The following is a 72,089-nucleotide window of genomic DNA, read 5'->3' on the forward strand; positions in this document are numbered from 1 at the left end:
TGGTAAATTGGGTCTGAGGTAGTGCCTTCTCCCCTTATATCCACGGAATTTATGCCTGTATTATGCATTTTGAATATTTGGTATCTTGAATGCCAAGATGGTCATTCCTATAGGTTCAAGATCTCAGTCTTCAGGCTCTGTCTCAGAATGCAGGCTACCATCTCTAGTTTAGGCTTTAGAATTTTATATAAATATAATTTTAATCAAGAGTAGCTAATACTGTATCTTTTTTCCATTTATTGTTTTACTTTTTGTGCTGGTACTGTAGCTTGAACTCAGAGCTTTATCACTCAGGGCTAGCACTCTATCACTTGAGGCACATCTTTACTTCCAACTTTTTTGAGAATTAAAGATAAGAGTCTCATGGGCTTTCCTATCAGGGCTGGCTTTGAAGTGGATCCTTGGATCTCAGTCTCTTGAGTAGCTAGGATTACAGGCATGAGTCATGGAGGCCTGGCCTTATTTTTTATTTTTATTATAAGGGGACTTAAAAAAAATCATCTTTAAGTAATTGTACAAAAAGATTTCAATTCAATGTGGCTGTTCATTAGTACAATGCATCTAGATCAACGTCATTTTTTTGCCATCAATTATTTTCTTTGCAGAATATGACATTGCAAAGGAAAGTTGACTGAAACTGGACGTGCAATTCATGGAGGGACTTCCTGTGGCTGAGATACAAATGGAAGAACATCTTTTGTGAATCACTGTGATAGCTTGCACACTTCAAAGCCATTTGAGAAAGCTTGGTGATGAAAGTTCTAGGCAAACCTGAGGTCAAACGGCCTGGGGCAAGCTGAATTAAGGAATAGGGATTTTAGGGGTTTCATTAAAAGTAAAATTGCAGCTTCAGTGCTTGCCCTAATGAAGGTGGTAATGAAAGCTTAGCTATTATCATTATATTTTATATTATTATTTATTTATTCTGTTTTATATCATAGATTATTTATATTTTCCTTCACATATAACGTTCAATTTTTCATGATCAGCTCTAATGTCCTATAGACAGGAATCATTTTATCTAAAGCAAAGAGAAGGGAAGAGAATGATGTCTTTTCTACTCCACCCCGCCCCGCTGCCTGCCAGTCCTGGTGTGCTGTCCCTGAAGTTTTTTCCTTCTTATTTCTCTCCTCTCCTCTCCTCTCCTCTTCTCTCTCTCTCTCTCTCTCTCTCTCTCTCTCTCTCTCTCTCTCTCTCTCTCTCTTTCTTTTTGTTTCTTTCTTGCCAGTCCTGGGGCTTAAACCTGGGCGCTGTCTCTAAGCTTCTTTTTCTCAAGGCTGGTGCTCTACCACTTGAGCCACAGCACCACTTCTGGCTTTTTCTGTGTATGTGGGCTTCCTGCAGGCTAGGTGAGCACTCTACCACTAAGCTATATTCACAGCCCTGTCCCTGAGCTTTTTTGCTCAAGGTAGCACTCTACCACTTAAGCACCAACTCCACTTCTGGATTTTTAGTGGTTAATTGGACATAAGTTTCTCTGACTTGTCTGCCTAGGTGGACCTGTGATCCTCAGATCTCAGCCTTCAGAGTAGCTAGGATTACAAGCATGAGCCATAACATAAAGAATTTAAACCATTAATTAACATTAACATAACATTAACATAAAGAATTTAAACCATTAATTAACATTAACATAACATTAACATAAAGAATTTAAACTGTTAATTAATTTTAAAGAACAAATGGTAAGGTTATCTCTATATGATAAAAGTGGGACTGTGGCCCTTCTCTTCCCTTTCCTTCTTTATTTTCTCTTCCTTTCCCCTCCTTTTTCCCCCTTCTTCCTCTCTCTCCTCTCCCCTGACTCTGATCTCCACAATAAAACAACATCCCCACCTAGTGCCTTCTCATAGAAGCAACATATTTACAGTGAACGACAGACTGCATCTTTCTAAAAGATTTATTTTAGCCAAGCACCCATGGCTCAAGCCTGTAATCTTAGCTACTCAGGAAGCTGAGATCTAAGGATTAAGTTTCCAAAGCCAGCCCTGGTGGGAAAATCCATGGGACTCTTATATCTAATGAGCCACCAAAATGGTGAAAATAAATGTGTAACTCAAGTGGTAGAGTGCCAGCCTTGAGCACAAAGCTAAGAACACGAAGCCCTGATTTCTAGCCCCAGTACTGGAACAAAAGTATCTTTCAGTTATATATATATATAAATAAAATAGATTGTTATATTTCTTTATAATTACAAAATAGTTATAATTTATTTCACAAAATATATCTATCATAGATTATATCTATATATTAAATATTATATCTATAATAATTATATTATGATTATATATCTGTATTATATTAAGCATTATATTATATTATAGATTGTATCTATAATTATATCTATATATGTCATAGGTTATATCTATGACATATAATATTATATAACATATTCTATATATTATACATGATAAATATCACTATATAATCGATGTCAGATTATGTCTATCATATATAATTTATATAATAGATTATATATATGACATATAGATTATATCTATGACATATAATATATTATAGATTATCATAGATTATATCTATGATATATTATAGTATAATTATGTATATATAATCTATACTATACTATAATATATATATAATATATAGCATGAGAGAGAGCTTTTCTGCAAAGATTATACTTTTTATTATTTAAAGCTTCAGTGTTTCAAAAATCACGTGCTTCTTTAACTACAGTCGTATAATAATAATAATAATATAATTTTGTAATAAAAACCAGGTGAGGTGAGAATCTGGAGCCAGTGGAATGCTCTATACTGCTCTTAGGAATGGAAGTTGAAGCATCATTAAGTTCTAGAATCATGGTTCTCACTATTGGCCAAAGGGAAATTGCATGTAAGATGTTCACTAAAAACATCTACAAGAATGTTTATAGAGCACTATTCAGAATAGCTAGGAATTAAGAACCACCCAAATATCAATTATATTACAATGGATGAGTAGAACAATTCTATAACTGAATAGTATACTGCAATGAGATTACAGAAACCACCACAACATGTGTGTGTCTGTGCATGTACACACATGTGTGTATGTGTCTGTGTGCACGCTAGTACTGATGCTGAGATGGCAGCTCTGTGTACTATCCCTAAGCTCAAGGCCAAGGATCTACCAATTGTAGCTTTCTTGTGGTTAGTTGTACTTAAGAGTATTACAAGAATTTTCTGGACAGTTGGTTTCATACTCTGAGCCTAACATCTCAACCTCCTAAGGAGCTAGGATTATAGGTATGTGTAACCAGAGCTTTAGTAGTCCTTGATATTGACCTATTGACCAAACTTGTTGTGGTTGCTGCTAGTTACTGAGCCATAATCTAAATCCATATGGATCCAATGGATGACACTACTTTCCCCAGTTCCCCTTAGCCAATTACTGACACACTATCGCAGAAATCAACTTTCAAGGACATGAGCATGTGCCATAGGGAGGTCATATCTGTCAAAGATCCTCTGATTTAGAAGAGAGAGAATCTGCATAGTCTAAGTGCTCATGGTGTGCACCAGCCCAGATGCCACAAGAGAGTGTCCATTGACCTTCTACAGTTGTCAGACGTGGAGGCTGAGGAGAGTACATTGGTGAAGCTGGTGGAGTGAGGGGTGAGCCTAAGGCCTGGCTTCCACTTAGATATGATAAGCCATTGCTACCATGTCTAGAGGACATAAAGGGTCCATTCATTGGCCCAGAGATGTTGGATACTCCCAGGTATGGCTCTGCCACCAGCATAGGGTACATCTTGACTTTGAACTTGCTAGCTATAGTCCTAACAAGTCCCCATACATTCATATGTGCAAGGAGAGCCTTTGGGCTGGATTTTCCCTATCTTAGACAAAATTAATATTTTGTTTTCTTTATCTTGGCTCCAAAGATTTCTGCCATTTCTCCTTTCCCTAATGATCTTCCTCCCAGCCCAAGGGTGTCATTCCAGTCCCTGTGTTTCCACTTCAGCATGCCTAGAGTTGCACTGTTAGAGGCTGGCAGTCCAGCCTCTAGTCTAGTCCTGGGATCATATCCAGGCAGCCACAGATTCCAGTCAGGATTACCTGCTAAATAGAAAGTTCTGGGACACACAGGCAGCAAAGATGGCCCTGAGAGGAAGTTGAATGGGCAGAGCCAGATTTGTTTATGTTCAGTGTGTAAACAGCTCGTGGAAGCTTAGGTGCATGATAAGGTGTGACCTTTACAGTGATTGGTTGGTTCCATTTCCTCCCCTCCCACGGGGTCTTTTGCTTTAAAAAGGGCTTGCTGTGTGGTAATAAACGAGTTCCTGCTTGACTTGACTCCCGTTGCCTCTGATTTGCCTCTGATTGTCTCCCGGGCTAAGGGAGGCTAGGGAACAGAGGAGCAGCTGCACTTACCTTTCCTTGGACCCAGTTCAGAAAGTGACAACTGTCTATGGTGGCCAAGGGAGTACCCACCTAGCAACCAGCACAGGGCTGCACGGCAGGTAATCATGCACAAGCAGCTTGAATTAGAGGAAAATCTGTTTCAGGATGTCCTGATATCAACCCAGGACTGGGAGGTATTGGTTCCTTTTTCTGGACACAACTTTTTCCTTTATGCTGTAAGAAGGAACAATGCATCTTATAACTCTCTCTAGTATAAAAAACAAAAACAAAAATAAAAAAAGTACTTTCTTCCATATTATTCTCCATGCTTCCCAGGTAACCCTGGGGACTATCAGCTGATTGCCACCATGTAAGGTAGACCACTGAATGTCCAGCAGTGCTTTGAGGGTTGCAAACCTAGACTTCTTCCATCATCCAGCTAGCCTCTCCTCTTCTCACATTCAGAAAGGATTCTACCCATGTGTGCTCTCATTACTGTAGCTGGGCAGACTCATTTATAGGCAAAGTAAGAGCCGTTATCAAAACACAGTCTCCAAGGGTAGTTTGGAACATCCACATCCGAAACTGGCCTGAAATCTCCACAGTAGATGTATTTTTGCTCCTAACTTTTGTGCCTAAGCTAGGGATTAAACTCAAGCCCTGGATGCTCCTGAGCTTCTTTTGCTCAGAGATTACACCCTATCTCTTGAGTCACAGTCCAGAATTCTGGTGGTTAATTGAGATAGGACTGTGGTGGACACTACTGCACAGGCTGGTTTCCAACTGTAGTCCTTACAGCCTGAGTAGCTAGGATTAGAGGCATGAGCTACCAGTGCATGGCTGTTGCTACTGTTTTTATGTTACCCATAGTGAGGTCTCAAATAACAATTAACTACTGTGTCCACCATTACTTTTCTTGGTTTCCAAACCCTTGAGAGAGATGACCTCTAATGGAGCTGCCTCCTCCATCCCCTTAAAGTTTGAAGCTAACCTGTTAAGACCACAATTCTCTCATGTGTTCCTAGCCTTCCGTCAGAATGGCTTCTCCCAGGACAAACCCTATCCAGCTTAGAGAAGCCTCCTGTGATATTGTTTGGGGACATTTATTCATACAATTCTAAGGATTCATGATTCCAGTCACAGAAAAAGGAAAAAAATCCAAAATAAAGGGACAATGAACCTTCATAAATAAATACCGCCAGTATATTGAGTACTGCCTCAAAGGCTGGCATGAGAATCTCATCCCTTTGGTATTGGATCAGGGTTCGAAGTCTTTGGAGTTGCAGATTTCTAACACCTTTGGGATTATGTGTTATGTATTAGCATAACTCTTATTATAGAAAGAGTATGACAGTGGAGTGTTTTGTAGGTCAGGACATCATCTATGCTGATGAGTGCATTATGTTATTTCAGTAGATTACGCACATTGCAGTTGTTGACATTAAGTGTTCTGTAATGTCAAAAGACTCCAGTAGATGGAGTATGCTATTATGTAATTACTGGCATTTTTGGCTTTCTAATCTATTACTGATCTATATGCATCAAAATCTCCACATACAGTCTGGATCTTGATTTTAGTTTTCTATTCCTTTTGTGATTTGATGCTCTCTTTAGTATAATATTTATTAGCATCAGATAAATTAAGGACAATTATACCTCTAGGAAAAATACTTGAGCTTTAATTAGTCCCTTTATTCCCTTAGTCTTATTTTATCTGAGGTATGATTTGAATAGTTTCACATAGATATATTCGGTATGCCTTTATGTTATCTATGTATCTTCATGTTGATTTACTTTTAAAATATCCATATCTAGTTACAAATAAAAATGTAATACTTTGATCATATAGACCATAATGATTTGAACTATGTCAACATTGTGGAGTGGACCAGGCAATTGATGTAAATATGAGCTCCTGCTTGTCATCCTGCTGTGGTAAAGTGACTTAAAACCTAATTCCTTGGAGATTTTCCAGGTGCCTTTCAATGTTCTTAACTGTGCTTATCATTTTTTATTATAGATCTGTCGCTCTTTTTTTTCTGTATAGCTGAAATTTTTAATCCATTGAATGGTATCTCCAGAACTACTCCACAGCATTTGTCTTTGTACTTAAAATGGTTTTTCTTGTATAGCAACAAAATTTTGTCCTTATCTTCTAGTTTGCTGTCTCTATATTTTAATTATCATCTGTAGATAATTCAAATAGAAAGTGATCATCGATCTACTGAGATTAGTATGCATAGTTGAAAGTTTTCTATTTGTTTAGTCCTTACAGATTATGTATAAATTTCTCATGCTTTCTGTGCACTCATTATAATTTGGTGCTTTATGCGTTTTCTCTGCTCCCTTCAGAAATCAAGTATACTTTTGTATACTGTTACTGATGTCCCACTTACAGATATATGTTTAAAACATCTAAATGGTCTTTCCAATTACAGTGTACGGTTTCATGGTCAGTGTAACTATCTTGGCATGTTCCCAACACCTGGTGTCCATCCTTTAAATAAATGAAATAATTCACTTTATATCATCATTACTATGAACTCCTTCTACATTGTTGAGGTTCCTATCTTGTCAGAAAACATTTTCTATGAATACAGATTTGAATATAAGAAGATGATATTTTGCTGCACACTCAGGTAATTATTCTTAGTACTGCATTTTTGTACTGAGTTCTTAGTATAGAAAATTCCTATTAATAGTTCTTGTAATGTGGAAGCTGGTGATGTAGTCCCTTCCTTTTATTGTTTTCTTAGGGTGTATGATTTCATTAATTTTATCTTCATGACTGTTTTTTTATTCCTTTTAGTCTAGTGTCCCATTAAGCAAATGTAGTAATGGCTTCCTTTAAGTGACTTTATACATGCATAATTTCTCTGTAGTCCTTTTGATGATTTCTGATTATTTGTTGATATTTCTTATATAAACATATTTTCCCCTTGTTTCTGAGGATTTTTTCATTATGGTGCCTATGAGCCCTTTCATTAAACTTCATACTTGCTAGTGAGTGTTGTCTAATAAGTTTTGTGTCCGAGATTTGTTGGAAATTGTTTCATTTCCATTGACAAATTATTTCCCTATTTCATTGTTCATATTTATATTATTTACATCGACATTTTATTTTCATATTTTATTTCTTCATTGTCATTGGAGAGTGGACATTTGTATAGTAGAATGGTAGACGTTCAGACATCAGATTCACTTTTTTCCAGTATAGAAATCTTTGGTTGTATTCCTTTCTGAGGTGGTTAGGCATTTGGGAAATGTTTGTTGTTGTGACATGATACAGGTTGTTGTGTTTGTTTTTACTTTTTCAATATAAAACTTTTTAAAATTTAAACAATGGGCTGTTTAAGTCTATGTGTTGCAATATTTCAGAAAACATAAGATTTAAAGTCCTGTGTTTGAAATCAGTGTAAACTAAGTATCTAATCTTAGGCCATAAACTCAATTTTTTTCTACTTTAAATGTGAAAATCTTTGTTTCATCCCAAGGAATCAGTAGCTTTTAATAAAATGTTCTCAGTAAAGTCTTTATTAGAATTTAACCATAACTAAAATGTGTTAGACTAATGAGTGCAACGTATTAATACTGCATTATAACCTATTTAATACCAAAGTTCTTTGTATTTTAAAAAGCCTTTTCATGTCTCTTGTCTAAGAAGTCAGTGTTTTAGTTTCAGCTCTATGTTTAGAGGGGTAGGCTATCACATTGGAGCAAGGACGTACACTCCACATGTTTCTTTCAACTTAAAGGGAGAAGAATTGAGGCAGAAGAGGTGACACTATATTTTTGAAATTGTTAAACATAAGCAAATTATGTGTCATGATACTTAAATAGAAGTATGTCAGAATGTAGCATTTGCTTCCAGATTACAAATGCGATGGGTAAATTACTTTTACTTGGCTACTTAAATTTCTTCTTTCAAAGAAGTTTGTTTGATTTTCATCAGAAAATATCCTTGCTTGGCATTTTTTTTTAGTCAAGAAAAGAAAAGAGAGAATACCTAACAATCGCAGGTCTGGGAACTTGAAGGCCAATGAGATCCAAGGATTGTCACATGAATTCAAATTTGGAAGACTAAGTGAAAGATTAGTCTTCCCAAAGTGATGCCAATACATTGTTATATTTCCAATTTAAAACTAAAGTAATAGAAGCCCATTATCAGTATATAATCACTTGCCTGTTAGAAATACAAATTTCTACAGGTGAAATGAGCAATAGAAAAGAGCTAGAAGGACTGCCATTATGCAACACTATGTCTTAAATAGTCCTGTATTCCTTAAAGATGTACAGAACTCAATAATTCAGTCTGTTTAAAATAATGAATAAAACATTTCTTCTAAAAATAAAGTGCTGGAAATATAACATTTTTGTTATCAACAGATGTAACAATATCAATTGATAATATTAAAAGAAAAAAGGTGTAAACATCCAATATATATAGCTCTGTATGTTTAATATTTTAAGTGATTAAACAAGTTGAAAAGTATATCCAGCCATGGATAAAAAAACTATTAGGAATCTACACTTCCCTTAGCTATTACTCCATAAATCAAATACATTCTGATACACAGTTGAAGTGTGTTTTTGTAGAATATGTACCACATTGTTGAAATTCTGCGACCCTATAGAGAGGGAGAGAAAGGAAAGGCTGGGGACCGGCCAACACCACGGCCACCAGGGGGGCGGTGGCCACTTGCAGCCCCCAGTCCGCTGACATGCAGTGGATGGCCCTGAAGCAAGGCCTTCTGAAGACACCCCCACCGCGGGGAGAAGAAGCATGCCCCAAACCAGCAGTGAAGAGCATCAGGTGAAAACCCTGAGAACCAAGAAGCAGCAGATAGAAAACTCAAACAGGAGGTGATGGCAGAGGCTCGAAGATGATCATCCAGGACCCAGAAGGCCAAGAGGGGCTGCACGGTGGAGGAGGAAGAGGAAGTCCTTCCGTCCGAGTTCGGCTGTGCTTTCTAGAATCCAGATGCTGGCTTCAGGGATGTTTTGGTGGAGGGGACCCATTTTCATTGGACTTTTTTGAAGACCCATTTGATGACCTTTTGGGGACCAAAGGGGTCTTGGAGGAAGCGGGGAGCGGGGTGCAGGCTTGTGTCACTCTGCCTTCCCGCTTTCCTTCGCCTGGGTCAGTGGGTCGCGGAGGTCTCCCCCCTTCTCCTCCGTGTAGTTTGGCCGTGGTGGGTTGGGCAGCTCCAAGTCTACGCCAACGTCCACTAACACAGTTAACGGCAGGAAAGGAGCTACCAAGAGAACGCTGGGAATGGCCAAGAAGAGTAGAAGTTGAAGAATATGGTCGGGTAAGTCCTTGACAATACAGAGGTCAAGGTGGGGAAAGAGGAAGAAGCAGGAGCAGAACGAGGAGTCCCACCACGGGAACCGCGAGCCCGCGTGTGCGCCTGGTCGCAGCTTCTGCCTGGCTCGACGGCGATGACAAGCGCGCGCTCACCCATCGGCGGGGTCAGGGCATCGCGGGTGGCCCGGTAGACGTTTGGGACACAGCCTCGACTCGTTCCTTGGCTCTTCTCCAGCACTAAACCCATGAGCGCGTTCCTCGAGGGTGCAAGGATCTGTCTTGTTCTTTTCAGCTGAGATATTGTAGTGGTGAAGTTCAGGAAGGTACAGCAGGAAGCCAGACACGTCTCTCGACACCCGAGCCTTACCGGTGGTGGCACGGGGTTACGGCCACGCACCCCGTAACTTAAGGGTAACATAAACCATCAGTCCGTCTTTTGTCCACAGTAATCTGACAGCACACTGTCAGCTAGCTTAGTCGCTTCACCTATAAGATCATCTCTAGCTTTTACGGGTCAGGCTTATGCTGGGGAAAAATAAGCTGGTTGTTCACACACACACGTGTGCAAAACAACCAGCCGTTGGGCAGATGCTTGACCTGAATGCTTCAGTCGCACACTTGGGTCTCACTCTTGCGCAGTCTGCTGTGCTCTGTCCCTGACTCACTCCCTGGCGCCGCTGCTCCCCCTCTTTTCCTCGAAGCACTGATGGCTGCTCCCGCATGCCTGTCCCTGTCCACACAGCCTTCCCTCAGTCCAGAGGACCTGGGTCATTCCACGTGTGCTTTTTCCTCTAGGAAGGGGTGACGGCATTTAAGGTGTGCACATCTCCACGGGGAGATGCGATGATGCCCCTGTGGCAGAGGCCCCGGCTGTGTGCCTGGCTCCGTGGGACATGGTGAGGTGGCCATGGTAGGGCGGGTTGGTATTAAATACGTGTAGAAAATGTGACCTTCAAGGCACAGGAAGAAAGATAAAAGGAAGAGAGAGAGGGAAAGAAAATGGACACAAAACATATTGAAGAATATTGGCCAAAAAACAGATGTAGGAATGTAAATACACAATTATCAAACAAAGTAAACTCTAACAAGCATATAAAAACCTGGAACTTCATCATGAGGACAATATTGAAAGTTTAACCATTGAGGATTAAGCAGCATAGTGATGTGTAGGCAGGAAGTTAATGTTCTTTAAAATTTAGAAAAATACCATAATTCTAGCTACTCTAGGAGCTAAGATGATCATAGTATGAAGCCAACCTGGGCAAGAAAGTTCATGAGAATGTTATCTCCAGTTAACACACTAAAGAGCTAACAGTGGAGCTGTAACTTAAATGGAAATGCCCCAGTTTTGAGTAAAAAAAAAAACAACAAACTCAGAGAGAGTACCCAGACTTTAAGTTCAAGCCCCAGGACTGACAACAAATAAGAAATTTTAGGCAAATGGTTAAGAAAGCAATATTAGAAAACAAGTCAGCAGAGAAAATACAGTAGTGGACATGATGGGCTAAATACAAAGTAAATAGAATAAAACATATACAGAATAAATTTCAAATTTATTTGGCTCTGGCTAGAGAAATGAGTAAGAGTCATTTATTCATCAAAGTTATTACAACAATATAAACTAATATCTGATGGAAAAAGGAATGCATTTGATCTAACATGTAAGTTTCACCTTAAGAGGGTCTATTTCTCCGAGGATGACTTCTGTCCTCGAAGCCAAGCAGAAAATTTCTATCTGGCCTTAACAAGATGATGTAGCACTTGGGGGCAAAGATACAGCCCAGTAGCCCTGCACTAGATGCCAAGATGGAGAAGATCTCTACAGCCACCATGACTTCCCCCTTGGCACTGTGGTAAACAGGCAGAAAAGTGATCCAGACAATGCAGAACAGCAGCATACTGAAGGTCAGGAACTTGGCTTCATTGAAGGTGTCAGGCAGGTTCCTGGCCAGGAAAGCCAAAGTGAAACTGATCAGAGCCAGGAAGCCCAGGTATCCCAGAACACAGTAGAAAGCAGTGAGGGAGCCCTTGTTGCACAGGATGATGAGGTGGCCATGTTCAGAGTGTGCATCTGTGTCAATGAAGGGAGGAGAGGTTCCCAGCCAGATTCCACAGAGAGTCACCTGGATCAGAGTGCAGATGGGGATGATGAAGTTAGGAGCCCCAGATAGCAGCAGCCACCTCATCCTTCTCCCTGGAGAAGTGACCTTGAAGGCCAGAACCACAGTTACAGTTTTGGCCAAGACAGCAGACACAGCTACAGTGAACACAACTCCAAATGTGGTCTGCTGTAGAATGCAGGTGACTGTGCTGGGACGGCCAATGAAGAGCAAGGAACAGAGGAAGCAGAAGATGAGGGAGATGAGCAGGATGTAGCTGAGAGCCTGGTTATTAGCCTTGACAATGGGAGTGTTCTTGTGTTTCACAAAGACCCCAAGAACAACTGTTGTGAGTGTAGATAAAGAAAGAGCCATGCAGGCCAAGGCCATCCCTAAGGGTTCTTCATAAGCCAGGAAACTTGCAGCTCTTAGGAGGCACTGGTTTCTGTCTGTGTTGGCGTACTGATGATCTGGACACTTCATACAGTGCTCCATATCTAGTGAGGAATTCAAATAACCATTTATCCCTTTCCAATATTTAAAAGGAAATTAGAAAGTCCCCGTCTAGAGATAATTCTGACATGTGAATACTTACCAGCATAAAGTAAATATTACCAACTATTAGCAGACATTTTCACTATTATTTTTATGTCTTCATCATGTTCCCACACTCATTCCCATATTCTCATATTTTAGTCTGGTCGAAATTCTTTTGCTTGTAGTGACAATCACAAATATTGTTTCTTGCCATTTCTAATATCCTATGAATAATTTTCTGTGCCTCTTCATGCTGTCATAATTCTCAGACTTGTGTGTACAACGCAAACCCCTCATTCAAAATTGTGGATAGTAAAACCTTGCAACTTCCTCTATATTCTCTGTACAATATAAATTGGACAACTGTGACCCTTCCTTGCAGTTGTTATATCTGTCTCTCCTACTCACCTATAGGGGATAGAGAATCAAATCACTGTTTGAAACTATAAAGTCATGCTATGCACATTACTTGTGCCTGCTTCTTATACCAAACCCAACCCAGAGCATTTTCTCTGTTGCAAGAACAGTTCTAAGCACTAGGAAATAAAGATACACACGATCTGTGTTTTCTTTGTAGTCTGAAGGTAATTTTGAAGAAGATGGGGACCTCGTTCTTAAAAAGATTTTTCATTTAATATGATAGAAGTTAAGCTTACATTACTGAGTATTTGAGTAAATATAAATACAATAGACCAGAAAAAATTTAATCTTATACGTAAATCAGAGCCCATGATGTTTTTTTCAAGGAGACGAATCAACCAGTGTCACAATTAGATTACTAAGTGAAGGAAGGAAGAATTTGATTCTGTAATCATAATACACAACTTTTGTATTGGCTTTCATGGATTGGGGATACCAGCAAAGAAAATGAATTTCTCACTAAGACATGAACTTACCTGTCCCATTAGCAATCTCATTCTCTGAGCATGGTGTGCAATCAAAGCAACAGGCTGCCTTTTCTTCCTGAAGGGATTTCCTGAATCCAGGATCACAACTCTCACTGCAGACAGAGTGAGTAGGCTGAGGAAAATCAGATATGTGTCAGTAATTGTTTAGACTTTACATAGTGCTCCAACAATCCATTGTTTTTTTTTTTTTTTTTATTTTATTTTATTTTATTTTTTTATTGTAAAGCTACTATACAGAGGGTTACAGTTACATGAGTGAGGTTATGAGTACACTTCCTCTTGAACATTGTTACCCCCTCCATTGTTTTCCCCCTACCATCCCCTCCCTCCCTCCCTTCCCCGAGGTTCTTTTTTTTTTTTTTTTTTGATTGTGATTAAATGATTACATAATTTCAAAGTCACAAGTTCATTCTAACTTCCCTGGAGCAAATTGTCTACCACAGTCTGTAATATATAACAGTGTTCACATGTTATATACCATATTTGTGATCAGCAGCATGAGGATATTTAGTAGTGGTTCAACCAGATGAGCGGGAGTTCTTTGTTTCTTAAGTCCTGTTAGTTTTGTCGTATCACTAACCTTTTGGATTTAGCATCCACTTATGAGGGAGACCATGTACCGTTTGTCTCTTCGTTCTTGGCTTACCTCGCTCAACATGATTCCTTCTAGCTCCATCCATTTCCCTGCAAATGCCATTATTTTGTCATTTCTAATGGCTGCATAATATTCCATTGTGTATAGATACCACAATTTTTGGATCCATTCATCTGTGGTGGGGCACCTAGGTTGTTTCCATATCCTAGCTATTGCGAACAGTGCTGCAATAAACATGGAGGTGCACGTGTCCTTGTATATTGGTTCCTGTTGTTCAGGGTAGATGCCTAGAAGTGGTATGACTGGGTCGTAAGGGAGGTCAATCTTTAGCTTTCTAAGGACCCTCCAGACTGCTTTCCAAAGTGGTTGTATAAGTGTACATTCCCACCAGCAGTGTAATAGGGTTCCTCTTTCTCCACATCCCCTCCAGCATTTGTCGTTGGCTGATTTGTGGATGTGGGACATTCTGACTGGGGTAAGGTGGTATCTCAGGGTTGTCTTTATTTGCATTTCCTTCACCACCAGGGATAACAATCCATTGTTTTAAAGTATTGAATTATTAAGTGTATTATTTCTATACACATAAATACAATCAATGAATTGAATGTTGCTATAGATTGCCATCACATTATTACAAAAGGCTTATGTGCTATAGCCTTGATCTATAGCTTGTGAAACTATTGAGAAGTGTGAGACCTTTAAATGTAGAGTTTAATGGTGAGAAAGTAAGTTCTAGTGTCCAGCTCTATGGAACTTCCTTGAATTCATGTAATTATGTGTTGTCTCCTGCTCATCTGTGAAATTGTGAAGGGCAAGGAGGAAGAATCCTCTCTGAAGCTTTAAAGTGTGCTGTAAGATAGGGCACAGACCTCCCTTTTATAGGGTTATGTGAACTCCATGTACATAGTATTGTCTTAGTTTTCCAGTGGCCATGAAGTGAGAATCTTCTCACACAGGCTGATTGAAGGACTCCTCTCACCAAAGATGCTTAACCAATTAACCATTGACTGAAACCTCCAGATAAGGGAGAAAAATAACCCTTTAACCACATAAAGTGATTCCTTGGGTACTTTTTCACAGTGTTAAAAGCTTGCTAAGAAATATGCAACTTACACTTTATGACACTATTCTAAATCAACGTTTAGAGACTGTTAATGTCTATTTCTTTTTGGTGCTAGTCTCAAGGTTTGATCTAAGGATATGTTCATTTTCCTTGGGCTCTTTTTCCCCTGAAGGTGAGCACTCTACCACTTGACCTGAGGTTCCATCTGAGGTTTTTGATGGTCAGTTGCAATAAGAGTCTCAAAGACTTTTCTGCCAGGTTGGACTTTCAACAGATCTGTAATCTTAGACCTGAGGATATCTTCCTCCTGAGTAGATAGGATTACAGACATGAGTCACTAGTGTCCAGCCCTGCTTTTTTTGATGGTTAAGTGAAGATAAGCATCTAAAAGAAGTTCCTGCTTGGACTGCCTTCAAACCACAATATTTGTATCTCAGTCATCTAATTAGCTAGTATTACAAGAATAGGTTGCTGACATCCAACCAGATATACATTTTAAGGGTGAAATTTTCTTACTTATATGTCCTTAAAATCATTGCAATTAAACCCAACCCACCTCTGTAGTTTCTATGGCCCAATGTACCATATCTTCAGATAAAGACAGTTGATGAGCATAAGGAGAAAACTTTCCTACTTTCACCTCAAGTTCAAGACCTTCTGGGAAATTCCATATGTTTACAATGTCATACTCTGCTTCCAATTTCCTTTTGTCATCCAAAATCACTTGATCTTCAGCAGGATTGTGAAACTGGATGTTCTTCAGAAAAGAGTGCAGCTAAAAGACATACATCATCTTATGGTGAAGTACATCCCGAGTTAAGACAGAAAACCTGAAGAAAAAAAGTTCCTCATTGACTTTAAATTTTGATGTAGAATGCAAGAATACTAGAACCACCTAATGAAGTATTCGGGAAAAAAAATATATGGAGGAATAAAAATAATTTTGCCAAATCTTGGTCACTTGTCAAAGAAGTAGATGCAACCTTTTCAAAAGAAACCAAGTCCAGATAGTCACAAATGAGATGACTTTGAGTTGTCTAGCTACTGTTTGCCACAGCCACTAATGTTATGAATGTTGCTAGTATGAACTTGGTAAAATTTTAATACTTAAAGTAGAATAAAACTAGGTCCCTTATGCAAAATATGGGTAATTCTTTCCAGCAGGTCATCCTTTGCTATTACATAAGAAACTCATAGGGAAACTCAAGGTGCATTTATAGTTTTCAAAACATCTGCTACAAGGGAGGGGCAATTGCAACAGCAATATACACAAGACAATATGTTGGAAATGATCCATACAATTTGAGGGGTGGGAGGAAAGAAAGAAAGAGAAAAATGAATGAAGGGGTAACAAGTTTGACAAGAAATGTACTTACTATCTTACTTGTGCAATTGTAACCCCTCTGTATATCACCTTGACAATAAAAAATAAAGAAAACTATCTGTTATGCATATGTTGAGGCTATTTGTAACTAAAAGAATTTATGAAACATGGAACTCACTTGATTCTTGTTACGGCCTGCTTTTCCTTAAAAGCACAAAAATACATGTCCAGAGTACTTCACAGACATTTAAACAAATATAATTTCTTGGGTTTTGAAAAAAATACCTAAAATGCTTAAATTTTATATTGTATGAAAACTATCTAAGAAGTGACATTGCCTACGGGGTATGTCATCCAACACAGAGGGCTTTACCTGTGCAGGGGAAGTCACTGCCCCTTCTCTCTTTCCCACTGTTTGTGCTTCTGTTTGATGAAGAAGCAGCTCATGGAGAGCCTGGGCCACAGCATACACAGCGTTGTATATATGGTAACTGCCTCCAGACATAGTCATGTCATAACTGTGCTTAGGCAGCCAGTCGAAGGAGGCTTCATGAGGACAGTTCTCCCATGTTACACAGTCAGACTTTGAATCTGAACAATTAAAAGAGAAAAACCACAGTCTTGCTAGGAAAAAGTCTTCTGGGTATTTGGAAGGGTTAACTGCCTTGACAAAATCTGTGAAACCTAAAATATCTGGATGATGTTGTGAAAAAATGAGAGGTACATGGATTGAACCTAGTACAAAATATTTCCTCCTCGTGGTGAATTCTAGCTGTGAGTTCATGATACAAACTTTGCCTTTTATTAAAAATTGCTCAATACACCTCATCACATCTATTATGCCTTCACTATCTCCATGTATGATGAGGACGTTTGCTGAAGATTTATTAATCTGTTTGTAAAGTGCCATGACTTTAAAAACATATTCCAGGCCAGAGGCTGGGATTTGTAGCTCAAAGTCTACACAAATTTTATTCTTATCCATCTCTTCTTTCAATTCAGGAATAATCCACAAGCCATTCTCATCTTGTGAGGTCAATAGTCCAACCCAGTTCCAGCTGAAATGAAGGAGTAAGGAGATCAGGGCAATGGCTATCGAAGTGTCCTTTGAGGCCATCTGATAGAGAGCAGGAAAGTTCTTATGGTCACTCAGGGCATGATCAAAAGGCCCAAATGTAAGCTAAAGGGAATGAAAATTGGATGCTCCATGAATGAGAAGATTTTTATTCATTATGATCTCACTTATGATATGTATTAAATAACCATTTGAAGTAGGTGGAAGGTAGATTTTTCTTAGTTTAAAAAATTGTTTTTTAATAGTTGTACAACATTTCAATTTGTTCAAACAAAGCTCCTTGATCTTTGTCACTATTTCCATCAACTCTTTTAATCTATAGCAACTCTACCCATTCCTTGACTTTCCTAGGTCCATTTTCACACACACACATCTGAATATGTATGTGTGTGTGTGTGTATAGTGATATGTTGTATTTTCCCATCCATCTACTCCATATTTCTTTGCCCCTTTGCACATCCCTCTAACAACTCCCCCCAGACAAGTTATGCTTCAATGTTCTAGTGTTAGATTTTTATAATGTCTGTTAGTTGATCAGAGGTGTTATACCATGGGATTCCACCTCTATGTGTACCCTAGTTTACAGATTAATCAAATATATTTGTAAATGGATGTGTGTGCCCTATATTTATTTTATATTACATGTTCATATTTAGATTTAACTTTCACATATGAGAGAACACATGCTCCTTTCCCTTTGTAAGTCTGAGTTACATAATTCAACATAAGATCTTACGTGTGTGTGTGTGTGTGTGTGTGTGTGTGTGTGTGTGTGTGTGTGTATACTATTGTAGGGGGATGATCTCAGGGCCTCATGCACTTCTTTGGCTTTCTCCCTCAAAGCTAACTCTCTATCACTCAAATCACACATTACTTCCTGCTTTTTGCTGGTTAATTAGAGATTTCTCCTTAGTAGCTAGGTTTGCAGTTATTAGCTACCAGGACCCAGCGCAACATATTGCTATACTTTAAGGTCATTTTTCCATTTACTGATTTTTTAAGAAAAGTATTGACAAGGTTTAAAAGTCCAAACAATCTCTTTGTGGCTCTAACTTTTCCAGTCCCTTTCTTAAAAATGGTAGCGTGGATGCTCTATTACCTTGAATACTTACTCTTTGATATCACAAAATTTGATAGGTTCATAAATTCATTATCTTCCTATCATTATCTTCTAACAGCTAAAATGGCACCAAATTAGACACTTTGTTATATCCCTTCACTCCTCACTCCCTCACCTGTGGAAATCTGTACAGGTTCAGCAATATACCAATCTGGGCAGATAATGATCCTGATGGTCCTGTCAGTACTGCTATAGACTTGCTCTCTCTCATACAAGAGTAGTTTGGAATGTTGTCCTTCCCAAAGAGGCTCGTGAAGAGATTTTTAAATGTTTTCCAAGCTTCCATGTGAGCATTAAAGATATTAAATCCCAGAGTCAAGTTATGTAAAAGATGAGGGTTTTCATTGATCTCTTCAATAGCAAAAGCCAAGGCCAAAACAAACTGGTAGGTGTTGAAGATAAATCTGCATAATGAGCATAGAAAATTAAAACTTATCGATTTGATGGACTAAATGGTTGCCTTTGTGTCAATGAATATGTTAAAGCATTACCCAATTATGATGGAATGCAAATGTAGTGTCTTATGCTTGTCTAAGGGATTAAGGACATGAAGGGAATTTGTCATGCATAAGATTAAGAAACTTAAGAGAGAGCTTGCTTATTCCCCATTATCACATGCACCACAGCAAACACTAATGTTGCCCATTAAACATGGAATAGTCTTTCAAGAGACACCAAATATTCTCTTGATTTTTATCTTCGAGTAACTAGCTCCACCTGTGTGAAAAATCTTGTGTTTTCCATCACCCAGTTTATGTTATGTGGTTATATGGCAGGCCGGGCTAAGTACTACATCTTCAATAGTCATTTAAGGAAGATTCGATATTAAGCTTCACTAACTAACAGACCTGACATATTGAAGAGCTCTTCCTGCAATATCAGCCAGAAGAAGAGTTCAAATACCAGGTGAGGGAATCTTATTCTTATTTATGTAATAAAACCAAAGGGATGTATCTAACTGCAAGCATGTCATCATGGAGAAAGAAATCTACAACATGAGGAGTAAAGAAAGAATTGTGAGTAAGCTTTACATTGAAATCCAAAGATCCAAGGCCACCATTGTAAAATGCAGTAGTCACTATTGCCTTCCCAATATTGTTAGGTTGAGATCCTAGAAAGACTACAGAGGAATAAAGAGAATCAACACTTTGCTCTTTCTCTCTCTCTGTTATGTCTGTGCAATGGTGTGAGTATGTGTATACACATATTCTAAAGAAATAATATTGAGAATGGATGGGAAGGGGAAACAAAGGAGTAGGCTACAATGCTTGATAAGAAATGTACTCATTATCTTGCCCATGTAATTGTAACCCCTCTGTACAGTATTTTCACAATAAAAAAATAAAAAAGAAATAATATTGAATCAATACACATTGTTTAAAAAGGAAATAATGGAGGCAAGACAGAAATACAAATGTGAGGATTAACTTGTTTAATATATGGTGTACACATATTTGAAATTTCAAAATGGAAGCCTATCATGTAAAAGATGTCTTCTAAACAGAAAAAAAATAGTAAGCTTGAGTAAAGTCTAACTGAACATACACATATGTATGAGGAACCTGAAAGCAAGAATGAAGACATGTGGAAAAAGATAGGTCAAAAGCTGACAAAAAGCAAATATTAGTGTTTTGAGGATTTAGTAAATGGTTGAGAATGCCAAAAAGTTAAAATGCTTGTTCTAAGAAGCAATGGCAGAATTTAAATTTCCTAATGTAGACAATGATACAAATATGAGATATCTAGAGATGAAAGATTGATCAAATGTTTGACCACAACACCTACTCGAGTACAGAAGCTATAAATGGAACCCATAACACATAGGTATTCCTCTGTTTTCCTAAGGGCTGACTCCTCAGTAGAATCCATAGAATCCCAGAGAGCATGGCAGGAAATCTTTAGAATATTAAGGATAAAAATGGATAAATTGTGTACCAAGATTGCTGTTGCCAGCAAAGACATCCTTTAGAAGTGAAGGATAAAAGGGTAAAGATATTCCCAGACAAGTACAGTTAAAAGGATATACTCCCCTAGACCTGTTCCACAAAAAAAACAAAAGTATTCCATTTGTCACCCAAATTTAATACCCATGTAACATGGCCACTTTGTAAGAAAATCAGAATGGGGTAGACAGCTGTTTGAAGAAGTTTTTTTTTTTTGGTCGGTCATGGGGCTTGAACTCTGGGCTTGGGTGCTGTCCCTGTGCTCTTCAGCTCAAGGCGAGTGCTGTACCACTTGAGCCACAGCACCACTTCCTGAAGAAGTTTTTAAATGGGAAATGTTAAGTGTTTATAGGGTATTAGAACCACTGTATACAAAAATAAACACTTATTTTTACATAATTAACAGAAAAGCATTTTGTCCAAAAAATTGAACCATTGATGAACAATAAAAATATTCAAGAATGTATAAAACTTACTAGTTGAGGTGGCTATAAAACTAGTTGAAAATGCTCTAATATTGTAAATATGCTAGCAAAATCATACACAATTCTTATGCAGAGGGAAATTATTAATATAATTATATCTTATAATTACTGTAGAATATAAAATTGGATATCCAATACTACAAATGATAAGAGGAATACAATGCAGTTTCAGTTCCTGTTTGTCTTTAACATTTCATCTTAATATACTAAATGAAAAGATTTAATTAAAAATTAAATGAAAAGATTTCATTATGACATTTCTGAACATTTATTTATGGACTTTGATCATAGCCCTCTATTGCTTGTATGTTTATTTTCTCTTTTTATTTCATCCTACTCATCCCAGATAGTTGTTATTCCAAAATAGCTTCCTGTCATCTATTTTCAATTTGGTAATTACCAGAAAATATATAACAGACAAATGAAAGCTCGTAATCCAGAAATCAAAAGACACTACTATTGAGCTTCCTTCATAACCACTGAAGTCTCTATAAGGAGAGAAAGAGTGGAAGAAGCTTCAATTAACATAGAGAACAAATTACATAATGGCAAAAAGGAGTTATGACCTGTTACAATGACTGCAAATGTAAATGCATGAAATTCTACCAGTAAGAGATAGAATGGCTGAAGGAATAAAAACTCAAGGCCAAAAGACAGGTTGATGCCAAGAAACTCACTTCACCATCAATAGCTCTCATTGAGTATAAGAAAGGTCAGTAAATACAAATGAAATATAAAAGACAGTAGGTGCATCTATAATATATCATATCCAATAGACTTTAATCAAAGCAATTAAGTGACATTTTTGTAATGTAATGATGAAGGTATCAAATTTACAAGATGAAATAGCAATTCAAAATGTATATTTACATACTATAAATAACTAAACTATGTTAAGCAGACTTTGATAGTCCTCAATATATTAATAGCTGAAGATTTTATGGAGGGATCATTCAGACAAAATCAACAGGGAGGCAGCAGAGTTAAATTTCACACTTGATCAGAAGATCCTCACATACACCAGCAGAACACTTCAGGGCAGAGAAGACAGACAGCATTCATGTGTGCACTTGGAGTTCCCATTTCCCATCCTGAGGACAGATCAGTAAATGGAAATACAATGAGGAGTTACTTACGGCTTGTTCTGTACATCTCTAGAAGCATCACTGTGACTGCGATCTGTTCCCAAAGCATAGAGAGGGAAAAACCCAGAAATCATCACATTTCCATCCATGTGTGCTTGTTGCTTCATAGTAGAAAAGCAGCCAGTGCCAGCCCAGGACCTGACAAGGAGGGGAAGCTGGAGAAGAACAAGTGTGAACATCAAAAGGCTCATTCTTGACGCACCTGCCAAGGTGGAATTCTGGCTGTCAAGTGTGTATATTCATAAATCTTTTTATTGGTGTCTATGTGTCTTTTTATTGACAGAGAGGTACACTCTAGCGCATCTTTCATCAAAGCCTCTGTGAATCCCCAGGAAGAATGGGTAAAACTTCCCTGGGGCTCTGCATCTGCGGCTCTGCATGCAGAGAAAAACATGAGTTGGAAAACATGTTTGCAGATTCTCCTTCTTCATCCTAGGTGATGTGATTTCCTCCAGGACTGCAGATGGTGAGTCCCCAGGGATGAAGTTGTCTTTGATGTATTTGGTCTAACATCTGTGTCAAGGAACTATTTGCATGAAAGCCATTTGGGATGATGCAACTGGATTGCATCAGAATATGCCATTTCAGGTGCATGGTGAAATGGCAAAAAAAAAAAAAAAAATCTATGCCAGTGAGATGTCAATCAAAGATACTAGTGCATCATACCCAGATGGTAAATTCACACAGCTACTATCCAAAACAGCTACAGAACATTGCTGGTTGATTCAAACAGGTTACAGTCCAGATTCCATATACAGAAGTCTCCACAAATGCATCCATTTACTATTGCCTAAGGAAGCAACAATGTTCTGAAACAATCTACTGATTGTTTACTTCGTTGGGCTAAAGGTTTTTAGTTTGATATAATCTCAGTTGTTAATTCTTGCTTTTATTTATTGAGCTATTTGGAGTTTTAATCAGGAAGCTACTGCCTAAACAAAATGTTCCATTTTTTAATCCATATTGTAGTGCTTTATCTCAAGTTTTAGCTCTTTACTATCAGGGTGCTGAAAAACAAAGATCACTCACAATATAGGGCATCCTGGGATACCTGGCCACAGTGTCCAGGGAAGATGGTGGCAAGTGTGTTCCTAAAGAAGCTCTGTGAGAGGAAGCATTTAATCAGCACATGGGCTGGCTTTGTGTGTACACATGTGGTCTTTACACCCATGGCATGGCTTGTTGGCTCTCTCTCTCTCTCTGCAGCCAGCAGTTGCTTCCAGGACTCTGAGCAAAGCCCCACACAAGACAAATGTATGAAGAAAGGACACAATGGGATTATATGCTTCCAAAAAACAGAATAATACTGGGCCATTCAGAAGGAAATGAAAAGATGTGGAAAAAATTATATTAAGTAAAGTAAGCCAGACCCACAGAAACATAGGTTGCATGGTTTCCCTCCTTTTAACTAGCATATTCATATAAATCAACAAGTAAACACGCTGGATGATAAAAGACAAAAAATACACTGGATGGTAAAAGACAAAAAATACACAAAAAATACACGGCAAATTATACTAGACTCCAATCACTCACACCATGAGACCCAAGGAGGATATTCTAAAGAGGATCATGGATGCCCAATAGGCGATGTGCATATAATCATATAAAATGATATTTATAGAAATTAACCCAAAAGACTTGGAAATGAAGGTTTTGTTATTTTGTTTATGTTTTCTTTGTCTTGTTTTTATTTTCTGTACATTTTGTCTTGTATGTAAGTTTATCTCTTTTGGGGAGTGTAGAGGGGGAGCATAAAAATTGTAGGATAAAAGGCGAACTAATGCAGCAGGGATAATCACTAGACACTATTTTGAAAATGAACTATACCACTTGTGGGCAAGTTGGGATGGAAAAGCGGAGAAAGAAAAGGTAGGGTTGGTACTGTTCAAAAAGAAATGTACTCATTACCTGACAACAGTAAGCCATCCGTACACCACCTTTACCATAACAATAAAAGAGGAACATTCTAAGGTGAAGTATGTATCCATTAAGTGTTTGGAAGAATTAAGAGGATATTGAATTGAATTATAGTTGCAGATTGTCCACATACACTAATGGGAAACATAGGGCATTTCTGCTCAAAATGAATAGTACAGCAAAGACTTTACCTGCTATTTGAGTGAAAGATGGAGTATCTCTATGCCCCTAGAATCACGGTATGTATAGTCTGCCTTCCCTGATGCCATTAGGATATCACAGTGCAACACATTGGCACTGTGACCTGGACAGGGTTAAGTCTTTTAGAAGGTGTTCTAGAACTCGACTTCACAGCCCACCCTTTCTGTATACCTACCATAAGTTAGTTAGCACCCAGCACATACTGAACCATCTGTTCAAAAGGTGCGTGCCAATTCTAGTTCCATGGGACTCATTTCCTGCAGGTAGAACATAAGGAATAGGCCTGTGAAGTATGTGCTCAGAGAAGCACCCTTTTTGGCTGATGTCAGAACCACGTGTCATAAGCAGTGGTGGTGCTAGCTTAGGCTGGTCCTGTGGAGTGTGCTGTCCACAGCTGTGGAAACTTTTTTGTGCCTCTATTTCCTTATAAGTACAACATTCTCTGCATATAGCTTCAGTTATCTGAGGCAAGAAACAAAGAAGACATTTTTATGAAGAGGACACCAGATTCTATCTGGAAGGAATATTCTAACCTAGATATATACAGAGCAAAGATAGCTGAGATCAGACTGAGAAGACTCTAGTCACAGAGTTATCTGGGGTTGGTTGTCCATATATGTGGAGCACCTAGAGTGTAACAGCGTTATTTCTAGCACTGGGCATAGTTTACTGAGATGATCAGGAAAACCCAACTTCTGCTGGGCTTCAGGAAACAGAGAATTCTCTTTAACCCTAGAAATTCTAAAGAGTTCAGTAGGGGTGAAGTCCTCATAGACTCATCTAGATAGGATGAAATTCTCAACTCCAGTTTGAACTTCATACCATAGGACCAACTCAGAAAGTAAGAGTGCTTTGGTTTCAAGGGAGGATAATTTTCTTCAGCATGCTGATATGTGTGTGTGTGTGTGTGTGTGTGTGTGTGTGTGTGAGTGTGTGTGTGTGTGTTGGACATGGGTAAGCTCTAGAGGCCATAACTCTTGTGATGTGCCCCAGAGCCCTGAGATTTGGGTCTTTTTCTACAGGAAGAAGAAGACGTAGAATGGTGGATCTTGTTTTCAGCTCTGGACGAGGCTGCAGCTTACAGATCAACTCTGTGACAAGTCATTCTCATGACAGAGAAAGGGCATCCTTTCTCTACTACAGCTACTAACAACATTTTGTCTCTGGCTTCCTCCCTAGAGTTTATCATCACTACATACTTTCCTCTTCCTTTGTTTTCCCCCTACCATCCCTTCCCTCCCACCTCAACAACTACCACACCCGCCCTGCCGAAGTTGTAGAGTTCATTTTCAACATAGTGTCTTGTACATCTCATTGTTACTATGGATCAACCTGTATCCTCATTTAAGCAGTTTGTTTTGTCCCTTCTCCCCGAATTAGAGAAGTGTATATACAAGATGCAGGGCACCGACATCAGATACGGTGAAAATAGGGGTTATACCATGGGGGGAGAACATACAAAGCAACAAAAAAAATCACATGGTACATTATAAATATGTTAGAAACAATAGAAAGAAAGAAAAAAGATATTTGTGTCTCTATCTTGGGGTTCATTTCACTTAACATCATCATATATGGTCATATGTACATAGCTTTTGGCATTTCTGCTTGTCCTACACATGTAGTAGTTATTGCAAATAAGGGAAACCATGGGACTTGTTTCTTTGAGCCTGGCTTACTTCACTTAATAATTTTTTTACAAGTCTTTCCATTTCCTAACAAATGGGGAGATGTTATTCTTTCTGTTGGAGGCATAAAATTATATATATGCCACATTTTCTTGATCCATTCATCTACTGAGTGGTATCTGGGTTGGTTCCATATCTTAGCTATGGTAAATAATGCTGTGATGTGCTGGTAGCTTTAGTATGGCTTTGTCTGTGATCATTTGGGTAAATGCCCAAAAGTGGGATTGCTGTATCATAGGGGAGTTCTATGTGGAGTCTTTTGAAACCTCCATTCTGCTTTCCAAAGTGGTTGAACAAGTTTGCACTCCCACCAACAATGCAGTAGGGTTCCCTTCTGTCCACATCCCTTCCAGCATGTAGTTATTAGATTTCTTGATTATAGCCATTCTGACTGGGATGAGGTGGAATCTCAATGTTGTTTTGATTTGCATTTCTTTTATGGCTAGGGAGGTTGAGCATTTCTTTATGCGTCTATTGGCCATCCTTCTTTCCTCTTCAGAGAAGTTTCTCTGTTAAGTCTTTAGCCCACTTATTTATTGGGCAGTTGTTTCTTTGAGAATTTGTTGTTGGGGGATTTAATTTTTTGAGTTCTAAGTATATTTTAGATATGAGACTTTTGTCCATTATATGGCTAGTGAAGGTCTTCTCCCAATCTGTGGGCTTTCTATTGATCTTGCTAGAGCTATGTCCTTTGCCATGCAGAAGCTCTGCAGCTTCATGCAATCCCATTTATGCAAACTTTCTTTGATTTGTTGTGTTTCTGGGTCTCTATTAATAAAAGTTCATCCTGTGCCAAGGAACCCTAGAGTTTCACCTATTCCTTCCTGGAAAGTTTTCAGGGTGTCTGCTTTGACTTCAAGGTCTTTGATCTATGTGGAGTTGATTCTGGTGTAAGGTGATATATAAGGATGTAGCTTTCGTTTTCTGCAGGTGTTTAACAAATTTTGCCAGCACCATTTACTGAAGAGACTGTCTTTCCTCCATTTTATTTTTTCAGCTCCTTTATCGAAAATTAGGTGGCTCTAGGTCTGTGGGTTCATTTCTGGGTCTACAGTTCTATTCCTTTGGTCCTCAGGTCTGTTTTTGTGCCAGTACCTAGTTGTTTTGATAACTATGGCTTTGTAGTAGAGTTTGAAATTTGGTATTGATATTCCTCCAGCACTGTTCTTTCTGTTAAGGATTGTTTTTGCTATTTGGGGTCTCTTATTGTTCCATATGAATTTTGGGGTTGTCTTCTATTTCAACAGAAGATGCTGGCAGAAAACTGAAGTTAGATCCTTCTATACTACGCTGCACCAAAATCAATTCCAAATCCATCAAAGACTTTGAGATAATAGCAGACACCCTGAAAATATTACAGAAAGAATAGAGCAAACACTAGGGCTCCTGACACCAGCCAAAACTTTGTTGAAAAGGCCCAGAAACACACCAAATCAAAGAAAGGTTGTAGAAGTGGGATTGCATTAAACTGCAGAGCCTCTGCATGGTAAAATAGCTAGCAAGATAAGTAGAAACACCACAGACTGAAAAAAGATATTCACTAGCCATGCAACACACAAGTATCTTATGTCTAAAATACAGTTAGAGCTAAAAAAATTAAATCCCCCAAAAACTAATCCCCACAGAAACAACCACCCCATCGACAGGCAAAAGATTTAAAGGAAGACTTCTCTAAAGAGTAAATAAGAATGGCCAACAGACACACGAAGAGATGCTTAACATCTCTAACCATAAAAGACATGCATATCAAAACTTCATTGAGATTCCACCTTACCCCAGTCAGAATGGCAATTATCAAGAAATCTAAGAACAGACGCGAGTGGGGATGTGGCTAAAAGGGAACCCTACTATACTGTTGTGGGAGTGTAAACTTGTGCAGCCACTCTGGAAAGCAGTATGGAGGTTCCCCAAAAGACTAAACATAGAGCTGCCCTATGACCCAGCAATCCCACTCCTTGGCATTTATTCAAATGACCACAAAGAAGGCCACACTGAATCTACCAGCTAAGATATGGAACCAACCAAGATGCTTCTTAGTAGATGAATGGATCAAGAAGATGTGACAAACATATACAATGGAGTTCTATGCTTCTGTCAGAAAGAATGACATAGCCCCATTTATAAGGAAATGGAAAGATCTGGAAAAATTATATTAAGCCACACCCAAAGAAAAGTGGGTTCCACGATTTCCCTCATTTGCAACAACTAAACTATGTCTATGATATTCTTAACAGGGGATCTCAACAGCCCAATTGTAAACTGCATACTACAATATATAATGAAGTATATCAACATGAACGCCAAGAATTTGTAATAAGAGGTTTTATTTTGTTTTGTATACAGTTATTTCTATTTCTTTTTCTACTTAAGTTTTCTGTAAACTTGTCTTGTAAATAAGTAATTCCAATACGTGGAAGGGGAATAGAATCACAGAAACATCAGGACAAAGGATGAACTAATGCAACAATGATACTCACTTGAACACTATGTTGGAAATGAAATATAAAATTGGGAGGGAGGGGAGTAGGTTGGAGTAAGGGGGAGAAAATGAGGGAGAAGGTAACATTACCTTACCTATGTAATTGTAACCCCCATGTTCATCACCATTACAATAAAGATATTAAAAAGAAAGAAAAAATGAGTGTCACCTATTAATTGAAGTGATTCTAAGAATATAAACTAATATCTGATTTAAAAATGGAATAGAGCTGATCAAATATGTAAGTTTTATCTTAAGAGGGCCTATTTCTCCCAGTATGTGCTTTGTCCCTGAAACCATGCAGAAGGTTTCTATCTGGTCTTAACAAGATGATGTAGCACTTGGGGGCAAAGATACAGCCCAGTAGTCCAGCACTAGAGGCCAAGATGGAGAAGACCTCTATAACCAACATGACATCCCCCTTGGCACTGTGGTAGACAGGCAGAAAAGTGATCCAGACAATGCAGAACAGCAGCATGCTGAAGGTCAGGAACTTGGCTTCATTGAAGGTGTCAGGCAGGTTCCTGGCCAGGAAAGCCAGCGTGAAGCTGGCCAGAGCCAGGAAGCCCAGGTATCCCAGAACACAGTAGAAGGCGGTGAGGGAGCCCCTGTTGCACAGGATGATGAGGTGGCCGTGTTCAGAGTGTGCATCTGTGTCCACGAAGGGAGGAGAGGTTCCCAGCCAGATTCCACAGAGAGTCACCTGGATCAGAGTGCAGATGGGGATGATGAAGTTAGGAGCCCCAGATAGCAGCAGCCACCTCATCCTTCTCCCTGGAGAAGTGACCTTGAAGGCCAGAACCACAGTTACAGTTTTGGCCAAGACAGCAGAAACAGCTACAGTGAACACAACTCCAAATGTGGTCTGCTGTAGAATGCAGGTGACTGTGCTGGGACGGCCAATGAAGAGCAAGGAACAGAGGAAGCAGAAGATGAGGGAGATGAGCAGGATGTAGCTGAGAGCCTGGTTATTAGCCTTGACAATGGGAGTGTTCTTGTATTTCACAAAGACCCCAAGAACAACTGTTGTGAGTGTAGATAAAGAAAGAGCCATGCAGGCCAAGGCCATCCCTAAGGGTTCTTCATAAGTCAAGAATCTTGCAGCTCTTGGGAGGCACTGGTTTCTGTCTGTGTTGGCGTACTGATGATCTGGACACTTCATACAGTGCTCCATATCTAGTGAGGAATTCAAATAACCATTTATCCCTTTCCAATACTTAAAAGGAAATAAGGAAATCTCTATATAGGGATAATTCTGACATGTCAATACTTATTAGCACAAAGTAAATTTTACCAAGTATTACCAGACATGTTCAGTATAATTTTTATATCTTTATCATACTCACACACTCCTCCTATGTTCTCTCTCTTTTTTAGTCTAAGTGAAGCATTTTTACTTGAATGATATCACACTTATTATTTCTTGGCATTTCTAAAAACTTCACAATTTTTTTTCTGCACCTTTTCATGCTGCCATAATAATCCTGAGCCTGTGTGCACAACTCAAATGCCTCATTCCAAGTCATGGATAGTAAGGCTTGCATTTCCCTCTATGTCTCTGTGCAATATATAGAAGAGCACTGTGAACCTTCCTTGAAGTATATTTGTCTCTCTTATGCCCCTGTAAAGTGATGGCAAACAGAAAATCAAATTATTCTTTGAAGCTATAAAATTGTGCTATGCACAACACTTGTTTCCATTTCTTACTCCAAACACAACTGAAAGCACTTACTCTGTTGAATTTACAGTTCTGGGCACAGGAAAATAAAGATGTGCAGGTCTGCGTTTTCTTTGTATTTTAAAGGTAATTTTGAAGAACATGGAGACCTTGTACTCAACAAGGGTTTGCAGTTAATATGATAGCAGTTAAACTCACATTACTGGGAATTTGAATAAGCATGCATACAAAAGAGAAGTAAAATAATACTATTGAGAATTCAGAGCTCATGATTTGTTGTTGTTTTTTTTTGTCGGTCGTGGGGCTTGAACTCTGGGCCTGGGCGCTGTCCCTCAGCTCTTCAGCTCAAGGCGAGCGCTCTACCACTTGAGCTACAGCGCCACTTCCTCATGATCTGTTTTTTAAAAAACAAGTTTTATCATTCCTTCTGCAATTAAATTGCTAAGTGAAGGAAGAATTTGTGAATCCTAATTCAAGATTTTTTACCTTTTATTTATTTATTTATTTATTTTTTTGGGTCCGGTCGTGGGGCCTGAACTCTGGGCCTGGGCGCTGTCCCTCAGCTCTTCAGCTCAAGGCTAGCACTCTACCACTTGAGCCACAGCGCCACTTCCGGCTTTTTTCTTTTTGCTTATGTGGTGCTGGGGAATCGAACCCAGGGCCTCATGCATGCAAGGCAAGCGCTCTACCACTGAGCCACCTTCCCAGCCCTCTAATTCAAGACTTTTTGTATTGACTTGCATGGATGTGGGGGACTCTAGGAGACAGCCTGAATTTCTCCCTCAGCCATGAACTTACCTGTCTCATTAGTAATGTCATCTTCTGAGCAGGGTGTGCAATCAAAGCAACAGGCAGCCTTTCTGTCCTGAGGGGATTTCCTGAATCCAGGACCACAACTCTCACTGCACACAGAGTGAGGACGCTGATGGAAATCTGACATGTATCAGTAACTGTTCAGACTTTTATCTAACATCCCCAAATCCATTGTTTTATAGGGTTGGATTATTAAGCATAGTATTTTATGCACATAAATCCAGTCAGGACGTAAATGCTGTTATAGGCTCCATATAATGTGATCACAAAGGCTTGTGTGCTATAGTCTCGACCTCTAGTCTGTTGAACTAGTGAAAACTGTGAGACCTTTAAAAGTTTAGAGATTAAGGTTGAGAAAGTAAAAGTTATTGGCCACCCCTGTGGAGCTTCCTTGAATTCATGATGTTTCCTACTCATCTATGTACTTGTGAAGAGCAAAGTGGAATAATTCTCTTTCAAGTTTTAAATAATGCATAGACCACACATTTTTAGGGTTATGTGAACTCCATGTCCATCTTATCTTACAGTGGCCATGAGGATCGTCCAATGATTCCTCTTACCAAAGATTACTAAGTAGCAACTAACATTGAGTGAAATGCCCAAAGAAGGGAGCAGAATGAAACTTTCAGTGACATAAAGTGATTCCTTGGGTACTTTGTTATAGTGTTAGAAACCTGCTAATAAATATGCAATTTATATTTTATGACAATATGCTAAATCATCATTAGGAACCACTAATTTCTTTCTCTTTTTTTTTTTTTTTTGCCAGTTATGGAGCTTGAACTCAGGGCCTGGGCACTGTCCCTGAGCTTCTTTTGCTTAAGGCTATCACTCTATCACTTGAGCCACAGAGACACTTCTGGTTTTTCTGTTTATATGGTACTCAGGAATCGAACCGAGGGCTTCATGCATGCTAGGCAAGCACTCTATCACTGAGCCACATTCCCAGCCCCCACTAACTTCTTTTTTATTTCAGTGCTTATTCTGGGGCTTCAATTCAGGATCTTTGCACTGCTCTTGGGCTGTTTTTTCATTGTTTGCACTCTACCTCTTTTTTTTTGTGTGGGTCGTGGGGCTTGAACTCTGGGCCTGGGCGCTGTCCCTCAGCTCTTCAGCTCAAGGCGAGCACTCTACCACTTGAGCTACAGCACCATTTCCGGTTTTCTGGTGGTTTATTGGAGATAGGAGTCTCACGGTCTCTCCTGCCCGGGCTGGCTTTGAACCGCGATCCTCAGATCTCAGCCTCCTGAGTAGCTAGGATGACAGGCGTGAGCCACCAGCGCCCGGCTGCACTCTACCTCTTGACCCATAGAATAACCTGAGCTTTTGGTTGTCAGTTAAGAGTCTCACAGATTTTTCTACCAGGTCAGGCTTTAAACTGACCAATAATCTTAGAACTGAGAATGTCAGTCTCCTGAATAAATAAGATTACAGGCATGAGCTAACAGCACTGAAACTTAATTCTTTGGTGATTAAATAAGAATCCCACAGATGTTCCTCTTTGTACTGACTTAAAACCATGATGTTCAGATTCCAGCAACTGTAGTGGGGAATATTACAGGAATGAATTGCTGGCATCCACTCAGATACATATTTTAAGGGTGAATTTTGCTTACTTGTACATCCTTAAAATAATTACAATTGATTCCAACCCACCTCTGTGGTTCCTATGGCCCAGTGCACCATATCTTCAGATAAAGACAGTTGACGACCATGTAGAACATATGGAGAAAACTTTCCTACATTCAACTTAAGTTCAAGACCTTCTGGAAAAGTCCAAATGTTCACAATGTCATACTCTGTCTCTAACTTTGTTTTCTCATCCAAAACCACTTGATCTCCAGCAGGATTATGAAACTGGATATTCTTCAGAAAATAGTGCAGCTAAAAATGACATATCATTTTATGGTGAAGTGCATGCAACATTTAAGACAGAAGACCTCAACTTAGAAAAGCTCCCAATTGCCTTTAATTTATGATTCTGAATTCAAGAATAGCAGAGACACCTGATGAAGTACAGCATAAGAGAATTTATGCAGGAATAAATATAATATTTCTGAATCCAAAGGTGCAGGAGGCAACAGAAAACAATGCCATGTAAATAATCATGCATGAGACAATGCTCAGCTGCCAGCTACAGTTTCCATAAGGAGTGATTTTATGAACGTGCTTGTTACATTATTATTACCTAAAACATTATAACTAAAGTATGAATACCTAAAGCAGAATGAAACTGTGTCAGTTGTGAAAGATGTTTAATTTTGTTCACCAGGCCATCTTTTGCTCTTATGTAAGAAACTCATGAGGAAAAAGTGCATGTACAGTTTTCAAAGTATCAGCTATGAGTGCAGTGCCTCAGAGACATCAACACAAGTATAGTCTTCCTGAGTGTTGGAAAAGCACCTGGAATATTTAATTTCATAGAGTAAGAAAACATCTAAGATGCAACTTTGCTCATGCCATGTGCCTCCTGAAGCACGTCTTTACCTGTGCAGGGGAGGTCACTGCCCCTTCTCTCTTTCCCACTGTTTGTGCTTCTGTTTGATGAAGAAGCAGCTCATGGAGAGCCTGGGCCACAGCATACACAGCGTTGTATATATGGTAACTGTCTCCAGACATAGTCATGTCAAAAATGTGTCCAGGCAGCCAGTCGAAGGAGGCTTCGTGAGGACAGTTCTCCCATGTTACACAGTCAGACTCTGAATCTGAGCAATTAAAAGACAGAAACCACAGCCTCGCTAGGAAAAAGTCTTCTGGGTACTTGGCAGGATTAACTGCCTTGACAAAATCTGTGAAACCTAAAATATCTGGGTGATGGTGTGAAAAAATGATAGGAACATGGATTGAACCTAGCATAAAATATCTCCTCCTTGTGGTTAAATCCCAGTGTGAGTTCATGATGCAAACTTTTCCTTTTATGAAATATTCCTCAACACACATCATTAAATGTAGTATGAATTCATTATCACCATATATGATGAGGACATTGGCTGATGATTTATTAATCTGGTCATAAAGTGTAATGAATTTTAATGTCAGGGTATAGTTTGGGATTACTAGCTCAAAGGCTACACAAATGCTATTCTTGGTCATCTCTTCTTTCAATTCAGGAAGAATCCACATACCATTCTCATCTTGTGAGGTTAACAATCCCACCCAGCTCCAGCTGAAGTGAAGCAGTAAGGAGACCATGGCATTTGCTATTGATGTGTCCTTTGAGGCCATCTGATAGAGAGCAGGAAACTTGTTATGGTCACTGAGGGCATGATCAAAGGGTCCAAAGGTAAGCTAAAGGACATGAAAATTGGATGCTCCATGAATGAGAAGATTTCCATCCATCACAGTCTCAATCACAATGTATATTGTGTTAACCAGTTGGTGGAAGTTGGTGGAAGGTGGGTTTTACTTTTAGTATTTAAAACGTAATTTTTAATAGTTTACAGCGTATCAATTTGCCTCTTGATCTTTGTCACTATTTTCATCACTTCCCATCTACACGAATCCTGACTTTCCTAGTTTTATTTTCACACATGCACATTGAATATTATGTTGTATTTTCCCAGCCATGTATTCCCTATTTCTCTCCTGCTTTGCACATTCCCTTAACACCTACACCCCTCATACTAGATATTCTTCATTTATCTGGTGTTCATTTTTTATACTTTTAGTTGATCCGGGAGGCTATACCATGGAATTCCACCCCTATGTGTACCATATATAGCTTAATCTTGTAGATATGTAAATATGTGTGTGGTCCCTATTTATTTAATATTTCATGTTCATAATTTAGATTTAAGTTTCAGATACAAGAGAACCCATGCCACCTTTCTCTTTCTGAGGCTGATTTACTTCATTCAACATAATATCTTGCATATGCAACTGCGTGTGTGTGTGTGTGTGTGTGTGTGTGTGTGTGTGTGTGTGTGTGTGTGTGTGCTAGTACAGGGGCATGGCATGAATTCAGGGCCTCATGCACTTCCTTGGCTTTTTCTCCCAAGGCTCACACTCTACAGTTTGAACCACTTATTACTTCCTGCTATTTGCTGGTTCTTAGAAATAAGTCTTCTGAGTAGCTAGGATTACAAGTATGAGTCACTAGCACCCAGCTCAACAGATCTCTACACTTTAATGCCATTTTTAATTTCCTGATTGTTTAAAGAAATTGAGAATGCTTATCACTTCAAATAATCCATTGTCTGCTCTACAATTTTCCATCATCTTTGCTGAACAATGGGACTGTATTTCCCATTAACTTGAATTCCTACTCTTTGATAAAAGAAAGTTTCTTGATTGATAAAACCAATCTCTTCTTACACCTGAAATGGCAGCAAATGAGACATTCAAAAAATATTGCTCCACTCTACTCACCCTCACCTGTGGAAACCTGTAGAGGTTCAGAAATGTCCCAGTTTGTGCAGATGTTAATCCTGACGGTCCTGTCAGTACTGCTATAGACTTGCTCTCTCTCATACAGGAGTAGTTTGGAATGTTGTACTTCCCAAAGAGGCTGATGAAGGGGTTTTTAAGTGTTTTCCAAGCTTCAAATTCAACATTACAGATATCAAATCCCAGAGTCAAGTTATGTAAAAGATGAGGGTTTTCATTGATCTCTTCAATAGCAAAAGTCAAGGCCAAAACAAACTGGTAGTTCTTGAAGATAAACCTGAGCATCAAATTTAGAAGAAGTACTTCAAAACTCATGACTGATGGATTGAATGCTTGTTTCTCTTCCAATGAACATGTTAAACCATTACCCCAAATTGGGATGGAATGTGAATGTAGTGTCGTATGCATTTATATAGGATTAGATAAGGACTCGAGTGACATTCAGAAACATACTTAAACTGAAAGAGATCATACTTATTCTCCATTACCACATGCACCACAGCAAAAGCTCTACTCCATTAAATATGGAATAGGCTTTCATGAGGCACCAAATATTCTGTTGCCTTTATCTTAGTGGAAAATCTTATGTTTTGAGTCACTCAGTTTATGTTATGATGACATGAAGCATATAGTTGTGGAGGTGGGAGGGAAGGGATGGTAAGGGAAAAACAAAAGAGGAGGCAACAATGCTTGATAGCAATTGTACTCATTACCTTGCTCGTGTAACTGTAACCCCTCTGTACAGTATTTTTACAATAAAAACATATTAAATTTAAAAAAACCTCAGGGATATAGTCTGAGCTGGAGATGCATGCTAGAAATATATTATGTAAATACTGCTTCCCTGTGGTGGTTGTTAAGAAGTAGATACTTCAGATATATTAATTAACTTGTTAATTAAATACTTGCAACATCCATTGTAAGGAAAAAGACTACAGATTATTAACTTAAAGATCCTTGGAGATAGAATGACTTTACATTTTCATTGCTTATTTTTGTCTTGGTAAAGTTCTTCACATAAATGCTGTATGAATTAGAGGCTTTTTATTTCAGTTATGACTATATTCGTAGGTATATAACTTACTGTACTATTAGTTATTCATGCATATTTTACCTGGATCTACCTCTGTTTAAAACAAACCAGCCAGTTTTCATGCAACTGTTCTGGAACAGAGAGGTAGCTTCTGAAAATCATTGCTTAATTTCTTTAATAGAAAATACAGGAAGAAGGAAGTAAGTTTGTTCCAAGAGTATTGTGTGCATGTATCTAAATATCACAATGGAATTCCTTCAAAATATAATTTGTACTAATTCACAAAGAAAAATTTTAAAAATCCAAAAGAATTACAGCTTTGTTGATGATATACAAAGCCTAACAATTGTAGATACCTTAAGTAATTAACATTACCTGCACCTGAAATCCTAGCTCATCAGGTGGCTAATATCTAAGAACCCTGAATCAAAACCACCTGGGGCAGAAAAGCTCACTGACATTCTTAGCTCCAGTAAACCAATATAAAGTCAGAAGTATGGCTCATGTGGTAGATCATCAGCCTTGAGAGAAAAGGCCACTCAAGAGTGCGAAACAAGCTAAGCATTAGTGGTTCATGCTGTAATGCTAGCAAACCAAGGAAGCTGAAAATGAACAGAAAAAATTACACATATGGGAGAGAAAAAATGATATAAGGTTTAAAAATGGTTATAAATAGAGAAGCTGACTTTAAACAAAGTATGTCACATGGAGGGTAGAACTACAATATGAACCACGTAGTTGGCAAAGTGCCATATTGTATAACAATTGAGAAATGTTGTCAGAACATCAGTGGATATAGAATTGAGTCAAATATCTAACCTACTAATGTCTAACTGCAGTGTTACACTTATCTACAATGAAGAGTTCATGAATAAATATTTCTATTTGTAGTTAGTACCATGCATAAAGTTGTACTTAACCCAGATCATATTTCTCTCCATATCTGTAGATAGCTTAAAAAAACATCCATTTGCTGAAATGACAATAAGTAATGTGTCCATCTTAGCACACTAACAAAAAGACTCAAACATACATTGGGAAACTAAGAGAAGGAAAATCAGCAAAACATGGGCTGATTGTGGGGAATATATAAAATATGCTAAGCCAGGTGCTGATGCCTCATGCCTCTAGTCTTAACTAGTCAGGAGGCTGACAGCTGAAGATTATGTTTTGAACCCAAATTGGGCAGGGATGTTTTTGAGACTCTTAGTCTCCATTTAACAATCAAAAAGTGCTTGTTATGTACTTGTGGGTCAAGTGGTAGAGCACCAGCCTTGAGCAAAAAAGCTCAGGGACAGTGCTCACACCCTGGGTTCCCACGACCAGAACAAGAGAAATAAAGATCAGCAAACATACCAATGACATATAAAATAAAGACACATATCTTCTATAGCAGGGAAGAGAACACTTTTTATCCCTGCCACCTTGGCTTTAAAGAGTAGGCAGCTACCTCCGGGCACACTTGTCACACAAGCACTGAGAAGAACTGAAATATTGGAGGCAATGACATTGTTCTTGCAGCAGGCACGGACCATGCTGCTAGAATCTCTTGAAGTTTCATATAGCCATTTTTCTTTTATTTTGTATAGCCATTTACTACCGAGAACCTCTGCTACAGGCCTAAAGCCAAGCATCTGCATGCGCACGAATAAACAGAAGACACCATGAGCAGATAAAATTGTCTTTTAAGGGATTTTTTATAATACTTGGTTATGTCTTGACTGTGGAGAATATATATGACATGAAACTATGACAAAGCTTTTAGTTTGAAACAGTTACTATGTGTCTATAGAGGGGGGGAGAAGAAAGAAAGAGAGGGAGAAAGAGAGAGAGAGAGACAGAGAGACAGAGACAGAGACAGAGAGAGAGTCCTAGTGTTTGAATCAGAGGCCAGATACTGAGCTTATTTTCTCAAGGCTAGCACTCTGTCATTTGATCCACAGCTCTCCTTCCAGGTTTGGGTGGTTAATTGGAAATAAAGGTCTCACAGATTTTTATGCCCTGGCTGGCTACAAGCCTTGATCATTAGATAACAGACTCCCGAGTTCTTAAGATTACAGTCATCATCATACAATAAGAATTTTTATCAATATCCTCACAATGTAAGTGTTAGCAAAAAACACCTTCTCAGACCACTGATCTATGGTGAAGGAAATGTGTCTGCAGCCTTTTAGTACTGAACTCATGCCATTGACTTAGTTTGTAATAACATGACTTCATTCACTCCAATGACAGCTGGGATGTAAAAAAAAGAGAAGAGGTTACAGCCCTGGAAAGAAAGGAAACCTCAAGTCCTCTCCTATTAGCAGCCAGAAAATTACTGCACAGTAGATCCAAGATAAAATAATGAAAGGAAGGAGTTTCTGGTTCATAGAGATGGGAGGTCAGGAGAGAGAAGACAGAGAGCATTCATCTGTGCATCCAGAGTCCCATAGCCATTGCCCAACCGGAGAACAAATTAGTAAATGGAAATACAATGATGAGTTACTTACAGCTTGCTTTGTTCATCTCCAGAAGCATCACTGTGACTGCGATCTGTTCCCAAAGTGTAGAGAGGGAAAAACCCAGCAATCATCACATCTCCATCCATGTGTGCTCGTTGCTTCATAGTAGAAAAGCAGCTAGTGCCAGCCCAGGACCAAACAGGGAGGGAAAGCTGGAGAAGAAGGAATGTGACCATCAAAGGGCTCATCCCTGACGCTCCTGCCAAGCTGAAATTCTCTCTGGAAAGGAGTGAGCCCCACAGTGTCAGGAATGTATATCCATATCTGTTTCTGTAGGTGCACATGTGAGTTTTTATTGACAGAGAGGTACACCGTAGCCCACTTTCATCAAGCCTCTGTGAATCCCCAGGAAGAATGGGTAAAACTTCCCTGGGGCTCTGCATCTGCGGCCCTGCATCTGCGGCCCTGCATCCAAGATAAAAACATGAATTGCAAAACATGATTTCAGATTCTACTTCTTCATCCTAGGTGATGTGATTTCCTCCAAGACCACAGTTAGTGAGTCCCCAGGGATGAAGTTGTCTTTGATATATTTGGTCCAACTTCTGTGTCAAACTATTTTCATGAAAGACATTTGGGATGTTGCAACTGGATTGCATCAGAGGATCTTATGTCAGATGCATAGTGAAATGGCCAGAAAAACAATCTTTGCTAGTGACACATCCACCAAAGTTAATAAGCGCACCATACCCAAATGTCAATTCACAAATCTAATTTCCATAACAGTCACAGAACATTGCTAGTTGATTGAAGCAGGTTTCAATAAAAATCCCATGTGAAGAGGTTTCCACAGACGCATGCATTTACTATTGTGTAATGAGGCAATGATGCTGGTGAAACTAGCACTTACATGTCAATAAGTCAAGCTTAATGCAGAAATTGTGTTATACATTTACATTCTGAAGCATATAATTTTTACTAAACTTTCTCTATTTACATGCATGAAGTTATTTTCATGGTGTACGTGTCTGAGAACATGTGGTCATCTAAGAAATTCTTCTCTATCACAAGCATTAATAAATATTACAATCCACAATATGTTTTCTACTAGTCAAAATACATTAGACCCAAATTCCATGTAGACATCTCATTGGCCCTGAGAACAGAGCTACTTTAGGGCTCAGTACTTTCTAATGAGTTTGCCAGTGGTCTATTATAATACTGTATTCATTACATTTTATAGAAAATCTATCAGTTAATTTTTAAATTCTTATTATCATGCTATATCTACAGTCAGCTTATTTAGACCTCTGTGTGTATGTATAGGTGTGTGTACAGTCTCACAGGTAGCTTCATATTATAAGGTATTTTTAATAGTTTCTTGTGGAACCTACATACCAATTTTCCTACTGTATGTATGAAATTACATTCATCATGTGTATATACTCTTTCTCTTCATTCTTTTTTAGTAAAGATGCTGTCCAGGGGGATTACAGTACATGAGTACGGTAATGCGTCCATTTCTTGTTGAACATTGTTACCCAAACGCCTTTGTTTTTCCTCTACTATCCATTTGCTGCCCCCACAAGCCCCCCAAAGCGTAAAGGTCATTTTTGGCATAGTGTCCTGTGAGTGTTGATGTCCAATGGCACATCCTTCATCTTTGTCTCAGCATTTTGTTAGTTCAAATCAGATCAATGCGTCTCCAACACACAGGGTGCCAGAATCAAAGACAGCGATGGCCAGGGGGAACCACTGGATCAGAGGAGAGACAAGAATCCAGGAGGAGGCCAGGGGGAACCACTGGATCAGAGGAGAGACAGGAATCCAGGAGGAGGCCAGGGCAGCGCCCGGGGCAGCGTGGACAGCCCGGGCCCGGCGGTCCGCATCGGGCCTGTGGTTCCTGCGTCTTCCAGGGAAGTGGTGCTTGGCTGCGGGGCAGATTCCAGCGCTTGCAGGGTCTGCAGTGGGGTGGTGGTCAGGTGCAAGAGGTAGAGATCTGGCTTTGAACAAGAGAAGCTCAGGGAGGGCTGGGAAGGTGACTCAGTGGTAGAGCGCTTGCCTGGCATGCATGAAACCCTGGGTTCGATTCCTCAGCACCACATAAAGCTGGAAGAGGTTCATGGTAGAGTGCTTGCCTTGACATAGAGAGGCTCAGGGACAGTGCCCAGGCTGTGAGTTCAAGCCCCAGGACCACCACAAAAAAGACAGACCCTTCCAACAGCAGCAAAAGCCACATCAAGCAAAACTTAGCTTGTGAGCATTTCTTACTTCAGTGTGTATAATTGGAAGATAGTGCTTTTTCTTGGATTAATTTTGAGATTTAACTGACAGAATTTGTGTGAAAATATACATGGCTCTGGAAGGATGATGTTTGTGTGTGAAAGTAATGGTGCATATCATTCTTGAAGTTTCTCCCAAATCCTGCTGGTAATTTTTAAAATAAAGATATTTGAAGCTGAAGGTATGTGTAAACTTGTTTCTTCAGTGCATTGTAGGTTTTCAACCTGGGTATTGGTCTTGTTTCTACCACTAGTTGTGATGAATCTGTTAAAAAAAAATTTTGTATTGAGCTTTCTAATCTTTTTCAGATCATAATGACTGCCTGTTTACCCTGGAGTTTGAGAGGAGATACAAGATATTTTAAAGAATTCAGAGTCATATTGAAGAGAGTTAGTATGTATTATAATGATATTTCACAAGAAAGAAAACTTTACCAAATCTATTTGAATTGAAAAATCCTGTTTTGCTACTTGGCCATAATGAAACACTGTAGAATCAAGTATTTTCAGAGACCTGAATGGAAGTTACTAGTATAAAGTATCAAATTTACCTTTAAACTTAGAGGAAGGCTTTAAATTTTTTTTTATTGTGAAAATACTGTACAGAGGGGTTACAATTACATGGGCAAGATAATGAGCACATTTCTTATCAAGCATTGTAGCCTCCTCCTTTGTTTCCCCTTCCCATCCTCCTCCCATCCCCCCACCCCCCCAATCCTCTCCGCCCCCCCCCCACCAAAGTTGTAAAGTTCGTTTTCCCACATAACAACCTGTACATCTCATTGTTGCAATGGATCCACCTGTATCCCTATGTAAACAATTTGTTTTTTCCCTTCCCCTCCACAAATTATACCAACGTCAAATACAGTGAAAGCAGGGGTTATACCATGGGGGAGGGACATACAAAGCAACAAAGAAATTACCTTATAAATGTGTTAGAAACAATTTCATGAAAGAAAAAAAAAAACATTTGAATACATATCTTAGGGTTCATTTCCCTAACATCACCTTATCTGACCTTTTCTGCTTGACTCAGACATATACTAGTTATTTCAAATAAGGGAAACCATGGGACCTAAATTTCTTTGGGCCTTGCTTACTTCACTTAATATAATTTTTTCCAAGTCTTTCCATTTCCTAACAAATGGGGCAATGTAATTCTTTCTGATGGAGGCATAGAATTCCATTGTGTATATATACCTCATTTTCTTGATCCATTCATCTACTGAGGGGCATCTGGGTTGGTTCCATATCTTAGCTATGGTAAATAATGCTGCAATAAACATAGTCGTGCTGGTAGCTTTAGTATGGTCTTGTTTGTGATCATTTGGGTAAATGCCCAAAAGTGGGATTGCTGGGTCATAGGGAAGCTCTATGTGGAGTCTTTTGAGGAACCTCCATACCACTTTCCAGAGTGGTTGTACAAGTTTACACTCCCACCAACAGTGTAGTAAGGTTCCCTTCTGTCCACATCCCCTCCAGCATCTGTTGTTATTAGAGTTCTTGATTATAGCCATTTTAACTGGGGTGAGGTGGTATCTCAATGTTGTTTTGATTTGCATTTCTTTTATGGCTAGGGATAAAATTTTTATATGTCTGGAAAAGTGTCAAATCAGATACATTTAGAATTAGGGATCAAAGCCTTTTGTTGTTGTTGTTGGAACAAAATAGCAAAAAAAGCTTAAAGTCTGTTACATAAAAGTGTATTTAAGGGCTGGGAATGTGGTTTAGTGGTAGAGTGCATGTATGAAGCCCTGGGTTCAATTCCTCAGCACTATGTAAACAGAAAAAACCAGAAGTGGCGCTGTGGCTCAAGTGGTAGAGTGCTAACCTTGAGCAAAAGAAGCTCAGGGACAGCACCCAGGCCCAGAGTTCAGGCCCTACGACCAGAACCCTCCCCCCCAAAAAGGATAGGCTTTGCATACTTTGGCTAGTTGTAGAGAGTGAGGATAAAGAATATGATTGATAATAAATGAAGTTTATTGTTTTACACATGCTACACAAATGCTATACACTTGAGCAATCCTTCAGCCTTGTGGGATTGCCAGTGTAGGTCTTTTAGGATTCCATAGTACATGCATTCTCTCTCCTCCCTGCACTACATATAAAAAACCTTGTGCAGAGGCTTTTTGTGGGTATATGTGTGTGCTGTTGGGTACTGAGGTTTGAACTTGTGGCCCTGGACTTTAGCTTGCTTTTAATTCTTGCACACAGCTGGCTCTGTACTAGTTGAGCCACACCTTTGCTTACTTTCTTTTGCTAGTTAATGAGAGTCTTGAGGATTTGTCTGTTAGGCTGGCCTATCCTGCAATTCTCAGATCTTAGCTTCCTGAGTAGCTAGTATTTTATGCATAAAGTACTGGCACCAAGCTCACTTTTTTTTTTTCTGAAGCTTATGGACTAACCACTAGTTAGTAACCACTTGTAGTGTGATTCCTATGTATTGTAGTTGGAGTTTCTTTAACATACAGTACTTAGAAATGTTTTCAAACCTCAACTGAAATGATCTGCTACCCCTCCATTGGTAGAGTGTCTGTTTGCCAGAAGCATCCTTTTCTGTTTGTTGTAAACCTTAACATTAGGTAGAATGAGTTATTCCCACTTTATTCTTTTTCATTATTATTTTAGCGATTGTAAGGGCTGGAGGTATGGCTTGAGCTGTGGAGCTCTGGTCTAAGAAGTTCAAGTCTCAGTACTGCTGAAGTTATTTATTTTACTTTTTCTTCCTTTCCATTTATATGTTAAATAAGTCTGTCTTCCCTGTCCAAAAATTGCTGGGACTTTGATCAATGTGTTAAATCAATGATCAGTTTGGAGACAGTTGACACTAAATCTTCAATGAAAAAGTTACATCTGCATTTATTTGATATTTGATTTTTTTTTTTTTTAGCATTTTAGCATTTTTAGCATTATATGTCTTGTGCCTGTACTGGGGTTTGAACTCGAGCCTGTACTAAAGGCTACAGCTCTACCATGTGAGCCACGGGTCCATTTCCAGCTAACCAGAACCATGCAGGACCCTGAGCCCATCCCAGACTTTGCTGTGGTCTTTCCTATGTCCAGCATAGCCCAGTCACCCAAGAAAGGGTCACAGTCAGAGCCATGACTGCTTGGGGACTCCCGGGGCATTTTTCTCTCTCCATTCTGGGCAGGCAGCAGCTGTCATGAGAAGTCCAGAACTGACTTGGGAAGCTGCTTCTTGTCCACTTTGAGAAAGGTGATGAAAGCTCCTGTTGCTGACTGTTGCTGGGCCTGGTCTCCTGAGAAGGGTCACTCCACACTGGTCAGAGGCCCTCATGTTGATGGCGCAGGAGGCCCCTGGCCAATCCTCAGCCCCGTGGGGAGGGTCCCTAACCTTAGCACCCTGACACCCGGCCTCTTTCTTCTCTTTTCTCCTTGTGTTTTCTCCCCGGGCCTCTCTGAGAAGCAGGGTGTGGATACACAGCCTGTTCCACCCTCCCCCCTGTAAAGGGCCAGCCTGGGCTCGGTGGACATGGGGAAAACGCCATGACCAGCTGGAACAGCCTCTTCACGAACCTTCTTGAGTCACTTTCCCCACTGAGTTTACAAGGGACGTCTTGGCTGTTCCAAGTACAGATGACCCAAGCACCAATATCCTGTGGATACAACATTAGTAGGGTAGAGGCTCACCAGCTTCAGAACATCATACCTCTGTTTCTTGGCCTAATTTCCCCACTGGTCCCAGGAGGTGGAGAGCCGAGGCCACGGATGCCAGACAGATGCAAGTGACCACCTGGCCATGGCTATGTCCTGTGAAGGGCCCTGCTTTCCATAAAACCCTTTGTGTGAACTTGGGGGAGGCACCATGGTCTGGAGAGCTAGTGGAAAGTGAGGAACACTTGTGTGTTATTTCCCTAGTGTGGCTCTGACACACCACTGCAGACTGGGTGGTTTAGAGATCTGTGTTCACAGCTCTGAAGTCCAGCAGCATGGAATAAGTGTCTTCTGGGCCACATTCCCTGAGGACGTACAAGGCACGGTGAGTTCTAGGTCTTCTCTCAGCTTCTAAACCTGTGAGAGCAGAGTGATCATCCCTCTACAGAGGATCATCCCTGGGTGCATTTCTGAGACCCAATTTCCCCCTTCTAGGGGCACAATAACAACAGGAACTGGAGTTGATCTCCTGCCAAGGCCTGCTTCCATATAAGGTCGCATTCACAGGTACGGGGTGATGAGAGCATCCATATATGACCTTAGGGAACACAACCCATTACAATGTTCCTGCCTCTGCTGGCAGCCTCTACCTCCCCATTTGACCTCCCTATTGATGGGGCTCCAGGAGCCCCATCTCCTTCCTGCACCCAGCAGATCACTGCTGGCCCTGACTGCTGGCTTGAGCTGACACTGAGATAATTCACTGAGAGCTGGTGTAGGGGGAAGGGTCTCCTAGACTGTTAAGGTCCCAGACTGTGTGAGGAAAATTAAGCCGAGAAATTGATCCTTTACTAAAAACAAAGAGAGGCCATGAAGGGAGACCTTAAAACATATTTCACACGGACTTACGCCCTATGTCATAGCCTTCCCAATTAGAGCAGTGCCTGCCGTGCAACGTTGTGCATTCCACCCCGTGATCGATTGCCTCCTGTTCCAAGGGAGCCGATGCCTCGGTGAGCACATTGTGTATCCTCCTGTAGCCTCTGTAATAAAGCTCCTGTAGCTGTCTTTGTAACAGCCCCCAGCTTCAAGGATGCAGGGGCATATGACATTATGTTTCCAGAATATACAAACCCCAAGAGTAAGAATATTCACCTACTTTGTGTGGGAACCCCAAATTTGCCCGCCAATTCAAGCCAGAATAATAGGTTAGTTCAAACAGTTCCTAGGAGTCGGACTGTAACCCACCGGCCACGGACATAAACATGCAACCCTTATGTGGTGTTACAATCCCGTTGGCCACCTGTGCGTGGCCAGGCTGGACCACGTGGATGTTGCCTTTTAAAACCCTAGCTTGTGGGTAGTTCGGGGTCGCAGTTTCAGCTCCTGAGTCTGTGCTGCATTCCTCTCCACTTCCCCAATAAAGTCATCTTTTTACGTGAGGCTGTCTGAGTGGTGGACTCCTTTCCCTGTAACACTGGGACAAGACTGCTCTGGGGTTCAGACACTACAGTTTGCAGCAGAACCAAACAGAGGCTAGTCTGTCTCTGGCACTGAGGCTTTGGGACACTTCATCAGGGCTTCAAGTTTTACAGTGTCCTGGGCAGAAGTAGCTGCAGCTACAGGCTAGGAGGAGGAGCGGAGCTCTGCAGGGGTGGGGCAGGAGCAGGAAGTGAGCGGTCCAGGGGCAGGGCTTGTGGGAGGCCAAGGGTCCTGAGGACAGTGTGCATACCTAGAGCACCATCTGGTGGGAAGCAGTGGTCACTGCACCGCTCTGGTCCTGAGAGGAAGAGGATCATGTGCAGGCCTAGACCACCATCTGGTGGTAAACATTGGTCACTGCATTCCCTGGACCAGAGAAGAGGACGGTACACACACTTAGAGCACCATCTGGTGGGAATGAGCGGTCACTGCACCCCTCTGGTCCTGAGACGAGAAGGATCATGTACACAGCTAGAGCACCATCTGGTGGGAATCAGTGTTCACTGCACCCCTCTGGTCCTGAGAAGAAGAGGACAGTGCACACAGCTAGAGCACCATCTGGTGGGGATGAGTGGTCACTGCACCCCCTGGACCTGAGAAGAGGACAGTGCACACACCTAGAGCACCATCTGGTGGGGATGAGTGGTCACTGCACCCCTCTGGTCCTGAGACGAGGAGGATCGTGTACACACCTAGAGCACCATCTGGTGGGGATGAGTGGTCACTGCACCCCTCTGGTCCTGAGACGAGGAGGATCGTGTACACAGCTAGACCACCATCTGATGGGAATCAGCACTCACTGCACCCCTTGGTCTTGAGGAATGGAGGACAGTGAGCATGCCTAGAGCACCCTCTGGTGGGAAACAGCCCTCATTGCACCCCTGGTCCTGAGAAGAGGAGCAAGGTGCTGACCTGTCTAGCGTGCCCTTCGGTGGGAATCAGCCGTCACTGCACCCTAGGTCCTGAGGAGAGGACAGTGTGCAAGCCTAGAGCATCCTCTTGTGGGAATCAGTGCTCACTGCATCCTCTGGTTTTGTGGGTGGAGCAAGAGCGAGGAAGTGAGCAGTGCAGGGGTGGGCTTGTGGGAGGACCTGGGGTCCTGAGGAGGACAGTATGCACCCCTGTCCTAGAGCACCATCCGGTGGGAATCAGTGATCACTGCACCCCTGGCTGGGAGGAGAGGAGCACAGTGTGCACACCTAGAGCGCCCTCTGGCCAGAATCAGTGCTCGCTGCACCCCCAGGTTTTGTGGGCGGAGCAGAGCACGAGAGAGGTGGGCAAGAGCCCAGAAGTGAGTGGCCCAGGGGCGGGGCTTGTGGACTGGCAGAGCACTAGAAGAGAGGGGCAAGAGCTTGGAAGTGAGGCGGAGCTTATGGAGGGTCAAAGCTTGAGAGGGATGGGGCAAGCGTGCAAAAGAGCAGATCAATGGGGGGGCTTGTGGAGGGGCAGAGCACGAGAAGGGAGGGGCGAGAGCTTGGAAGTGAGCGGTCCAAGGGCGGGGCTTGTGGAAGAGCAGAGCACAGGAGGGGTGTGGCAAGGGAGCAGAAGTGAGGGGTCCGGGGGGGGGGCTAGTGGGAGGCCCTGGGGTCCTAGGAGGATGGTGTGCACACCTAGAGCACCATGTGGTGAGAGTCAGTGGTCATTGCACCCTCTGGACCTGAGAAGAGGAGGACAGTGCACACACCCAGAGCGCCCTCTGGTGGGAATCAGTGTTCACTGCACCCCCTGGACCTGAGAAGAGGAGGACAGTGCACACACCCCGAGCGCCCTCTGGTGGGAATCAGTGTTCACTGCACCCTAGTCCTGAGGACAGTGCACACACCCAGAGCGCCCTCTGGTGGGAATCAGTGTTCACTGCACCCTAGTCCTGAGAAGGACAGTGCACACACCCAGAGCGCCCTCTGGTGGGAATCAGTGTTCACTGCACCCTCTGGTCCTGAGAAGGATGGTGCACACACCCAGAGCGCCCTCTGGTGGGTATCAGTGTTCACTGCACCCTAGTCCTGAGAAGGACAGTGCACACACCCAGAGCGCCCTCTGGTGGGAATCAGTGTTCACTGCACCCTCTGGTCCTGAGAAGGACAGTGCACACACCCAGAGCGCCCTCTGGTGGGAATCAGTGTTCACTGCACCCTAGTCCTGAGAAGGACACTGCACACACCCAGAGCGCCCTCTGGTGGGAATCAGTGTTCACTGCACCCTAGTCCTGAGAAGGACAGTGCACACACCCAGAGCGCCCTCTGGTGGGAATCAGTGTTCACTGCACCCTCTGGTCCTGAGAAGGACAGTGCACACACCCAGAGCGCCCTCTGGTGGGAAGCAGCCTCACTGCACCCCCACCCCCCTCACCCTGTCTTCAGGAGAAGATAATGATGAGCCTGCCTAGAGCACCTTCTGCCTAGAGCAGGGAAGTGTGCAGCCCAGGGGCAGGGCTTGTGGAAGAGCAGAGCACAGGAGCATTTTGGGTACATGTTAGGGTGCATGTAAGGCTCACTTAGAGTACACGTTAGGGTACTTGTTAGGGTACATGTAATGTTTACCACAAATTTTAGAGTTGAGGTACATAGGGTGTTAGAGTTAGGGTACATGCTGGCGTATGGATGTCAGTCAGGGTACATGTTAGGGTGTGAGTATGGGCCAGAGTTAGGGTGTGTGATGGGTTATATGTTAGGGAACATTTTAGGGTACATGTATGTGTCAGGACTAGGGCCTGTGTCAGGTTACACATTTGGGATACACATAAGGTTACCTGTATGGTTTAGACAATGTATTAGAATTTAGAGTATTTATTAGGGTATGTGCTACGTTTAGGGTAAATGTGAAGTTGTAGTTTGTTAGGGTACATTCAGGGTACATGTACAGTTTATAGAATATGCGAATGCATACTTGTTACCATATGGGTTCGTGTCCAGAGCATGTTTAGTGTATTACAGTATATTGGGAATCTGTTAGGTTTAACATACATGTTAAAGTAATGGCACATATTAGAGTATGTGTTTGAGTCCATGTTAGGGTATGTGTTAGAGTTAGGGTACTTGATAGGGGATTTGTTAGGGTTACGGTACATGTTAGAGTGTGTGTTAGGGCACATATTATGGTATGTATTAGAGTTAGCATACTTCACAGGGGATTCGTTAGGGTGAAGGTTCATGTTAAGACTGTAGCACATGTTAGGCTATATGTTAGGGAACATTGAGGGTACATGTTAGGGTGCATGTAAGGATACTTGTGTGGTTTACAGTACTTGTTAGGGGATGTTAAGGTGCATGTTAGGGTACATGTTAGGGTTAAGGTACATGTTAGGATATGTTTGAGTCACGTGTTAGGGTACATTTATTTTTTAGAGTACGTGTCAAGGTATTTGGGGTATATGTAAAGGTCAGAGTTAGAGTATGTTAGGTACATTCAGGGTACGTGTAAGGTTACCTGTATGCTTTATAGAGTATGTGTTAGGGTATTTGTTATCATATGTGTGTCTAGAGTATGTTTAATGTGTTAGAGTACTATTGGGAAATCTGTTAGGGTTAAAAGACATGTTAAAGTCAGGGCACATATTAGCGTGTAGATTGGGTTACTTTCGGGTACAAGTTTGAGTGTATTTAAGGGTTTTTGCATGGTTTTGAATAAGTGTTAGGGTCCTTGTTAAGGTATGAGTTAGTGTTTAGAGTACATGTTAGCAAACAGGGTATGTTTTGTGCACATGCTCGGGTACATGTATGACTTGAAGTACATGTTAGAGTACTTGTTAGGATACATGTAAATGTTTAGAGTGTGTGTTAGAGTACGTGTTTGGGTATGTGTTAAGGTTACAGTTATGGTTTGGGTTAGGCAACATGTTAGGAAGTAAGTTGGGATAAATTTAGGGTAGTTGTTAGGGTATATGTAAGCTTTATAGCAGATGATAATGGTTAGGGTCTGTGTTAACCAGTAGGGTACATGTTAGAGTATTTGTTAGGGTTTGGCTTAGGGTTAAGGTATGTATTAGGGTATGTTTGGGATACATGCTAGTTTACCTACAAGAGTACCTGCATGTATTATAGTGCATGTAAGAGTAGTTGTTACCACACATTTTAGTGTTTAGAGTATATGTTATGGCATGTGTTTGAGTTAGGATGAAGTTTATGGTATATGTCAGGGTATTTTTAGGGTTAAGGTATATGTTATAGTGTATATTAGGGTTATGGTTTGGGTTAAGGGCAAGTGTTAGGGTATGTGTTAAGGTGAATTCAAGGTAGATGATAGGGTGTACGTAAATGTACCTGTATGGTTTACAGTACTTGTTAGGGTACTTGATAGAATGTGACACTGTTTACTATATTTTTTAGGGTACTTATTAGGGTATGTGTTACAGTTTAGGGTTTTAGAGTAAAGGTATGTGTTAGGATAACTGATAGGGTACATGTTGGAGCATGTGCTAGGGTATGGGTTAGGGTTGTGGGTTAGGGTCAGAGTCAGGGTCATTGTCAGTGTTAGGATTATAGGTTAAGGTTATCGATCTGGTGAGGTTAGGGCTAGCATTTGGATTATGGAATAGATCAGGCTTACGGTCAGGAAAGGGTGTAGGGAATATGGTAGACAAAGGGTGATGTTGGGGATGCACTTGAGGAAATGTTAGAGTAAGGGTCCAGGAAAGGTTTAGGGTTAGGGAATGTGTGAGGAAGAACTCTGTGGGATGGGTTGGGGTTATGGATATGGTATGGATATGGAGTAGTCTTCAAAGTTGATTATGGAACAGGTGAGGATTAGGGAACTTGTTAGGGTAGGATTGCAGAAAGTGTTAGGTGTGCAGTTATGTATGGGTTGGGGTTAGTAGATGGCTTAGAATGAGACATAAGATTGGTGAGTAGCTTGGGGTACATATTAGGGTATGAGTTGGGTTAGGGCACATGCTAGGATGTGAGTATGGGTCAGAGTTAGGGTGTATGGTGGGGTACATGTTAGGGAACACGTTAAGATGTGTTTGGGTTTAAGGTGCATGTTAGGGTGCTAGGTTTTGGCATACATGTTAGGGCATGCATTGGGGTAGGTTTGGGGTACATGTTACAGGGCATGTAATGGTATTGCTATAAGTTAGAGTACATGTTAGCGTAGGAAATGACAGGGTTAAGGTACCTGTTAGGGCTAAGGCATGTTAGAGTATTTGTTAGGGTGCATTTGGGGTACATGTTAGGGTGCATGTAAGGGTGTTTTTGAGTACTGTTAGGGTGCTTGTTAGGATACATGTTAATGTTGAAATAATATTTTGAGGTTAGAGCACATTTTAAGGTACATGATAAGATATGTGTTAGTTATGGTACATGTCAAGGTATGGGTTATGGTTAGGTTACAAATTAGGAGGTTAGTATGGGCCAGAGAGATATACATATATGTATATATGTTAGAGAACATGTCAGGATACATGTTAGGATCACGGCAAGTTATAGGCTACTGTTATGCCATACATTTGGAGTACATGTTAGGCACATGTATCATTTAGAGTATGTGTTCATAGTTAGGCTACATATCAAGATATGTGCTAATGTTAATGGTTCATGTTAGGATATGTGATGGGGTATGTGTTAGGTTTAGGACATGTTTCAGGGTATAAGGTTTATGGTTTTGTTAAAGTTAACACATGTGTTAGGGAATATGTTAGATTACATTTGGGGTTAGAGTGCTTGTAAGGGTACCTGCATGGTTTTGAGTATGTTCTAGGGAACTAATTAGGATATGGGTTTAGATGATGTGTTAGGATTAGGGTACATGGGTAGGGTATGCGTTACGGTTAGGGCATGTATTAGGGTATTACTTAGGGTTGGAGTTTCAGTTACTGTTAAGGTTCATTTGGGTACATATTATGGTGCATGTGAGGGTATCTGTATGTGTAAGAGTACTTGTTATTGTATGTATTAGTGGTTAAGGTACACGTTAGTATACATGTTGGTGTTTGCCTTAGGGCATGTGTAAGGGTATTAAGGTTTGGTTTAGTTTTTGTGTTAAGGTATGAGTTAGGGTACATGTAAGGGTAACTATGGTTTACAGTACATTTTGTTAATATATCTGTTATGTATTGGGGTATGTGTTAGGATATGTGTCAGGGTATGTGTTGGGGTACATGTTAGGGTATATGTTAGAGTTAGGATAATTGATAAGGGATTTGTTGGTGTTATGGTCTGGGTTAGGGTTAGAGCACACATTAGGGTATGTTACAGAATGTGTTAGTGTTAGGGTACTCAATTGGGGTAGGGTTATGGTTACTGTTAGGGTTAGGGCACATGTTAGGATATGTGCTATGGTACATTGGCGGTACCCATTGGGGTACCTGTGTAGATTAAAATAGTTGTTAGGGCATATTAGGGTGTATATTAGGGTATATCTTAGGGTTAAGGAACATGTTAGGGTATGTTGGAGGTACATGTTAGAGTACATGTATGGGCACATGTATTTATTAGAGTATGGGTTAGGATGCTTGTTAGAGCATGTGTTAGTGGCTAGGGTACATGTTAGGGTATATGTTAAGGTCAGGATTAAGGTTTTGGTTAGAGTATGTTAGGGTACATTCAGGGTACATGTAAGGGTTACCTGTATGAGTTATAGAGTATATGTTAGGGTTCTTGTTACCATATGTGTTAGTGTCTAAAGCATGTTTATTGTGTTTGAGTGAAAATACTATTGGGAAATCTGTTACGGTTAAGATACATGTTAAAGCTAGGACACATATTAGGGTGTATATTAGTTTACTCTGGGGTACATGTTATGGTGCATGTAAGGGTTCCTGTATGGTTTTGAGTATGTGCTAGAGTACTTGTTAGGATATGAGTAAGTGTTTTGAGTACATACTAGGATACATGGTATGTTTGGCACATGTTAGGGTAAATATTCTGGTACATGTATGACTTATAGTACATGATTGAGTACTTGTTAGGAGACACATTAATGTGTTAGATTTAGGGAACATGTTTGGGCATGTCAGGGTTATGGTTATGATTTCAGTTAGGCAACATGTTAGGATGTGTGTTGGCATAAGTTTAGGGTACTTGTTAGGGTATATGTAAGGTCTACAGTATATGATAGGGTTAGGGTACATGTTATGTCTAGGGTAAATGTTAGCGTATCTTTTAATTTTTATCTTCAGTTAGGGTATACATTAGGTACATGCTAGGGTATATGTAAGAGTAACTGTATGGTTCAAAGTTCACATAACAGTTACTGCTGCTAAGCCGGGCGCTGGTGGCTCACGCCTGTAATCCTAGCTACTCAGGAGGCTGAGATCTGAGGATCGCGGTTCAAAGCCAGCCCGGGCAGGAGAGACCATGAGACTCCTATCTCCAATAAACCACCAGAAAAACGGAAGTGGCGCTGTAGCTCAAGTGGTAGAGCGCTCGCCTTGAGCTGAAGAGCGCAGCGACAGCGCCCAGGCCCAGAGTTCAAGCTCCATGACTGACAAAAACAAAAACAAAAACAAAAAAAAAACAGTTACTGCTATGATACATGTTAGTGCTTAGAGTGTATGTTATGGTATGTATTAGGGTAAGGTAAAATTTATAGTATGTGGCAGGGTTTGTGTTACAGTTAGGGTATGTGTTATGGTTTAGGTATGTGTTGTGGTATATATTAAGGGTACATGTAGGGTATGCATTATGAAAGATGTTGGTGTTTGGGTGTAGTAAGGGTGCCTCAGCACTCAGGCCTGCCATGGGGACACTCAGCCACCACAGGGACACTCAGCACTCAGGCTCACTGTGGGGACACTCAGCACTCAGCCACCACAGGGACACTCAGCACTCAGGCTCACTGTGTGGACACTCAGCACTCAGGCCCGCCATGGTGACATTCAGCCACCACAGGGACACTCAGCATGCAGGCTCATTGTGGGGATACTCAGCAGTCAGACCCTCCATGGGGACATTTAGCACCTCCCCCCCACATACCCAGCAGCTGTCACCTGGGAGGAATCCTGGGCAGCCTGAGGCACAGGGTTGGGTCCCCAGCACATGCCACATGCCAGCCACCTGCTGTACCCACTCTCAGCCTCTGCTGCTCTTTGGGCAGACACTGACTCCAGACCTCAGGCCACTGAAGATGACCCAGGAATATTAATGAAACCCCAGAAAGACCTTGACCACCAGGAGACCCTGACCCCAGGTCTAGGAGACTCTGTCCCCCAGGAGACCCTGTCCTCTAGGAGACCCTGACCCCAGGAGACCTTGACCCTCAGGTCTAGGAGACCTGAACCCCAGGAGACCCTGTCCCCTAAGTCTAGAAGACATCTCTGCTGCTGCCTTTGATCTCAGCCCCTGCCCGGTCCCTTGTCTTCAAGTTCTGACCACCCCACGGCCACTCATCCCTGTCCCTAAATGCCCCTGGGCTCAGAGGAGGGGATCCTGCCCCCTTCTACCATCCCCTGTCCACCTGACCCCTATCTCCTGACCCCTCCTCCTGAGCCCTCCTCCACCTAACCTCCCTCCACCTGAACCCTCCTCCATCTGACTCCTCCTCCATCTGACTCCTCCACCTGAGCCCTCCTCCACCTGATCCCTCTACCTGACTCCTCCTCCACCTGACCTCCCTCCACCTGATCCCTTCACCTGACCTCCCTCCACCTGATCCCTTCTCCACCTGACCTTCCTCCACCTGACCTCCCTCCACCTGATACCTCCTCCACCTGACCTCCCTTCACCTGATCCCTCCTCCACCTGACCTCCCTCCACCTGATCCCTCCTCCATCTGACTCCTCCACCTGAGCCCTCCTCCATCTGATCCCTCCTCTACCTGATCCCTCCTCCACCTGAACCCTCCTCCACTTGACCTCCCTCCACCTGATCCCTCCTCCACCTGACCTCCCTCCACCTGATCCCTCCTTCACCTGATCCCTCCTCCACCTGACCTCCCTCCACCTGATCCCTCCTCCACCTGATCCCTCCTCCACCTGACCTCCCTCCACCTGATCCCTCCTCCACCTGATCCCTCCTCCACCTGATCCCTCCTCCACCTGACCTCCCTCCACCTGATCCCTCCTCCACCTGATCCCTCCTCCACCTGACCTCCCTCCACCTGATCCCTCCTCCACCTGATCCCTCCTCCACCTGACCTCCCTCCACCTGATCCCTCCTTCACCTGATCCCTCCTCCACCTGACCTCCCTTCACCTGATCCCTCCTCCACCTGACCTCCCTCCACCTGATCCCTCCTCCACCTGACCTCCCTCCACCTGACCTCCCTCCACCTGATCCCTCCTCCACCTGACCTCCCTCCACCTGACCTCCCTCCACCTGATCCCTCCTCCACCTGATCCCTCCTCCACCTGACCTCCCTCCACCTGACCCTCCTCCATCTGACCTCCCTCCACCTGATCCCTCCTCCATCTGAGCCCTCCTCCACCTGAGCCCTCCTCCACCTGACCTCCCTCCATCTGACCTCCCTCCACCTGACCTCCCTCCACCTGATCCCTCCTCCACCTGATCTCCCTCCACCTGATCCCTCCTCCATCTGATCCCTCCTCCACCTGAGCCCTCCTCCTGACCCCAGTACCCCTCCCCTCACCCCTGCACAGACGCGGACTCCTCCCCCCCCCACAGGTGTGCTGAGTTCTAGTACGGGGTCGGATCATGCGGGTTCGGGACTTATTTGTGCTTTTCTTTTCTTTTTTCCTGTAGGGTCTCGAACCCAGGTGGTGCCGGCCCGTCCAGCGCTCCGCCCGTGGGCCCTGGCGCCTCTGACTTCCCGCCACTGCCGCTGCACTGCCCTGGGCCACCGCGCCCGGAACTCCTAGCCCCGCCCCTCACCGCAAGCCCCTCCCACAGCCCCGCCCCCTCAGGCCCCTCCCCTCCCAGGCCCCGCCCCACAGGAAATCCAGGCCCTGCCCGCGTGCCACACCCTGCGCCTCCAAGCCTCACAAGCACAGCGGCCACCGAGAGGGGCTTGGCGGGAAATCCCGGCCCCGCCCACCACACCCTGCGCCTCCAAGCCTCACAAGCACCACCACCTTGGCGGGAAATCCCGGCCCGGCCCCGCCCCGCAGCCCACCCTGCTGGCCCTGCCCACGGGCGCTCGCTTTAACCCCTCCTCCTCCCCGCTTTAACCCCGCCTCCTCCCCCTCTGCCACTCCTCCTCCGAGATTGGCCGCGGAACCCGCGGCTGCCGACTCCCATGACCACCACCAGCGCATCCTGCAGCGCTGGCCCGCCACCATTGGTCGGCTGCCTGCTGCTGGGTGCCTCTCAGCACAGGGTGGGCGGGGCCTCTGTGGGGACCAGGGCGGGGCCTGCAGAGAGGGGCGGGGTCTTCCAGCTGTGCAGGAGCAGGGCGGGGCCGGGAGCAGGGCGGGGCCTGCGGGGCTCTGCCGGACCAGGTGGGGCCTGTGGGGAGCGGGAGGAGCCAGCGCGCTTTGCAGGAGCAGGGCGGGGCCTGCGGGGCTCTGCCGGACCAGGGTGGGTCCTGTGGGGAGGGGGCAGAACCAGCGGCGCTTTGCAGGAGCAGGGCGGGGCCTGCGGGGCTTTGCCGGACCAGGTGGGGCCTGTGGGGAGCGGGACGGAGCCAGCTGCCCTTTGCAGGAGCAGGGTGGGGCCTGTGGGGAGCGGGACGGAGCCAGCTGCCCTTTGCAGGAGCAGGGCGGGGCCTGCGGGGCTCTGCCGGGCTAGGGCGGGGCCTGTGGGGCATGGGGCGGAGCCAGCGGCCCTTTGCAGGAGCAGGGCGGGGCCTGCGGGGCTCTGCCGGGCTAGGGCGGGGCCTGTGGGGCATGGGGCGGAGCCAGCGGCGCTTTGCAGGAGCAGGGCGGGGCCTGCGGGGCTGTGCCGGGCTAGGGCGGGGCCTGTGGGGCATGGGGCGGAGCCAGCGGCCCTTTGCAGGAGCAGGGCGGGGCCTGTGGGGAGCAGGGCGGAGCTTGTGCTGGAGGGGGGAGGGGCGGGACTAGAGAGAGGAAGTGAGTGGTCCAGGGGCGGGGCTTCGGGGGACAGAACATGGGAAGGGCAGAACTAGATTGGGAGCGAGCAGGTATGGGCGGGGCTTGTGGGGCAGAGCGTGTGAGGGGCGGGGCAGGAGAGAGGAAGTGAGCGGGGCGGGGGCGGGCCGGAGGGCTGGACCAGTTTTGGCGGGTTCTGTCTGAGGCTGCAGACCCACGGGCGGCTCGGCAGCTCCTTCCTCTGAGCGCGCGCTGTGGCATTCGGGCCTGCGGAGCTGGGCAGGCGCACTGTGGTCTTGTGGCGGGCTGGGCTTCCGACCCGGTCCTGTCAGGCGCCAGCAGCTTTTCTCCGGAGGAAGCGCCTGGAGGACGCGGGCTCTGCGCCGTCAGCTTGTCTGTGGAGAAGGCAGGACGCGGGGCCTGAGCGGACCGTGAGGCATCTGCGGAGGACGAGTGGAGCTGAGCGGACCCTGAGGCGCCTGCGGAGGACGAGCGGAGCTGAGCGGACCCTGAGGCGACTGCGGAGGATGAGCGGAGCTGAGCGGACCGTGAGGCGCCTGCGGAGGACGAGTGGAGCTGAGCGGACCGTGAGGCGCCTGCGGAGGACGAGCGGAGCTGAGGGGACCCTGAGGCGACTGCGGAGGAAGAGGTGGAGCTGAGCGGACCCTGAGGTGCCTGGGGAGGACGAGCGGAACTGAGTGGACCGTGAGGTGACTGCGGAGGACGAGCGGAGCTGAGCGACTGTGAGGCGCCTGCGGAGGACGAGCGGAACTGAGCGGACCCTGAGGCGACTGCGGAGGACGAGCGGCCTCCGGCCAGGTGCGGACAGGGCCTTGGGTGGTGCTGGTGGGGCACCGGGTGGAGCAGTGTGGCCTGCCTCTCCCTGTGTATCATTTGTGTCCTTCCTGAGGTGACTTCGGTGCGTTTAGGCCCTGAGCCAGGCGTCCGGAGCTGTCTAGGCCCAGGCCTGGGTGCGGGTGTCTGTGGAAGGGTGTGAACCAGTGCGGCCTGCCTCTCCCGGTGTGTCATTTGAGCACATTCTGAGGTGACTTCGATGAAGCCAGGCCCCACGCTAGAGAGGCCACACACCAGGCCCCACTCCAGGCACACCCCAGACCAAGCAGGTTCCACACCATGCCCCACACCAGGCCCCACAGCAGGCAGGACCCACACCAGGCCTCACCAGGCAGGCCTCACCAGGCAGGCCTCACAACAGGCCCCACACCATACCCCACACTGGGCAGGCCACACACCAGGCAGGCCTCATACAAGGCAGGCCCCACACCATGCCCCACGCCAGGCTCCACACCAGGGAGGCCCCACACCAGGCCCCACAGCATGCCCCACACCAAGTCACACACTAGGCCTCACGCCAGGCCCCACGCCAGGCCCCACACCAAGCAGGCCCCATACCAGGCCCACAACAGGCAGGCCCCACGCCAGGCCTCACACCAGGCAGGCCCCACACCAGGCAGGACCCATACCAGGCAGTCCCACACCAGGCAGGCCCCACACCGGGCCCCACGCCAGGCACCACAACAGGCCCCACGCCAGGCAGGCCCCACACCAGGCCCCACACCAGGCCCCACACCTGGCAGGACTCATACCAGGCCCCATACCAGGCCCCACACCGGACAGGCCTCACATCAGGCAGGCCCCACACCAGGCAGGCCTCACACCAGGCAGGCACCACACCAGGCAGGCCCCACACCAGGCAGGCCCCACACCAGGCAGGCCCCACGTCAGGCCCCACACCAGGCAGACCCCACGCCAGGCTCCACACCAGGCAGGGCCATGCCAGGCCCCACAGCAGGCCCCATATCAGGCCCCACACCAGGCTCCACACCAGGCAGGCACCACACCAGGCAGGCCCCACACCAGGCAGGCCCCACGTCAGGCACCGCTCCACACCAGGCAGGTCCCACACCATGCCCCACAGCAGGCCCCATATCAGGCCCCACACCAGGCTCCACACCAGGCAGGCTTCACATCAAGCAGGCCCCACACCAGTCAGGCCCCACTCCAGGCCCCACGCCAGGCCCCACACCAGGCAGGCCCCATACCAGGCCCCACACCAGGCAGGCCCCACACCATGCCCCACTCCAGGTCACACACTAGACCCCATGCCAGGCTTCACGCCAGGCCTCACACTAGGGACCATGCCAGGCCCCACACCAGGCAGGCCTCACACCAAGCAGGCCCAACGCCAGGCAGGTCCCACACCAGGCAGGCCCCACACCATGCCCCACACCAGGTCACATACTAGGCCCCAGGCCAAGCCCCATATCAGGCCCCAATTCAGGCAGGCCCCACACCAGGCAGACCCCATACCAGGCCCCACGCCAGGCCCCACGCCAGGCAGGCCTTACACCAGGCAGGCCCCATGCCAGGTCCCACACCAGGCCCCATACCAGTCCCCACACCAGGCCTCATACCAGTCCCCTTACCAGGCCCCACACCAGGCAGGCCCCACACCAGGCAGGTTCCACACCAGGTCCCACACTAGGCCCCACACTAGGCCCCATGCCAGGCCAGGCCACACGCCAAGCCCCATACCAGGCCCCATACCAGGCAGCCCCCACACCATGCCCCACACCAGGCCCCACACCAGGCAGCCCCCATGCCAGACAGCCCCCACGCCAGAACTCATGCCAGGCCCCACACCAGGCAGCCTCACACCAGGCGGGTCCCACATCAAGTCCCACACTAGGCCTCACACCAGGCAGGCCCCACACCAGGCCTCATACCAGGCAGGTCCCACACCAGGTAAGCCTCACACCAGGCCCCATACCAGAACCCACACCAGGCAGGCCCCACACCAGGCAGGTCCCACACCAGGCCCTATACCTGGTCCCACAACAGGCCCCATACCACACAGGTCCCACACCAGGCAGGTCCCACACCAGGCCCCATACCAGGCCCCACACCAGGCAGCCCCCACACCATGCCCCACGCCAGGCCCCATACCAGGCAGCCCTTACAGCATGCCCCATGCCAGGCCCCACACCAGGCAGTCCCCATGCCAGGCCCCATACCAGGCAGGCCCCACGCCAGGCAGCCCCCACACTATGCCCCATGCCAGGCCCCCTACCAGGCAGCCCCCACACCATGCCCCACGCCAGGCCCCACACCGGGCAGTCCCCATGCCAGGCCCCACACCAGACAGGCCTCATACCAGGCCCCACACCAGGCAGGCCCTACAACATGCAGTCCCCACACCAGGTCCCATACCAGGCCCCATGCCAGGTCTCACGCTAGGCCCCACTCCAGGCCCCACACCAGCCCCCACACCAGGCAGGCCCCACACCAGGCCTCTGTAGCTGGCTGCACGTCCGTCCTGACAGCTCAGGGTCTGGGCTGCTGTAAGTACACATATCCGAGTCCAGGGCTTCCCTGGGTCTAGGCCTCCCTCAGTCCCATTCCTTCTTTAATCTGGGCCTTCCCTGAGTCCATCCCTTCCCAGGGTCCTGTTCTTCCCCCAGGCCTTCCCTGGGTCCAGGCCTTCCTTGGGTCTCAGCCTTCCCCAGGTCTCGTCCTTCCCTGGGTCTGGGCCTTCCCTGAGCTCCTGGTTTGGGCTTTCTCCATGTCCAGGCCTTTCCCTTGTTGGCAATAGCTCCAGTTTCGGCCAGCTCTGACTAGGCCTACTCTAAAGGATGTACAATTCCTGTTCTGGCTCATCTAGAAGTGGAGCTGTGGCTCAAGTGGTACAGCACTGGCACTGAACAAGAACAACTCAGGGAGACCACCCAAGCCCCGAGTTCAAGCCCCAGGACCAGCACAAAGAGATTTTTTTTCTTTTTATAACATAGGTATTTAATACATTTTTTTGGCCTGTCCTGGGGCTTGAACTCAGGGCCTGGGCAATGTCCCTGAGCTCTTTCACTCAGGGCTAGCACTCTACCACTTGAGCCACAGCACCACTTCCAGATTTTTTTGTTTATGTGGTATTTAGGATTTGAACCCAGGGCTTCATGCATGCTAGGCAAGCACTTTGCCACTAAGCCATTTTCCTAGCCCTCTTTTACACATTATTAGGTACACAAAGGTGTTTCAATTTCCTGTCGCTGAATTCCAGTGGTATTGTGTTCCAGGGCCTCCCACAAGCTAGGCAAGTGCCTCAGCTCTTGGCCCTGGTTCTTTCTCTCTAGCCTTTGTTTTGCATGATTTTCAGACTTTGATGCATGTTGTCTTCCTCTGACTATAGGCATTTTGAGAAGACAACACGCAGAGTGTCAGGATAAAATGGGGAGAGCCTGGAAGCTTGGAATCGCGAATATAGGTTCATGGTGTATAGACCAATGTGGGATGGTCTGGACGGATCGGATCCCATCAGCACTTGCTCTTGCCGCTGGCATTTCTCGGAGTCTGCATCAAGTTTTCATCTATTCTTTCATGTCTACACTTGGGCCTGGAGAACGAGGTGAAGCCTCTCCCTTCCTGCTTGGTAAGTTGATACCTGTCAGAACAAATTTGACCACATTAGGCTCATCCCAGGCCTGTATCCATGTCACCAAGTCTTTATTGAGCTTTCAGCTATGTCCTGCATAAGGTATGGTGGTTAGGGGGTGAGAGGATGTGTGACACGTTTGTTTTCATTACATACACCTTACAGACATTTTGTCAGACATTCCAAGGTATTTCAGTTTGCTTTGTTGAATTCTGGTGACACTATGTTCAGGGCTCTTCACAGGGTAGGGCAACACCTCAACACTAAGCTCTCCATTTTATGCCTTAGAAGCCAATCAGTTTCTGTAGACTGGAGTCATGTCCACATTCTGATAAGGATTTTTTGAGGGAAGCAGAAGGCATAACCTAGCCTTTTTCTTTTCCTTGTCAGACATACCAGGTCCCCCTTGTCTGTGACAGGGCTCCTGGATGCCTATCCTTTGTTGCTAGTTGCCTGCCTCTGCCTGTAGGCACTTTGAGGAGAAAATGTACTGAGTGTCAGGAGAAACTGGGGAGAGTTCGCACACTTGGAATTATGCATGTAGAATCTTGCTCTACAACTCAGTGTATGCTTTGGCAGACTGAGTCCCAACTTAGGTCTGCATCCTCATCTCTACCGTGCTTTCATCTGTGCTTATGTTACCTGGAGAAGGGGTGAAGGCATTTTTGAGGAAGGGAGGCCTACTTCTTCCTGCTTGTAAGTTGTTACTTGTCAGAACAACTTTGATGACTCTAGGTCCCAACCCTGCCGTCTGTCCTGTGCTCAAATCAATTCACAAAGTGTGTACCTAACACATTCAGGAGCTTTGACCAACTTTCCAAAGCTATGAGAGGCATAAGGTTATGAAAGAATTGTTGAGGAATTTGTTATAGGTGTAGGGTTGTTGATGCTAAGGGCAGGGTTAAGTTTGGGTGTTTTAGGGCTACTCAGGGTGGAAGTTAGAATTTAATTTTTTGTTATGGATCAGAACTAGGTTAGATCAGGTGCTGGGTTTTCGATTAGCCAAACAGCAGGTTTTTATGAAGAGCTAAGTTAGTGTTAGGGTCAATGTTACCATATGATAATGGATTAGTTAGAGAATGAGTTAGGGATCTGGTGAAGTTAGGAGTTATGGAAGGGATTAACATTTGGATTATGGAATGGGTCAGGCTAAGGTTAGGTTTATAGAGTACATGTTTGGGTACTTATACATTTGGGGTATACGTAAGGTTACCTGTGTTGTACACACTTCAGGGTACATGTAATACTTGAAGTACATGTTAGAGTACTTGTAGGATACATGTAAGTGTTTAGAGCTTGTATTAGAGTACATGTTTGGATGTGTGTTAGGGTTACAGTTTTTTAGAGTGCTTGTTTGAGTACATGTTAGGGTATATGTTAAAGTCGGGGTTAGAGAATGCTAGGGTACATTCAGGGTACATGTAAGGTTACATGTATGGTTTACAGAGTATGTGTTAGGCTATTTTTAACCATATGTGTTAGTGTCTAGAGTATGTGTAATGTATTAGAGTGCTATTGTGAAATCTGTTAGGTTAAAATATATGTTAAAATTAGGTTCAGAGTTAGTTTGGGAACGTGCAAGGAAGAACTTTGTGGGATGGGTTAGGATGATGGATATGTTATGGAGCAGTCTTCAGAGTGGGTATCGAACAAGTGAGGATTAGGTAATTTGTTAGTAACGGATTAATGTAGGTTTGGGGAGTTGTAGAAAGTGTTAGTCAAACAGTTATGGATTTGGGTTAGCAGCTGGTTTAGGGTGAGGCCATAAGATTGCTGAGTGGCTTAGGGTATGTCTTAGGGTATGAGTATGAGTGTGGGCTAAGGCACATGTTAAGATGTGAGTATGGGTTCAGAGTTACTGTGTATGGTGGGGTACATGTTAGGGAACATGTTAAGATAGTGTTTGGGTTTAAAGTACATTAGGGTACATGTTAGGGCATGCATTTGGGGTAGGTTTGGGGTACATGTTAGGGTGAACATAAACCTTTATGGTTTAAAATACATGTTAGAGTACTTGATTCTGTACATATTAGTGGTTAGGGTATACATTAGGGTACATGGTACAGTTATGGTAAGTGTTTGGGATTGTTAGGGTTAAGCTATGTGTTAGGATTAGATATGTGTAAGGATACATGTTAGGGTACATGTAAGTATACATGTTAGGGTTCATGTAAGGATCATTTGGAGTACATGTTAGGGTACTTGTTAGGATACATGTTAATGTTTACCATACATTTTAGGGTTGAGGCACACTTTAAGGTACATAAGGCATTAGGGTACATGTTTGTGTGTGGATTTAGGTTAGGGTATATGTTAGGGTGTGAGTATGGGCCAGAGTTAGGGTATATGATGGGGTATATGTTAGGGAACATTTTAGTGTACATGTTAGGGTTAAGGTACATGTTAGGACTAGAGCCAGCACTAGGTCGTGTGTCAGGTTATACATTTGTGGTACATGAAGGTTACCTGTATGGTTTAGACCATGTATTAGTGGTTAGGGTATTTATTAGGATATGTGTTAGAGTATGTGTTTGGGTTAGGACATAGGTTAGAACATACGTTAGGGTATTGGTTAAGGTTATGGTTTTGGTTATTTTTTGGGCACGTGTTAGGGTATGTGTTGGGTTACATTTTAAGTACATGTTAGGGTGCTCGTAAGGGTACCTAGGCTTAAGAGCACATGTTAGGGAACTATGCAGGCTATGATGTTTCAGGGCACACGTCAATATTGTGTTAGGTTTACGATGTGTGTTAGGGTATTGCTTAGGGTTAGTGTTAGGGTACATTTGGGGTACATGCTAAGGTGCTTGTAAGAGTACCTGATGTGTTAGGGTACTTGTTACTGTGTGTGTTAGTGGTTGGGGCACATGTTAATATACATGTTAGGATTACAGTATGTGTAAGGGTATTAAGGTTTGGGTTAGTTTTTGTGTGAAGGTGTGAGGGTATATGTAAGGGTAACTGGGTTAGAGTACATGTTAGGGTCCTTGTTACCATATTTATTAGTAGAGTATGGATTATATTTTGTTAGGGTACATTCAGGGTATACTTGCAGTTTATAGAGTACATGTTTCAGTACTTGTTACCATATGGGTTACGGTCCAGAGCATGTTTACTGCATTACAGTGCTATTGGGAAATCTTTTAGGTTTAATATACATGGTAAAGTAATGGCACACATTAGGCTATGTGTTTGGGTCCATGTTGGGGTATGTTTTAGAATTAGGGTACTTGATAGGGGATTTGTTAGGGTTACGGTACATGTTAGAGCACTTGTTAGAGTGTGTCTTACGGCAGATACTATGGTATGTGTTAGTGCATCTTTTAGGGTTTGGGCACATGTTAGGCTGTGTTATGGACCATTGGGGATACATGTTAGGGTGCATAAAAAGATACTTGTGTGGTTTACAGTACTTATTAGGGTATGTTAGGGTACATGTTAGGGTACATGCTAGCTTATGTTTGAGTCATGTTAGGGTACATGTATGGATACTTGTATATTTTACAGTACATGTCAAGGTACTTGATAGAATACATGTTAGGGTCAGGGTTAGAGTATATTAGGTGATTTCAGGGTACATGTAAGCTTACCTGTATGCTTTATAGAGTACATGTTAGGGTACTTGTTACCATTTATGTTAGTGTCTAGAGTATGTTTAATGTGTTAGAGTACTATTGTGAAATCTGTTAGGGTTAACATACTTGGTAAAGTTAGGGCACACATTAGGGTGTATATTAGGTTACTTTGGGGTACACGTTTGAGTGAGTTTAAGAGTACTTGCATGGTTTTGAATAAGTGTTAGGGTATGAGTTATCATTTGGAGTATATGTTAGGAAACGGTAGTGTGTTGTGCACGTGTTAGAGTACACATGACTTGAAGTACACATGCCTTGATGTACACATGAGATTACATTGTAAGATATGTGCACATGTTTAGAATGTGTGTTTGAGTACATGTTTGAGTATGTGTTGGGGTTACAGTTATGGTTTGGGTTAGGCAACATGTTAGGATGTGTGTTGGCATAAGTTTAGGGTACTTCTTAGGGTATATGTAAGGTTTACAGTACGTGACAGCGGTTAAGGTACATGTTATGTTTAGGTTACATGTCAGAGTATCTTTTAATTTCTATCTTAGGGTATACATTAGAGTGTTTGGGGTACATGCTAGGGTACATGTAAGAGTACCTGTTTTGTTCAAAATTCATGTAAGAATAATTGTTACCATACTTGTTGGTATCTTGAGTATATGTTATAATATGTGTTAGGGTAAGGGTAAAATTTTAGTAGGTAGCAGGTTTGTGTTAGAGATTGGGTATGTGTTAGGGTTTAGGTATGTCATGGTTTAGGTTTTAGGTATGTTTGGTAGGATTATGGTATATATTAAGACCACATGTTAGGGTATTGTTAAGACACATTGTTGTTTGGGTGTATGTAAGGGTGCGTGTATGGTTTAGACTGCGTTAGGGTAATTGTTACTGTACGTTAGTAATTGGGGTACATGTTAGGGTTAGAGTATGTGTTAGGATACATGTTAGGGTTAAGTTATGGGTTAGGGAACATGTTAGAGTATATTGGGGGGGTACATCTTAGGGTACATGTGTGGTTTGCTGCACGTGTTCAGGTATATGTTAGGGTTTGGGTACATGTTAGGGTTCAGGTACGTGTAAGGGTTAGCACATATGTTAGGGTATTTCTTAGGGCTATGATTTGAGTTAGGGCATGTTTGAGGCACATGTTAGTGTTCAGGATTCCAAACCTGTATGGTTTAGAGTGTATGTTAGGCCACTCCCATGGCCTCAGCCGTTGTGGGGTTGGTTTGCTCAGAGTCCTTGCCCTACCCTGCTCAATGGTGTGTGCCCTGCTATGCCCAACTTTGGGGGAGACTGGAGACTGGAATGAGCAGTCAGCTGTGCTTTCACTCTGTTCACACACCTGCCATGCATACACATATGAGGGTATGGGTGGTTGTTGAGTGCTGTGTATCTCTGTGTGAAAATTGGACCCAGCTTAAGCAGGTTTGATGAAAGAAGGCCATCTACCTCCAAGCATGCAGGTAAGTCTGTTAAGTATCAGGGTGTGGGTGGGGTTGGGATTAGGTTAAGAAACTTGGGTTGCCAGGAGTCTGGGGTGGTGACAATAGGGGCTAGTGTTACTAGGGCTACTGTTGTTAGGATTGGTCTGTTTGGGTTTGGGTTCAAGTATAGGGTTGTTTGTTTATATTAATGGTAGGGTCAAGTTTTGCTTAGGGTACCTGTACCCTTAACATATACACTAAGCCACTCACCAATCTTAGGCCTAACCCGAAGCCATTTGCCAACTCAAATGTATACAATAATGGTATACTTAATACATTCAGCAGCCCTAACCCATCCCCCAGAGCTAGAGGAGGAATAGGGTTAAGCACTTGGGTTGTTGAGAAATAGGGTAAAGGAATAGGATTGTCAGTGGTCAGGGGTGATGTTAATGTTTAGGGTTGTTAGGGCTACTGTTTTTAAGGTTGGTATGATTGAGGTTAGATTTCAATTGTAGGGTTTTTGATGTTATGGGTATATTTAGGGTTCATGTTAGTGTACTGACTATGTTAGAGTACTTGTTATCATACATGTTAGTGGTTAGAGTATATGTTCGGGTTAGGACATGAATGTGTTATGGTATGTGTTAGGGTACATGTAAGAGTACCTGTACGGTTTAGAGGATGTGTTAGTATAATTTTTACCTTATATGTTAGGATTTAGAGTACATGTTAGGATATGTGTTAGGATACGTGTTAGGGTTAGGGTATATGTTAGAAAATATGCTAGGATTTGAGTTAAGGTTAAGGCACGTGTTCGGATATGCATTGGGGTACATTAGGGGACACGTTAGAGTGCATGTTAGGTTCAATATGTGAAGAGTGAGGCTATGTGTTAGGGTTAAGTTACGTGTTGGGGTTAGGGCACATATGAGGGTCCAGTTTAGGATTAAGCCGTGTGTTTGGTATGGTTCTGTAAATATGAGGTACTTGTTAGGGTGCATGTGAGGTACAGTACGTGGTCGTGGTCAAGATATGTGTTGTGGTTAGGATATGTCTTAGGATATTTGTTAGAGTTTGCCTTAGGGTTAGAGTATATGTTAATGTATATGTTTGGGTACTTGTTAGGGTGCATGTAAAGTTTGGAGCACACTGTAGTGTTAGGGTACAGATTAGGACACACATTATGGTTTGGGGGTATATGGTTAGGCTTTGGCTAGGTATATGTTAGGGTAATGTGCCTGTTCAGAGTATATATGAGGGATGAGGGTACTTGCTATGGTATATTGTAGTGTTGAGAACATGTTAGGATATGCATTAGAGTAGGATGTATTAGGGTATGAGGATTTGGGGTACATGTAAGAGTACCTGCATGGTTTAGAGTACTTGTTAGGGTACTTGCTAGGGTGCATTAGTGTTTAGAGTACATGTTAGGGTTCATATTAGGGTACATGTATGTTTAAGAGTACCTGTTAGTGTTCTTGTTAGGCTGTTAATACTTTGAGTATGCGTTTGGGTTCAGGTTAGACTGTATGGTAGAGTTAAGGCAGATGGTAGGGTGTGGGTTAGAGTTATTGTTTTGGTTAAGGTTAGCACACCTGTTAGGGTATATTAAGGTATATGTATGATAAGAGTACATGTTAGTGACTTCTATTAGGGCACAAGTTAGGAAACACGTAAGGATCTTTGCAGAGTTAAAGTTCATGTTGGGGTACCAGTTGGGATAATTGTTAATGTTTAGAATACATGTTTAGGGTATGTATTAGCGTTATGGTACTAGTTAGGTTATGTGTTAGAGTATGTGGTAAGGTTTGTGGGGTAGGGTATGTATGTTAGGCTTTGGATGAGGGTGTGTGCTAGGGTATGTATTAAGGTACATTGGTGGTACATATTAAGGTGCATGTAAGGGTACCTGTATGGTTTAGAGCATTGGTAGGATAATTGTTACTGTATGTCTTAGTGATTAGGGTATTTGCTAGGATAGATGTTAGGGTTCTATGTTAAAGTACACATTAGGGTATGTTTTAGGTTTAATCTGTCTGTTAGTGTTGGAGTACATTTAGGGGTACATGTTAGTGTGCATGTAAGGATACTTGTGTGGTTTACAGTACATGTTCAGATAGTTGTTAGGGTTTGAGTACATGTTAGGGCATATGTTACTGTTAAGGTATGTGTTAGATTGTCACATGTGTTAGGGTATCTCTTAAGGTTATTATTTGGGTTAGAGTTAGGGCATGTTTGAAGTACTTGTTGGTGTTCATGATTCCAGACCTGTAGATTTACAGTGTGTCCAGTCAGTCCAATGGCCTTCAGCAGTCATGGGGTTTTACTCAGAGTCCTTGCCCTGTTGTGCTTGAAGGCGTGGATCCTGTTAGGCCTAACTTTGGGTGAGACAGGAGATTTGAATGAATGGTCATCTGTGCTTTCACTCTGTTGACGCACCTTCCATGTGAGGATATGGTTGGGGATTGCATGCTATGTTTCTCTGGAAACTTTGGTCCACCTTAAACAGGTTTTGTTTGAGTGATGGTATGTGTTAGGGCATATGTTAGGGTATGTGTAACAGTTAGGGTACTTGACAGGGAATTTGTTAGTGTTAATAGTATGTATTAGGGTTAGGGCACCTGTTAGGTATGTGTTAGGGCACAAGTTATGGTACGGGTAAGCATACTTCATAGGGGAATTGTTAAGGTACATGTTAGGGTTTGGGCACACATTAGGCTATGTGGTAGAGTACATGTTAGGTGTATATAAGGATACCTGTTAGGGTATATTAGGGTGCATGTTAAGTACATGTTAGGATTAAGGTACAACTTGGGGTTACTGCATATGTGAGGAACATGTAAGGGTATGTGTATGGGTACTTGTACATTTTAGAGTATGTATTAGGGTACTTTTGACAGTATGTAAGTGGTTAGGGTACATGTTATTGTATCTGTTAAGGTCAGGGTTTTTGTTTTGGTTAGAGTATGTTAGTGTACATTCAGGGTACAAGTAAGGGTTACCTGTGTGGGTTATAGAGTATGTGTTAAGGTACTTGTTACCATGTGTGTTAGTGTCTGGAGCATGTTTAGTGTGTTAGAGTGAAAATACTATTGGAGAATCTGATAGGGTTAAAATATGTGTTAAAGTTAAGACACATTAGGATTTATATTACTTTGGGGGTACATGTTACAGTGTTTGTAAGGGTACTTGTATGGTTTACAGTATGTGCTTGGGTACTTGTTAGGATATGAGTTAGTGTTTTGAGTACATGTTAGGAATCATTTTAGGGCATTTGTGGTACACGTTATTGTACATATAATACATGTGTGACTTGAAGTACATGTTAGAGTACTTGTTAGGGCATGTGTTAGATTTAAGGTACATGTTAGGGTTACATTTATGGTTTGTGTTAGGCAATATGTTAGGATGTGTGTTAGTATAAGTGTAGGGTACTTGTTATGGGTGTAAGATTTAGAGTATGTGATAGTGATTAGAATGTGTGCTATGGTTAGAGTATATGTTAGGGTATCTGCTAAGGTTTATGTTATGGTTGGGGCATACATTAGTGTATGCTTGTGGTACATGGCAGGGTCCATGTAAGAGTCATTGTTACAATACATGTTAGTGTTTAGAGTATATATTATGGTGTATATTATGATAAGAATAAGGTTTATTGTACACTGCTGGTTTGTGTTAGTCTTAGGGTGTGTTAGGGTTAAGGTATGTGTTAGGGTATATAATAAGGGCACAGGTTAGGGTATGTGTTAATACACAAAAGAAGTAGATGTTTGGGTATATGTAAGGGTGGCTGTAAGGTTGAGAGTTAGGGTAATTGTTCCTGTATGTGTTAGAGATTAGTGTTCAAGTTAGGGTTAGAGTATGTGTTAGGGCACATGTTAGAGTGCATTTGGGGTACATGTTAGGGTATACGTAGGGTTACTTGTGTGGTTTACAGTATATGTTCAGGTATGTGTTCAGGGTTCTAGTACATGTTAGGATTAAGGTACGTGTAAGGGTTAACACACATGTTAGGGTATCTCTTAGGGTTATGATTTGGGTTAGAATTAAGGTATGTTTGAGGCACATGTCAGTGTTCAGGATTCCAAACCAGTATGGTTTAGAGTGTATGTTAGGCCACTCCCATGACCTCAGCAGTTGTGGGGTTGGTTTGCTCAGAGTTCTTGCCCTATCCTGCTCTATGGTGTGGGCCCTTGGGGGAGACTGGAGGCTGGAATGAGCAGTCAGCTTTGCTTTCACTCTGTTTACATACCTGCCATGCATGCACATGTGAGGATATGGGTGGGTATTGTGTGCTATGTATCTCTGTGGAAATTGGACCCAGCTTAAGCAGGTTTGATGAAAGAAGGCCATCTACCTCCAAGGATGCAGGTAAGTCTGGTAAGTATCAGGGTATGGGTGGGGTTGGGATTTAGGTTAAGATGCATGTAAGGGTACCCATATGGTTTGGAGTATGTGTTAGCATACTTTTTACCTAACAACTTAGGATTTAGAGTACATGTTAGAGTATGTGTATAGAATATGTTAGGTTTAGGATTTGAGTTAAGGTTAGGGCATGTGTTAGGATATGCATTGGAGTATGTTAAGGGACATGTTAGAGTGCTTGTAAGGTTTAGAGTGTGTGTTTAGGTACTTGTCGCTGTACATGTTAGTGTGTGTAGTAGGATTTGTGTTAATAGTGAGGCTATTTGTTAGGTTATTTGTTAGGGTTAGGGCTTGTGTGAGGGCACAGGTTAGGGTTAAGCTACATGTAATGGTATTGTTTGTTACATACGATGTACTCATTAGGGTACATGTGAGGTTTAGAGTATGTGGTAGTGGTTAAGATTTGTGTTGTATAAAACAGTTAGAAAAACAAGAAAAAATGGAACCTAAAGTTACTAGACAGAGCCAGATAACCAAATTAAGAGCAGAGATTAACCAATTAGAAAATCAGAAAATTATAGCCCAAATTAACCAAACAAAAAGCTGGTTCTTTGAAAAAGTAAACAAAATTGATGGACCGTTGGCAAGATTAATTGAAAAAAGAAGAGAGGAAACCCACATTAACAGGATTAGGGATGCCACGGGAAAAATCACAACACGTACCCAATATATCCAAACAATACTAATGGACTACTTTCAAAAGTTATACTCTCAAAAGGAAGAAAAACTGGCAGAAATGGATGCATTTTTAGAGAAATAATAAGCCAATATCCTACAATGAGATACAGGAAGTTATCAAGTCTTCCAACAAAAAAAAAAGCCCAGGACCAGATGGATTCACAGCAGAATTCTATAAGACCTTTAAAGAAGAACTAATACCCATACTCCTCAAGCTCTTCAGAGAAACAGAGAAGGAGGGAGCTATCCCAAACTCATTCTACGAAGCCAACATCACACTCATCCCCAAACCAGGCAAAGACCCAACCAAAAAGGAGAATTACAGGCCAATTTCCTTGATGAACACAGATGCAGAGATCCTTAACAAGAGCTAACGGAATCCAGAAACACACACAAAAAAATCATACACTATGACCAGGTAGGCTTCATCCCAGAGATGCAGGGATGGTTTAACATACGTAAGTCAATAAATGTAATCCAACCCATCAATAGAGCCAAGGTCAAGAATCACATGATTATCGCCACAGATGCAGAAAAGGCCTTTGATAAAATTCAGCATTCATTCATGCTAAAAGCTCTGGAGAAAATAGGAATCGAAGGAACATTTCTTAAAACAATAAAAGCCATTTATGACAGACCAATAGCCAATATTATACTTAATGGGGAAAAGCTACAACCAAT

General features: G+C 42.9%; 2 protein-coding genes across 2 annotated transcripts; both read right to left on the reverse strand.

The window, feature by feature from the left end:
* Positions 1–11,324: 11,324 nt before the first annotated feature.
* Positions 11,325–22,034, reverse strand: LOC122096651 (vomeronasal type-2 receptor 116-like). Its single transcript, XM_042667245.1, has 6 exons — positions 21,937–22,034; positions 18,488–18,776; positions 16,551–17,357; positions 15,410–15,628; positions 13,184–13,307; positions 11,325–12,247 (listed from the first exon to the last, which is right to left on the reverse strand). Exons 1-6 carry the CDS (start codon positions 22,032–22,034, stop codon positions 11,325–11,327), a joined length of 2,460 nt encoding a protein of 819 aa, XP_042523179.1.
* Positions 22,035–28,486: 6,452 nt separating this feature from the next.
* LOC122096653 (vomeronasal type-2 receptor 116-like) lies at positions 28,487–35,425 on the reverse strand. The gene is made up of 5 exons (XM_042667246.1): positions 35,099–35,425; positions 33,212–34,012; positions 32,381–32,608; positions 30,710–30,833; positions 28,487–29,409 (listed from the first exon to the last, which is right to left on the reverse strand). The coding sequence occupies exons 1-5, from the start codon at positions 35,423–35,425 to the stop codon at positions 28,487–28,489; spliced, it is 2,403 nt and encodes an 800-aa protein (XP_042523180.1).
* Positions 35,426–72,089: the final 36,664 nt, after the last annotated feature.

This window comes from Dipodomys spectabilis, unplaced genomic scaffold (genome assembly GCF_019054845.1).
Source record: "Dipodomys spectabilis isolate Male_0828 unplaced genomic scaffold, ASM1905484v1 ptg000382l, whole genome shotgun sequence".
NCBI lineage: Eukaryota > Metazoa > Chordata > Mammalia > Rodentia > Heteromyidae > Dipodomys > Dipodomys spectabilis.

Bases quoted from the DNA above. Each gene is read 5' to 3' on its own strand.
- LOC122096651 (XM_042667245.1), bottom strand. From the start codon at position 22,034: ATGGATGGAAATGTGATGATTTCTGGGTTTTTCCCTCTCTATGCTTTG. The intron at 18,777-21,936 runs GTAAGTAACTCC...CTCATTATGCAG, and splicing joins AGAGATGTACAGAACAAGCC to ATTTATCTTCAACACCTACC. The intron at 13,308-15,409 runs GTGGGTTGGGTT...GATTTTCCTCAG, and splicing joins GGGCCATAGAAACTACAGAG to CCTACTCACTCTGTCTGCAG.
- LOC122096653 (XM_042667246.1), bottom strand. From the start codon at position 35,425: ATGAGTTTTGAAGTACTTCTTCTAAATTTGATGCTCAGGTTTATCTTC. The intron at 34,013-35,098 runs GTGAGGGTGAGT...CATGTCCTTTAG, and splicing joins ACCTCTACAGGTTTCCACAG to CTTACCTTTGGACCCTTTGA. The intron at 29,410-30,709 runs GTAAGTTCATGG...ATTCCTCACTAG, and splicing joins TGACATTACTAATGAGACAG to ATATGGAGCACTGTATGAAG.